The sequence below is a fragment of the Pelodiscus sinensis genome, chromosome 1 (genome assembly GCF_052426305.1).
Source record: "Pelodiscus sinensis isolate ZL-2025 chromosome 1, ASM5242630v1, whole genome shotgun sequence".
Taxonomy (NCBI): domain Eukaryota; kingdom Metazoa; phylum Chordata; order Testudines; family Trionychidae; genus Pelodiscus; species Pelodiscus sinensis.
In genome coordinates, this window is record NC_143052.1 from 182,128,642 (window position 1) to 182,200,730 (window position 72,089).

Consider the following 72,089-nt stretch of genomic DNA (forward strand, 5'->3'; position numbering starts at 1 on the left):
AAGCAACATTTTCAGATTAAGCCAAAAAGACTTACCACTATTTTCATGTTAGCCGAAACTAGATTATATAGTTATCTCCATTTCAGTTAATCCTCAGAAGTTTGGAACTCATTACAATTTAATATTCAAACACTTTGGGCAGCAGTGGGGAATATTTTTTGATTTGGGGGCTGCTGACCCACATTAAAATCCGTTGGGAGCTGCACAAAAGTAAGAAGGAAAAATAGATACAAACCTTCACTGATGTGGCCCCTGAATGAAAAGGAGGAAGACACTCCTCACATTCCCCTTACACACTGGAGCCTAGGGGAGCCCAGGCTAATAGATTTTGTGTGTTCCAGCCCTTTGTGAAGTTAGTGGGGGTCTGGAGTGCTAGTGCAGGGTCCCCAATGATGAGGGGAGCTCACAGCCTTAGAAGCTGGATCCAGGCAAGCCAGTGGCTGCATCCAGCCCCCTGGCCTTAGGTTCCTCACCCATGACTTAGGAACTTAATTGAAATTTAAAGAGCCTCTGCTCATCATTAAACAAACTCATGGAGATGTAGTCCTCCTGATCCTCTTTATCAATGAACGTATTACAGTAGATTCTGCTTCATAGTAATCTTCATATTAACAACTTCTGGTTAATGGCAACTTATAGTTGAGAATCAATCCCATACCAGTAACATCAATATTAATACAGTTTGAATATTGGTAACAAGAATGATGCTTAACAGCACCTTTTTTTGTTAATTTGGAAGGAAGGTCCCCCACATAGGCAGGTTTTTGAGGCAGCAGCCAGGGAAAGAAATGCTGCGATGTGCTTTCCCTGGCTGTGTGGCCCTGAAAACTTGCCTGCAGCAGGAGTTCATCCAATCCCAGCAATTCATGATGGGGCTGCCACCTAGAAAATCTGCTTATGTACAGGGATCACATAAGAAGCTGTGGGCAGAACAGCAGCAGGGAAAAGGGTGTGTGCCTGTTAGCTGAGCTGTACAGTACCACCCCCTGCCATGCTTCACCTTGCTAGGAGATTGCTTCCTTCCCTGCATACAATGGAACATGTTGGGTCCAAACCCACAGATAGTACTCAAAGGGAGATAGGATGTAGCCCCATGTACCTCCAGTGCCCCCATTCTTTATAGAAAGCACCAGCATCAGTTCTGCATTCCCCGGCTTCCCCCAAGGTTTGCATGAATCCAGACAGACATTTTTCCATTGGTTTATTTCCTGGCTGCGCTCTTGCAAACCTACCTTCTGTTTATTAGCAACTGCTAGATAACAGCAACATTTTGCTGGCATCTTAGGAGTTGCTAATGAGAAGAATCTACTGTAGTTATTCCAAGTCAGCCTATGTGCTAAGTAATTCCACTAGCATCAAACTGTCTCAACACTCAGCAATCACATGCTCATGTGTGAGCTGAAGTGCTAGTGCTGCTCTTGGAAAGGACTTTGGTGGTTTTTAGTTTCTAGACTGCTGTGCTGTGCCGGATCAGCTGATCGTCGGCACAGAGCAGCGGCCATGTTTATTTTAATGAAGCAGGGATTATTTAAATCCACGCTTCTTTGCCTATGCCAGGTAAACTAGTTTACATGGCTCCATCGATGGAGCTATGTAGTCTAGACATACCCACAATGTGGAATTGTTCAGGAATAGGCATTATTCTTTCATTGATACCCTACCTTAATCCAAAACAACTTTCAGGGAAAGCTTTGCATTTTGAAAGGGAGGACCATCAGGGAAGCCCTTAACCTTTACAGCACATACAATTCATGTGAAAATATGTTTTATCTATTGTGACTTCTCTTTTAAAAGTCAAATTTAGATGCTTGCCTGCCCTCTTTATTGTTTGGATTTCGGTTTCAGAAGATTCTTTTCCTGTTGGAGATATTAAAGATCTTTTTAGGCTTTATAATATATGGGAAGGTAGAGTTTTTAGACATGTTTGAATTAAAAAAAAAAACCTGCAAAATTCTAAAACAAACATATAAAACTAACACTGGCACATCTTGCTACAGAGTGCCAAAGGATTAATGATTTGAAGACTCAGGCTCTGTAAACTCAAAGAAGCACATTCCAGATATTTGATGTGTGATTACATATAATGTAAAAATGGTGTAGTATTCAAAAAAATTAAAATCAGAACTTGATGTACTTATGTAGTCTGTCTGTTTATGAATGATTATTTCCTATTTTTGGTCAGTTCCTAAGGAATCTTTGATTATATCTTACTTATCCAAGCTGCAGCAAATTATAAGGGAGAAATAGTTAGCTCATTTCATAATTGCCAGTGTGTCATTTTATTTCCAGGTAACCTGTGCAAATTTTCAATTGCAAGGTTAGCAGAGGACAAAATCATACATGAGGTGGTACACCTACTCTAAAACAGGTCTTAAATTTTAGCAAGAAAGGCAGAGGGAGAAGAAGGAAGGAGGAAAGGAAGGAATTCTTTTCCAGTTAAAGGAGAAATGTGGGGGAGGAGAAGAAGAGAGTATACTAGTTCCAGAATATGACTGACAAATCCACCCAGAGTGAAAAAATATTGTATTCAACTGCTGGCTCTTTATTACCATCATTGGAACTCATCCAGAGGCCTCTGAATGTAATGGAAAAACTCTCATTGACTTCAAAGGGCATTGAATCCTGCCCATTGTGCAATAAGATGATGTGCACTTCCATCTTATTGAAAATAAATGGATCCTGGTACCCTAGCAGCTGATACAGAGTTGATAATTTTACAGACAAATTTTCCAGCATCTAGATGATTTGGAAATCCTTGACAATCTGTGAAACAGGAAAATGCCTTAGTGGCAACCATGTGATCATTTCTGGAATAACACTTATCAAAGACATTCAGCAGGAAAATAATTATCACATTACAACTGTGTACTAAATCTCCCTCTGTAAAATTAAACTGTTTCCCAATCTTGGACAAGCTTCTTCAGTATTTTCCTAACTGACAACAAATGTGACTAATTGGGTTCTTTTTGTTGTGTTGTTTAGCATTAGAGAAGATGGTGTAGATACTGCTCACATGTGGCCAGGTCTACACTTGAAAGGCTTTACTAGTGTAGGTATATTTGTATAATAAAACAGTAAGGCTACATCTATACTACAGGCTTCTTGTGCAAGAAGCCTTTTGCGCTAGAGTTCTTGTGCAAAAACCTTCTGCAAATGGCCATCAGAGCATTTGTGCTTTTTTCCATAGGGGTTTCTTTCTGGAGCATCTACACTTGTCTTCTTGTACAAGAGCTGTAGCACTAAAAGCAGTTATGCCTTGGAAAAGGAGCTTTACCTACAGTGGAAAAAGCCCTCTGTTCTGCCGTTTAACTGCCTATTTAATTGCACAAGAGCTCATTTGAGGTGTGGACATTCCCCAGGTTTTTGCACAAAAACATCTGTTTTTGTGCAAAAACCTTGTAGTGTAGATGTAGCCTACAGCATGGATGCCGGGGGGGGGGGGGAAAGTAACTTAAGTTTCCTTGGGTATTGCTGTACTGCACCTTTCAGGATCTAGGCTCATGGCCTGTAAGAAATTTAAGTGTGGGATGAGTGAAGGTGGTGGAGAAGTTGGAGGGACTGCAGGAGTCAGAGCAGGAGCTTAGAGGTTGGGGGCTCAGGGCAGAGGACTGGGGCTACATGTAGGTTGTAGCCTTCTCGTGGAAAAGCTTACGCAAATGAAGCGTGGTGTGAAATATTGCTGCAGTTCATTTGCATAATTAATTAGCAGCCACTTTTGCGTAACAAAACCCTCTTGCTCAAGACCTGTTCTTCCTGAAAAAAATTAATTAATTATGCAAATGAAGTGTGACGATATTCCACGCTGTGCTTCATTTGCAAAGGCTTTTCCGCAAGAAAGCTACAGTGTAGACATAGCCTACACTATGGGGGTATGTCTACACTACCCTCCTAGTTCGAACTAGGAGGGTAATGTAGGCATACCGCACTTGCAAATGAAGCCCGGGATTTGAATTTCCCGGGCTTCATTTGCATAAGCAGGGAGCCGCCATTTTTAAAACCCCGCTGGTTCGAACCCCGTGCAGTGCGGCTACACGGGGCACGAACTAGGTAGTTCGGACTCGGATTCCTATTCCGAACTACCGGTACACCTCGTGGGAACTAGTTCGAGCCCCGTGTAGCCGTGCTGCACGGGGTTCGAACCAGCGGGGTTTTAAAAATGGCGGCTCCCCGCTTATGCAAATGAAGCCCGGGAAATTCAAATCCCGGGCTTCATTTGCAAGTGCGGTATGCCTACATTACCCCGCTAGTTCGAACTAGCGGGGTAGTGTAGACATACCTTGGGAGTGTGTAGTGGTGCAGCAGTTAGGGTTGAGTGTGTGAGGAGGGGTTCAGAGCAGAGAATTGGGGTGTGAGAGGGAAGAGAAATTAATAAGTCTGGGAATTTTCAGCTTTGAAAAAAAGATGTCTACATCCCTGGAGGTTTTTAAGTCTCGGCTCGACAAAACCTTGGCTGGCTTGATTTAGTTGAGATTGGTCCTGCCTTGGGCAGGGGGTTAGACTTGATGACCTCCTGAGTTCTCTTCTGGCTCTATGATTCTATGATTCTACTAAATGGGGATATGATAGAAGTCTATACAAACATAACTGATATGGAGAAAAGAAATAAGGAAAAGTTATTTACTTGTTCCAACAAGTACCAAATGAAACTAATAGGTAGCAGATTTAAAACAAAGGAAATATTTTTTCACACAACGCACAGTCAACAGTGGAACTCCTTGCCAGAGGATGTTGTGAAGGCCAGGACTTGAACAGGGTTCAAAAATGAACTAGATAAATTCTTGGAGGACAGGTCGATCTATGGCTATTAGCCAGGATAGAGAGGAATGGTGTCCCTCGCCTCTGTTTGTCAAAAGCTGGGAATGATCAACAAGCGATGGATCACTTAGGCTACATCTAGACTGCAAGCAGTACTTTCAAAAAAGCAAGCCGCTTTTTCAAAAGAAAGCACCCAGGTAGTCTGGATGCTCTCTTTCAAAAAAGCCCTGTTTGCATTCAAGAATGCCTTTTTTCGAAAGAGCACTTTTGAAAAAAGGCGTTTTTCCTCGTGAAATGAGGCGTACCGCCGTCAAAAGAAAAGCCGCATTCTTTCGATTTAATTTCAAAGGAACGCGGCTGTAGTCTAGACGCAGGTGAAGTTTTTTCGAAAAAAGGCTACTTTTTTCGAAAAAACCCTGCAGTCTAGACACAGCCTTGGTGATTACCTGATCGGTTCATTCCCTCTGGTCCACTGTCTGAAGACAGGATACTGGGCTTAATGGATCTTTGGTCTAATTCAGTATGGACATTCTTATATGTATGCAGGGCTACAGCCGCCTTTGCCTCCCTAAAGGGAGTCCTGGGGGTGTGGGAAAGGGCTGGGACAGTCCTAGACTAGTGGGACAGGTGCACCCCCAGCTAAGCTCTTTCACCTGTCTGGCTGCCCCTCTTCCTACGGATGAGAACCCTAGCCTACCTGCTTCTTCTTGCTTGAGTGGCACACCGGGTTGCACTGACTTACTTTCACCTCTAGATGTACCTGATACTAACAAAATTGTGCCTTTCTTGATACAATTTGTGTCAGCCTCCCAAAAGTGAAATGAGCTATATCAGCTAAGTGCACTTTTGCTGATTTCAGTTCATCTGTGCTAATGGCTTTTTCTGGCACTGTTGTGTTGCTCAGAGACCGTCCCTCAACACCTCCCTGACTGACATAGCTATGCCAGAAAAAGCCCATATTGTAGACTGGGCCAGACACTGTTTCTCATTTTAAGCCTCATCCTGCAATCCTGCCTCACAAATAAACAAAGAACAATAGCATGTTGCTTGGCGAGAACTACATGGTGGACTTTCAGCTCTGTTATCTACGGAGGATACCTATCCTGCAAGCTTCTGGATTTTTTGCTCTATGAATAGAATTGGTTTATGACCAGTGACTGCAATCAACATGAAGAATTAAATGGAATAAACAAAGTAAACTATAAAATAGCAGTCCTATGAATAGGAAACCAGGTACTTTATTCTCTGCTTTAAAGCTTGCTGGAAGCCTATACTAAAACTATAATAACAGATTAAAGGTAACTGAAGTTCAAAGGGATTCTTTAAAAAATTAAGTTGATCAATAGCTGGTAGCAAATGTACTGGTAACAAACTGCTGATAGCAAACATTGTCCACATCAGCCATAATTCAAGACTCTGAAAGAGAAAGCATTCCAAAGATGGCTAAGGAGCCTTTTTTCCCTTACTTAAAAAAAAAAAGTAATTTGATAGTTGTACTTAGCTCAGAGGAAAAACATTTTATTATGTCCAGCAATGGACAATTTAAGTATGCTTATGCAGGACCATTTAAAGTTGTTGATATTAAACAGAATGTGGATTTTGGTGAGTTACGTCACTGAAATCTATTTCTCTATTTCTAAAATGATTGAAAAAAATATAAACCCAAGTTTGCTATAGTGCTTATCAGGCAGAACCCTCCAAATGGACCATCAGCCAATCACAAAAAACTATTTGCGACCTCAGACACTTTGCCAGCATAATTACTGCAGCCCCAGATCTTACTAGATTGACATTAAATGAGATAAAAGCTGTGTAAATCTAAAGTCTGTAGAGCAATAGAATAAATCCTGGAATCTTAAGTGACATTTGACACCTCTTTTGAAGCTAGCTTTTTTTAGAATTTTTGGCAAGTGATATTTTATTTGTATTGCATACTGTGATCTCTTGTTGTAGCAGTATTATCTTTCCCGAGAGAACTCCTATCTACAGTAGTGTGTGGTGTTTCACTAGTTACAATATGTCTTTAATTCTAAGAGACCAGGGCAGGTTAACTTAACCCCATAATTTAGGGTATATCTATACTACATCGTTAATTCGAGTTATCTTAATTCGAAATAGTTAACTTGAATTAAGCTATTTCGAATTAACACATCTACATACAAAATGGAGCTCAAATTAGCAAATGCTAATTCGAAATACTGCATCTACACTGACTGGACACAGAATCGTATTTAAGGCCAGCCAGAACCAGGTCAGGCAGGGCATCAGGTCAGGAGTGTCTATGTGTGACCGCTGCCTGAAGCTATCTGACGCCTGTGCTTAAAGGGACACCTCCCGCCATTCCCCGGGCAGCTGGTTCCCAGGTGTCCCTGCTTGCTTGCCTGCCTTGATGGAGGACAGCAAAGCATTTTGTTTCTGTGTGCTCTGGTTGCTCTCACTCGGGACATCACAGCACTCTGCAACATGGAGCCAGAGCTGCCCCTGGGCACTCTGGTGCTTCTCTTGGACACATTGCTGTGAGCCTGGCTGCACTTTCTGCAGGCTGCCATCTGGGAGGTCCATCGGGGGGCTGTCAGTATCCAGGAGGCCCTGCGGTAAAGCTTCCACCCTGAGGAGCACTAAGAGCCTCCCTGGTGTGCCCCACTGGGGGTTTGTGCCTCATTCCTCCCTCCTTCCACTTACCCCTCCCTAACACCCCTTCCTGATGTCAAATAAAAACACATTTCTTGCCAAAAACAAACTATCTTTATTGACCGAAACTGGGGTGGGAATGAGTGTAGGAGAGGGGAGGGGAAAACCTGGGAGGAGGGAGCTGGAAGGGGGAGGCAAGGGGAGGAAGGGGAAGGAGAAGCTCAGGGTTGGGGGGTCTTGCTGGACCAACTTGATTTTTATGTAAACCTGCTACTGGGTTCACATGTAGCCTTTGGTGGCCAGGCTGGCAGCTATCCTGCCATAGACAGATGTGTTCCTCTGTCCAGTGTGGAAATTATGGACGTTGGGGGCATGGTCCCAAATCTGAGTACGGCCCACCCTGATCTCCGCCCTGGAACAGGAAGGCGCCTGCCTTTTCTGGGCCCTGGCAGGCTCCTGGGAGCTGGCAGACTGCTCCTGGGGTGCAGTGGAGGGCTGGCTGACAGTGGCTTGCTGGCTCATGTTTTGGAGCCACCAGGTCAGGGGCAGTGACTGCTGGCTCTGGGCTGGCAGACTTGGAGCTGGCACAGGCACTGTGGCCAGAGTCTACCCCTTTAAGGGCTCCAGGGTGTGTGTGGGGGGGGGGAGGGAGAGAAGTGTTCTTGTTTGAGGCTGGAGTGGCCACCAGGGCACCCTGGGAAGGCTGGAGGCCAGCTAATTCGGACAAAGCGTCTACACAGCGCTTATTCTGAATTAGCTAATTCAAGTTTGGCATTACTCCTCATAGAATGAGGTTTACTAAACTCGAATTAAGCGGTTTGCTTGTGTAGACTCTATGGAAGTTAATATGAAATGATGGATCAATGGGAGAAACTCTCCCTTCAATTTACATTACGCTTGTTCCCATGGAGTACATAGTTGATGGGAAAGTAATCTGTGGTTGATTTAGCAGACCCTCACTAGATGTGTTAAATTGACCACCAGCCCCTCCCCACAGTATTGAATATTACTGGAATGTTAAGCTCCTGGTAGTGCAGGCAAGTTCTGACCCAGAGTTATACATTCTACTTAAATCTCATGGGTTGAAAACTGGGGAGTACGATCATTCTGTCCTTTCCATTTTGGAATTAGACCAAAACAGGGAAGGGGTTAGTTTAAAAACTATTGCTTTATATCTCATACCTTTCCTATAATTGCACCCACCTGCTTATTCTTCTTATCTCCACCTTTTGTGTGTGTGTGTGTGACTGCACTGATTTACCATCCCTCTAACTACTCACTGCTGCTCCCATTGCCTGTTGGTTTTATGTTGAGTATCTATATTTTAGACTCCATGGTGCTAATCAGTTCCCTCTACAACCTGCTGATGAATACAAGGACAATACCTTTAAAATGTTCCCCAGGTGACTATTAAAGTGGCAGTAAACATACAACAGCCGGGGCGAGTATGAGGCAGAGTAAGAGGGTTCTTGTGGGCAAACTGTCCCTAAAAAAAAGTTCAATAAGATTTCTTCATATATCACATAATTGCTACAAAAAGAGGCATCTGAGAAAAGGAGGAAAGAAGAATTGGTAATTTAAGTATCTTAAAATAAGGGAGAAGTGGTAGGAAAGACGCAAGGGAAAAGATCAGTTTAGGAGATAATGAAAAGGTTCAGATAAGACTTATTACACTTTGTGATATGTACATCCAATCTTCAAAACAATAAGTTAGGTAGATGCAGAAATACATTTATATGTAAGTAGTCAGCTCCTTCTCTGCTTAGGAAGAACACATAGTGTGGACTACATCTGACTGCACAGTTCAACAGACTTAACAATCTAGGAGAAACTAATACAGCCACTACCTGGTATTTCAGATTACAATAAGGGTGAATCATTGGGGCTTGATTGGTAAGAAGGAATAGTACCAATCATTACTAAAAGATTGGTTTCAAGCCTGCCAGCTATCTAACCAACCACAGCTAATTTACCATGTAATTTTGAAAGCATTAACTGAAGTATGGGATTAAGCAGCATCTCGACAGAAGGTTGTAATTGTACTAGATTTCCCACTAAGGTAGAATACCATTAATATCCTAATAAATATGTCACCATGATATAGTATTTTCCCTCACATGAATCCCATTGAAGACTTTTTCTACAAGCTTAAAGTTCAAAAGTCCTTGTTTTTACGTAAGAACATAAAAATGGCCATACTGGGTCAGACCAATGGTCCAACCAGCCCAGTACCCTGTCTGCCAACAGTGGCCAATGCCAGGTGCTCGAGAGGGAGTGAATCCAACAGGTAATGATCAAGCGATCTCTCTTCTGCCATCCATCTCCATCCTCTGACAAACAGAGGCTAGGGACACCATTCCTTACCCATAATGGCAAATAGCCATTTATGCACTTAACATCCATGAATTTATCTAGTTCTCTTTTAAACCCTCTTCTAGTCTTAGCCTTCACAACCTCCTCAGGCAAGGAGTTGCACAGATTGACTATGAGCTGTGTGAAGAAGAATATCCTTTTGATTGTTTTAAACCTGCTGCCCATTAGTTTCATTTGGTGGCCCCTAGTTATTTTATTATGGGAACAAGTAAATAACTTTTCCTTATTCACTTTCTCCACACCACTCATGATTTTATATACCTCTATCATATCCCCTCTTAGTCTCCTTGGGTATGTCTACACTTGCCCCCTAGTTCAAACTAAGGAGTTGCTAATGAAGTGTGGGATTTAAAAATCCCGCACTTGATTAGCATATTCGTGTCTGATCGCCATTTTAAAAAGCCAGTAGCCAGAATTAACTCACCGGGTGTAGATGCTGTAGTCCGATTCAAAACCCTTCCCTTCATTAGCAACTTCGGTATGCTTCATTTGCCTCCCTAGTTCGAACTAGGTGGCAAGTGCAGACATACCCTTCTTTTCCAAGCTGAAAAGTCCAATTCTCTTTAATCTCTTCTCATATGGGACCCGTTCCAAGCCCCTAATCATTTTAGTTGCCCTTTTCTGAATCTTTTTGAATGCTAGTATATCTTTTTTGAGATGAAGAGACCACATCTGTACACAGTATTCCAGATGTGGGCATACTATGGATTTATATAAGGGCAATAAGATATTCTCCATCTTATTCTCTATCCCTTTTTTAATTATTCCTAACATCCTAGGTTTTTTTTATGCCGCTGCACACTCTGTAGACACTTTCAAAGAACTATCCATGATGACTCCAAGATCTCTTTCCTGATTAGTTGTAGTTAAATTAGCCCCCATCATATTATATGTATAGTTGAGGTTATTTTTCCCAATGTGCATTACTTTACATTTGCCTTTTAGTTGCCCATTCACTTAGTTTGCTGAGATCTTTTTGAAGTTCTTCATAGTCTGCTTTGGCCTTAAGTACCTTGAGCAGTTTAGTATCATCTGCAAAATTTGCCACCTCACTGTTTACCCCTTTCTCCAGTTAATTTATGAAGAAGTTGAATAGGATTGGTCCTAGGACTGACCCTTGGGGAACACCACTAGTTACCCCTCTCCATTCTGATAATGTACAATTTATTCCTACCCTTTCCTTCCTGTCTTTTAACCAGTTCTCAGTCCATGAAAGGATTTTCCCTCTTATCCCATGACAACTTAATTTATGTAAGAGCCTTTGGTGAGGGACCTTGTAAAAGGCTTTCTAGAAATCTAAGTACACTAGATCCACTGGATCCCAATTATCCACATGTTTGTTGACCCCTTCAAAGAACTCTAATAGATTAGTTAGACATGATTTCCCTTTTCAGAAACCATGTTGACTTTTGCCGAACATATTATGTTCTTCTATGTGTCTGACAATTTTATTCTTTGCTATTTTTTCAACTAATTTGCCAGGTACTGACGTTAGAGTTACTGGTCTGTAATTGCTGGGATCATCTCTAGAGCCCTTTTTAAATATTGGCGTTACATTAGCTATCTTCCAGACATTGGATACAGAAGCTCATTTAATGGATAGGTTACAAACCATAGTTAATAGTTCCGCAATTTCACATTTGAGTTCTTTCAGAACTCTTGGGTGAATGCCATCTGGTCCCGGTGACTCGTTACTGTTAAGTTTATCAATTAATTCCAAAACCTCCTCTAATAACACTTCAATCTGTGCCAATTCCTTAGATTTGTCACCTACAAAGGATGGGTCAGGTTTGGGAATCTCCCTAACATCCTCAGCCGTGAAGACTGAAGCAAAGAATTCATTTAGTTTCTCCGCAATGACTTTATCCTCTTTAAGTGCTCCTTTTGTATCTCGATCATCCAGGGGCGCCACTGGTTGTTTAGCAGGCTTCCTGCTTCTGATGTACTTAAAAAAACATTTTATCACCTTTTGAGTTTTTGGCTAGCTGTTCTTCAAACTCCTTTTTGGCTTTTCTTATTACATTTTTATACTTAATTTGGCAGTGTTTATGCTCCTTTCTATTTACCTCACTAGGATTTGACATCCACTTTTTAAAAGATGTCTTTTTATCTCTCACTGCTTCTTGTACATGGTTGTTTAGCCACTATGGCTCTTTTTTAGTTCTTCTACTATGTTTTTTAATTTGGGGTATATATTTAAGTCGAGCGTCTATGATCGTGTCTCTGAAAAGTATCAATGCAGCTTGCAGAGATTTTACTTTAGTCATTGTACCTTTTAATTTCTGTTTAACTAACCTCCTCATTTTTGCATAGTTCCCCTTTTTGAAATTAAATGCCACAGTATTAGGCGTCTGAGGTGTTCTTCTCACCACAGGAAAGTTAAATGTTATTATATTATGGTCACTATTTGCAAGCGGACCTGTTATAGTTACCTCTTGAACCAGATCCAGCATGCCACTCAGGACTAAATCAAAAATTGCCTCTTCCCTTGTGGGTTCCTGTACCAGCTGCTCCAAGAAGCAGTCGTTTAAGGTATCAATAAATTTTGTCTCTGCATCGCGTCCTGAGGCGACATGTACCCAGTCAATATGGGGATAGTTGAAATCCTCCACTATTATTGAGTTCTCCCTCAGCATTTCATAATCACTATTACTGTGCCGGTCCGGTGGTCAATAATAGATTCCTACTGTTATATTCTTGTTAGAGCAGGGAATTACTATCTATAGCGATTCTATGGAACATGTTGATTCATTTAAGATTTTTACTTCATTTGATTCTAAATTTTCTTTCACATATAGTGCCACTCCCCCACCCGCATGACCTATTCTGTCCTTCCGATATATTTTGTACCCCGGAATGATTGTGTCCCACTGATTGTCTTCACTCCACCAGGTTTCTGTGATGCCTATTATCTCAGTATCCTCCTTTAACACGAGGCACTCTAGTTCACCCATCTTATTTTTTAGATTTCTAGGATTTGTGTACAAGCACTTTAAAAACTTGTTACTGTTTATTTGTCTGGCCTTTTCTAATGTGTCAGATTCTTTTTTATGTGAATGTTTTTCATCTGATTTGGCTCATACTTTATCCTTTTCCATCCTCTCCTCCTGAATAAAACCCTAGAGAATCTCTATCAATAGACTCTCCTCAAAGAGACATCTCTATCCGATCCACGTGCTCCTCCGCACCAATTGGCTTACCCCCATCTCTTAGTTTAAAAACTTCTCTGTGACCTTTTTAATGTTAAGTGCCTGCGGTCTGGATCCACTATGGTTTTGGTGGAGCCCGTCCTTCCTGTATAGGCTCCCCCTATCACAAAAGTTTCTCTAGTTCCTTATGAAGCTAAATCCCTCCACCCTACACCATCGCTCACATATTGAGTCTCTGAAGCTGCCTACCTGGCCTTGTGCGTGGAACTGGAAGCATTTCTGAAAATGCCACCATAGAGGTCCTCGATTTCAGTCTCTTTCCTAGCAGCCTAAATTTGGCCTCCAGGGTTAAATTTGGCCTAAATTACCCTTCCCTATGTGATTAGTACCTACATTAACCACGACCATCAGCTCCTCCCCAGCACTACAAATAAGTCTATCTAGATGCCTCAAGAGATCCACAACCTTCGCACCAGGCAGGCAAGTCACCATACAGTTCTCCCAGACATCGCAAACCCAGCTATCTACATTTCTAATGATCGAATCTCCCATTACTAACAACTGCCTTTTACTACTGACTGGAGTTCCCTCCCCTGGAGAGGTAACCTTAGTGCGAGAGGATACCCCAACATCTGGAAGGAGGGTCCCGACTATGGGCAGGTTTCCCTCTGCTCCCATTGACTGCTCTCCTTCCCTGAGCCTTTCATCCTCCTTAACAGCGCAGGGGCTGTCTGACCACAGGTGGGAAAATTCTACAGTGTCCCGGAAAGCCTCATCTAGTACCTCTCTGCCTCCCTCAGCTCCTCCAGTTCAGCCACCCTGGCCTCTAAAGCCCGTACACGTCTCAGAGAGCCAGGAGCAACTTGCACCACATGCACACATACTCCACCCGCTCACAGGGACGGTAATCATACATGCTACACTTAGTTCAATAAACAGGGTAGCCCCCACTCTGCTGCTGGGCTTCTGCCTGCATTCTTTCCTACAGCTACCTAGGTTATTAATAGGATTTCTAGTTAATCAAAACTTCCTGATTTAAAACCTTTAAACTAAATTATAAAGAATGGCAAATGTACCTTGGCCCCTTCCCACTCCCTTTCCCAACTCTCTCTCAAAACTCCCTGTTTGCTGCTCCTGTTCACAAAGCTTCCTAGTCACTGACTCACTGCTTTATAAAGCCCTGGACTGCCTGATAGCCCCGCCCCCTGACTAAGGCTCAGCCAAGTAACAGAGGCTTCTAGATTTCCAATCTTCAGAAGCTCACAGCTTCCAACTGCCGGTCACAGCACACGCTCCTTCAAACAAACAAACAAAACAAACAGACAAACACAAGCTCAGCTCACAGCAAGTAACCCCCAAACACAGACTACAGACAGCCATAAGAAGAGACTAAAAATCTTATTAAATCTACCTATAATGGTTTCTTCTGCTGTCAGTTATTCGGAGTGCTGTGTCATGAAAAGGAACATGATGGACTGATTGCAAATCATGTCAAGGTTTATACTTTCTAAGGCAGCACAGTTTTCACAGAGAATCTCAGAAAGGGTATGTAAAAAGGAGAGAAGCTGTTCAAACCCAATAAAATATTTCAAATTCAGTAAGTAAAAATAAAAATGCTTGAGGAGGCTTTTCATGAAGTCAGAGCGTAAGACTTATTGGCTGTGTCTACATTGGCATCTCTTTCCGGAAAAGGGATGCTAATGAGACACTTCGGAATTGCAAATCCGTGGGGGATTTAAATATCCCCCCCGCGGCATTTGCATTTTCATGGCTGCCGCTTTTTTCCGGCTCGGGGTTTTTGCCGGAGAAAAGCGCCAGTGTAGACGCGATTCTCCGGAAAATAAGCCCTTTTCCAGAGGATCCCTTATTCCTACTTTCCGGAAAGGGATGCCAATGTAGACACAGCCATTCTGTTCTTAAGCTGCAACACAAGTCAACAATTCTAACTATGCAAAACTCCAACTTTATTTTTACCTTGCATCTTGCCTTCTTCATGTTAGCTAATCACTTTTTAAAATCTCATCCATCTTCTTATACATCTGATGTGCTTGTCACATAATGTGTTTTAAAATACATATTTCTCCTGTTGAAAAATTCAGTTATTTTCCTATGCAAATTGAGAATGTTTCATAAAAGTTTTTCTTTGCTACCTTTTAGAGGGACACTGACAAAATTGCTTTCCAAGGCAGTAAACAGGATAAAAAATGTTCAAGACATTTTATTGTTCAGGTAGACTTAATTTAGCTCTTCCTTTCTGTTCTGCTCTCAATACTTAAAATCCCAGGAGGAGATTTTATCCCTTGCTTGTTATCCCAACAAGTATGATCTGTTGCAACTAGTCTGGTGGCTCCCTGCCAACAGTGACACAGAAAAGATAGGAGACAGAGATCAACTTGTATTACAAAACAAACATCCCAAGAGCTATTGGGTCTTATGTTGCTAGTCACAAAGAGCTGCAGAGTTGGAAAAGGTCATTGCTGAAGCAAGTGAGGCCATTTGTACTAATGGAGAAGCTACAGTTTTTGCTTTATGCCATACACACATGAAGCATTAAGAGCAGGTATCTTTTATCTCCTTTCAAACGTCAGTGTGCTGACTTCAAATAGCAATGCAGGTTGAATAGTAGTGTGATATGACCTTGTCAGACCCAAGTAGCATCTTGTGTATACTGTTCCTCTCCCAGAAAATGATGTGAATCAATAGCCTCACTTAACAAAAGAGGAGAGAGTTGGTTAATTAAAGTCTTTTGTAAAAGCAAGTTTTTGTATTGTAAAATAAAAGCCAGTACATTGGCACTATATTTCGTAAGGAAAAATCCAACATGACAAAATTCTATCATTTTTGCTTGGGGTATAACCACTAAGATTCTGAAAGTAAAAATTCTTTAATTTTTTTTTACAATGTGATAGAGAATACACTTACTAAAGAACTTGTCAGTAGTTCATAATCTATAATAAAAAGGAGAGCCTTCTTATAAGATTTTTAATCAACCTATAGCTGGTTTGTAATTCAATATTAAACTGCCTACATTGGTTTCAAAATTCTATACAAAGAGGAGCTTTCTTTATGGAGTTCTGTAAGACTGCTGCAGAAGAGAATGTGCACACTATAAGTACCATTCAAACTATAGTTTTTGATAGTCTGTTGAAGTAGGATGCCTAATAGACAATTGAATTTGTTTCATCTAATCAGAGTACATCAATATAGATGCATAACTGTACCTTTGTTTTCACTATGGCAGAAAGGAAATCCCTGAATTTTGAATGGAGTGGGTATGAAAATCTTTATGGTTATTTCTTTGCTAACTTACAGCATGCAAATTCTTAACTCTGATTAACACTTTTAACACAAATAACATGACAAGGATTTGCATAATCAAAATTCATTGATGACTGTACAAGAAATATGCAAATCTTTGTTTGGCTTTTATAAATCCTGCTCTCTGATTGCCTCTCGGCTTAGAACTGTGAAGATGTCACCAGCAACAAAGATGTCACAGCGGCTTCTCTCACTCTCTCTGGCAGAAAAAACTACACATTTTACATGGAAAGAAAGAAAAGTCACGAGAAAGGCAAAGGAAGTAGGCTATAAAAACAAGTTAATTTCTATTCAAAATTAAGAGATATACTCAGCATTTGCTGTTGCTTATGATCATCATCCTCCATCTCAAACACATTGCCATACATATGAAGAATGACTAGTACACAACGTACAAGAAAAACAAAGTGTTTTTGAAATACATGTAAAAATGCATTGAATTGTGAGAGCTCTGATTCTTTTGTATCTGTTGTGTTAGCTCCAAAACTGGGAGTCAGAAAGACAGAACCATGTGCCTAAAGTGCTCCTCACAGCCAACTGGGAGAGGAGCTTAGTGCCCCAGTATCTGAATTCACTGTTTTTGTATTTGTTTTTTTTTCCTTATCCTTATTTGCCTGCTCCTCACAAAGGTACAAATTTCATTAAAGTCACAGACCCCAACTCACTGCTGAATGTCTGATTTGAGAGAGACAGGACCATAGGGATGACTTTTGTTTTGGCCATTGCTTGAGTCATGTATCAGAAAGATCAAGAGCCCCTAGTTTAGGCTCTGATGCCTTCTTAATGTTTATCCCCAAAACAAGATGTTCATAAGCAAGTGAATTGTTACAAGTGACGTTGTCTGCAAAAAAAAAAAAAAAGCTAAATACTTAACATCACACTTAATTTCAACTATAAATTGCTGTAGTCATATATAACTAATGGTCAAGAAAGTTATTTGTCCCAAATTCTGCAAAGACACATGTAAGCCAGCAAAAGTTTTATGTGCTCCTGTGAAATCACTACAATATCACTAAAACCTCCTTTTTTGAGGAATAGCAGCTTTTTGACAAAGGGGGGGGGCTTGCCAAAAAAGCCGCGTCTTAAATACTTTCACTTCCAAAAGCTTTGAAAGTGCAATCGGAAGAAGATATGCAAATTCCCAAGGAAATTTGCATATCTTCTTTCGACCGTTCCCCATAGTCTAGATGAGCCCTAAGTACATAAATTTCTAGACTGCTGGTAGTTTCTCAGTTAACCAATATATGTAGTAATAAGCCATGAGGACTGATTTTCATACATTCTAGGCACACAAACATATACAAAATGCCCACAACATATCAACACATAATTTATACACATATTTACTATTAATGTATAGACCACTTGAATACTGGCCAATTGCCACTGTAACTGACCAATTAATGTAGGGGTGCAAATAAATGTGCAAATAGTCAAATTGAATACACATTAGAGCAGTTAGTTATACAATTGAGTAGGCCTTCTTTTCTTGATTATCACACTCCTGATGTGAGTAATACTGGTAAAAGACACAAGCTGTTTTACTTTTTAAATTTTTGTTTCTATTTTTATCTTTTTTGCATCTTATCTAAACATTTATGTAATAAAACTTTTATCCACATTTGTAAAAGTGCTTAGTGCTTAGTAGCTGCAATTGCTCGTAAAGGGAACTGTTGCTTTCTGTGCAAAGCTAATTGAAAAAAGTAACAAGATAATACAATGTTTTATTTTTGTTTGTCTGTTTTTATTTTGTAACTCAACATTTTTGTCAGATTTCAAAATTCAATAAAATCTGAGCAGCTCCGCCAAGAACAGAGAAAACATTTATTCAAAATAAAATCACAGCTTGTTTCCTGGGTTTTTTTAAATTTTGAATTTCCATCCAATATTTGTAATTACAGAAGTTTTGACCAGCTCCAGATCCTGAATCAGCATATCCCTATTCAGCAAAGCCTTTTAAACATATGCTGAACTTTAAATATAGGTTTACATACATATTGTGGCTTTATCTGGCCTTACCTGCACTTAATACTTTCATTAATATAGGAAGAATCTGTTTTAGTTAAACCAGTACAAATTGATATGTTGATAGTTGTAACTCAGTTGTCATTAGATTTGTATATTGATTTTTATTTCAATTAAATGAATGAAGCTACATCAATATAAACTCATTTAAGGTCCAAGATCTGGCCCTTTATCTCTTGCCACTTTCCATGACAAATGTGGGTTTTACAAAGTCATTCAATGCCACACCAAGCCTTTTAACTTTTGCTTAAAGGAGGTCCTAAGGAAATAGTAGCTATAGCTAATGTGTCACTTAATCCCTTTCCATAACTATGAATGAAATGAGGCATGATTTTTCCTGACCTCCACTTCATTCATTTCTATGCAGGTTTTACCTTCCGAATATAGGATATAACATATTTCCTATGCTAATAATATTAGGCTGTGGCAATTCTAGAAATGGTGCATTGCAGTTGAGGCAGTAAATATAATTGATTTTCATGGGTATAACAAAGAGCAGAACTAGACCAAATGTAGGTATGTTTATCCTGTGTCTTCTTGTCCTCAGATTTTTTTTTTTTTTGGCTGAGGCATCACTGAGGTAGAGGTATTAAAACAATAAAACCCATATATAAATAAGCCTATATTCAAAGCTCTGTGTGCGTATGGAAAGTTGGGACCTAAATTCTCCAGTAAATTTCCTTCAGGGATCCTGACTAGAATTCTGCAGCAAATACACATCCATTAAAAATTCAGAGCTTTTGGATCTATGTATATGAAAATTTTGAACAAAATCCACACAGTAGCTCTTGTGTTGTTTATATCTGTTAATCTCACTCTCCCTGTATCTAATATATAAAGGAGAATGTTTGTAAGTTTGTGCTCTAATAACGTGGATGCTGTAGGAACTACCACAACCAAACTTTGCATAGGATAACCTTTCCTCCAAGAGGTTGTTTTAAGGTACTTTTGGACCCAATTGGGCCCAAACTCAAGCTGTAAAAATCAAGAAGCAACCAGGTGCGCTGCGCTGCAGGGGCCGCCCCACCCACCCTAGGTCCTGTGCCTGCTGCCTGCTGCCCCCAGCATCGTCTGGGACTCACCTCCCCCTGCCTGAAAGGTTACATAAGCAATCCTGTTCCCCTCCCCCCATGCCGGCACACAGTGCCCTCACCCCCATGTGCACAATGGCTCGGGCACCCGCCCTGCCCCCCATGGCACCTGCAGCTCCCAGCACGAGCTGGGGTGTCCCTCCCATGTGTAACCTCCCCTCCACCCAGGGTTGTACCCCTCCTTCCTGGGATGACGTGGACCTATATTTTAATCCCTATAGAAATCAGTGCAACTTTTCTTACCATTCAAAAAAAGATAATGGACTACTGTTTTTCTACATTTTGTTCCTCCGGTTTCCCGAGCAACGCTGGGTAACTCTAGCTAATTGTCTATATGCTTCAATTATTTTGTATTGACAAAGCAGATGCTGTTGCAAAGGTTGCTGGTGCTTTTGGTGGGAAGGTATTGAGGCTTTTGGCAACTGAGAAGTTGTGGAAGGTGGTTTGGGATCATGAAATAAACTTTTAGTTGAATATTTTTCTAAATGGAGAAAGCTATGAAATAATTAACAATATAAACATTTCAGACCTGATTTTTTGGCCATGTCCACCCAATGAGCTAGTAGTGTGACATCCAGTTCCTTTGAGGTAGCACACTATTATATATGCAGCTTTGATAGCATGGACAGTGGCCATGTGACACAGTCACTCTAGGTACAAACCAGCGTGAGCGTCATAGCTGTATACTTAACATAGCTATCTCTGCTGCCAATACCTGTGCTACTGCGGCTACACTACTCTTTAGCATTTTAGTTCAGGTGACAACTAAGACAAGTATGTCTTGTTGAGCTGGGAATCACCTCTCAGGCTAGTAGGACTTCAATGAAGCACAGGAGTTCAATGAAGGGGGCCCATGCGGTACACAGTTCACCTGGGTGGATTCATATGTACTGAGATCAATGTGTCTCAAAATGGATGCCCCAACACTACATAGCACAATATAGTGCTACAAAAAAACCCAAGAAATATGATTGAAGTATAGTGTGCTAAATAAAACGTTGTATTCTAGCATAGTACATACGTATCACTGCTGTCGTGTGCATTGTCAATGTGCTATACTAGTCATTTAAAATTATCATATGAAATATCTATTTGCTTTTCTTATGTACAGAAAGTCACTCTCCCCCTATATCCAAAAGGTACTAAAAATGTGCGTATGTTAATAGGCTTATGCTTATCTCTTAATCAGCAAGATAGAACCCATTCCCAGAACAACTTTGAATTGTTCCATTTTGTTTTATTTTTCAGGAGGGAAAATGATTAACTGTTAGGAGGAAAGCTACATCAAGTAACACATGAATTTGCAATTTGCCTAATTACATCCATTAGAACACTTCTTTCCAGTTTTTCATTGGAATGGAAATGGATCCCCCAAACTGCAGAATAATATATCAGTATTAATTATAATCTAAAAACAGATTATTCATCTGTTTTGTTTCATGCTTTGTGTTAATTTTTAAATTGGCTAGTCAGGTTCACAACTGTCCTTTACGCAAGCTGTTACACTTTTGTTACTATTAGGTATTGCTTGTCCAAGTGTTATACAGAACTTAGCAAGTCTCACATTTTTTCTGGTACAGAGGTGAGATTTCTTGGTCTGTAACTTGCACTCTGTCTGTTGCTGTTAACAACTCTCCAAGATTCAGAAACACCTGCCATGCGACAAATACAAGTCTTTATTAAGACTCTTCTCTGTTTCACCCCTCCATAGAATAGCATCCAGTTCAGGTGATTTATTTCCTTACAGTTTCTCAATGAGTTTTGTAACTTGCTCTTTGGAAAATTCTATGTTCTCACATGGAAATGGCCTTTGGACTGCATTTCTCTCATATTTCATATCTTTTATAGTAAAATCCAGTGCAAAAATATATTCAACTTTTGTTACTTCTGCATTTAATTTAATTGATTGATTGTTCAAAGTGCCTTAGGTTATCCTCTTAATCAAAATAATGGAAGAGAAGATAAATAAAAATGGAGTGGAAGGTGAACAAGGGTACCAAGCCTAGGAACATGAGTTTGCATCTTTGTATGTTTTCTTAAATATATACTTCTGTTTTATGTACTTAAAATTATATCTATCAATCCAAATAAGATATTTTTAGGCTTGTGTAGTATGAGTACTGCACAACAAAAGGAAACATTCTGTTACTCAACAAGACTTGCAATCACTATGCACAATGTGGTGCTTCGAGTGTGTCTTTAAATCCTCATCTACAGTCTCCTCATTCTTGTTTTTAAATCACTTTTTTGACTTTTACTTTTTGCCCATTGTAGATTGCTCCAAGGAGGGGAAGGCTGCTACTGGGTGAAAGAGGTGACCTGAACAGGCTCAGATTTGTTTTGATGATCCCCTCTGGCTAAGTGTTCCATAACTTGATCCTGATACTTAAAACAATTGAAGGGTTCCAAGTTGTTCTTTACAGGATACCTTCCACTTCCTGGTTCTACTACATAATGGAATGGAGGCTGCATTGGCAAACACCCTTAATTCTGAGCAATGAAGTGTGTTGCTTTGCATAGTTCAGCATTCATATAGAGGACAAATTGGTCTAAAAATCTGTAGCAATATGCAATCTGTCTTAAATTTTCATTCCAGGACACACACAGAGAACAATAATTGATACATTTTATTATTTTTATTTGAGGTTATCCATCACTAAACATGTCTGTCCTCCTGCATATCAAAAGGCTACTTGTTAGGAAATTTGTCACTGATTTAATCCCATGTGTTTCTTCATTGGAAGTTTGAAAGGTGGTGGCCATTTGTCCTCCAAAATGCTTTCACCAAGTTCCTTGTGGTCTCTTTTACTTGTTAAGTAATCTTTGATCAGTAAAAATAATTAATTTGCCCAGGGTTTTGCTTGGCTGTACAGTACATTTTTTTTGCAATTAAACTAGACTTGATTCATCTTATTTGCAAAAAGCAAATGTTAGTTTCTGATGGGAGAAGCATTTAAATAATTGCTGTTATATAATATCATACATATATAAGTATGCCCACTGAAATTCTCTACATGTATTCAGTTACATTACACAGTTAATGCTGTTTCTAAAAAGAGAATATAAATAAATAGCTTTGATAGAAAACAAAATATTTTGGAAAATATATATATTGAAACCAGTGACAAATTTGTAAAATAAACTTGGTTGAATCATTTCCAGTATTATTTTGTACCTCTAGGTGGAGCAAGAGAGCTTCTGTCTCATAGGAGCTCCCAACCTCTGGGGCTCACAGGTCATCTTGTGGAATAATACCCTTGATAAACTTCCCAGTGGTAGCCACTGACTTTACCAGTACTGTAGTTGACTTTGCCAATACTGGCAAAAGACTGGAAAAATATAATTAAAACAAATATTACTAAGGATGTTGAAGGGGATGCCAGATTTCAGTTGGGGGAGTAGCAAGGAGATTTTTACCATAGATTTATAGTCATGACTACTATGGAAGAGAGTTATATTCAAATATCTAAGAATGAATCAATGGGCATGCAGTTTAAAGTACTTTATATTAGAACAGGAAATACCCAGAGTAAAAATGACAAAAAGTACAGAGTTTAACTGAATTATTTACTGTTCTTAAGTATAAAGTACTTTTAAAACAAATAAAATGGTTGGAATAACTTTGTAGTAAAGCACAAGATGAAACTTTGAAATGAAATACCTTCCAACACACAAACCGGGTTAGCATTTTTTATTTCATACTTTTATTAGGTACTTTTTTAAAGTAGTGTATACCAATGGAAACGAATAGGGTAGTCGAGCTGATCATAAAAATTTAAACATAGGTCAAATCCACATCATATACCTGATTAGTTAACTAGTCTAGCAAAGATCTTTTGCCCAAAAACGAATATTTTCCTGCACTTCAGTTAACCAAAAATTAAACTAAACTTGATGAAATTTTAAATATTGTATTGTTAAACCCCACAAAATAGATTTTACTGTGTACAATCTAAGCTCAATAAAGTCACAGAAAAAAGAAGAAAAAAAAATATACTGTAGAATACACTCTGTAATAATCCTTCTACAGTTAAGTGTTGGTAAGTACCCTGGTGAATAGAGGAACTAACTATCACTTAAGTGAGGCAATGATCAACATATAAGCATATTAGTACTCTACTTCTTAGAACTCAAGCGAGTAAGAATAGGTGATTATTTTTTTCAAGCAGAGCTTTTGCTAAACTAATGTCCTGGAACATAGACTTTTTACTCACTGGTAACTCAGAATTATTCTGGGAATCATATTTTTTTCCTCTCCTGCATCTTTGTAAGCCTGTTTATAAGGTACAAATATATTCCAATGGCCTGTGTGATAAGACTGATGGTCAAAAAAAAGCATCTTATTGTCTTCATAAAGCAGTTGCCCCTGTGGATTTAGCGGTACCCAGGATTCACTCCATTCTAAATACATCACACAGAGCAGTACTTGCAGTGATTTCTCCATTGTTCTGGATTTTAATTTGTTTGCTTTTGTTTCTTTCACCGACTGTAAGGCCAGAGGGAACCATAATTATAATTTAGTCTTGCCTCCTGCACATTGCAGGAAACAGAACCTTACCTACCTAGTTCTATAATAGACTAGTTGGAATTATCCAGCTTTCCTCCGTCCCGCTCCCCACCAGCCGATTCACTTCCCCTCCCTGCCAGTCCTACTTCCTGCCAGCTGGTTCTCCTCCTCCTGATCTCTTCTGGCCAGCCCCGCTCCTGTCGGCCACCTCTCCACCCCAATCTCCCCCAGCCAGCCCTGCTGCCCCTGATCCCCCCCACCTACCAGCTCTGCTTCCCACCAGCCGCCCCTTCCCCAATCTCCCCCGGCCAGCCTCACTACCCCCCGGCCCACCCCCACCATCTCTGCTTCCCAGCCCCACCTCCTTCCTACCGGGAAGCCCCACTCCCCTCCCGCCCGGTTCCTCCCCGGGTTTTTTAGACTACCTGGTAACCGTAGCTGCGGGGGGGGAGGGGTAGGGTAGATGCCTGAGCCATTTTGCACATGGGGGTGGGGTGAGTTCCAGATGGTGCTTTGGGGCCGCAGGTGGTGGGCACGTGACCAAGGGTGGGCGGGACTGTCCCTGCAGTGCAGCGTGGTGGGTTATTTTTGATTCTTACAGGTTGAGATTGGGCCCGATTGGGTCCAAAAGTACCTTAAAACCTTCTCCTGGAGGAAAAGTTATGCCATGGAAAGTTTGGTTGTGGTAGGTCTTATAGTGTCCAAGTTATTAGAGCACAAATTTACAAACATTCTGTTTTATATATTAGATTAGATAGGACTCAGCTCATCAGCCCTCTACTGTCTAGTGACCCATCTGTCTAACGACCCACTGGCCATTGGAGATATTTACTGCTATCAGTCACAGTTCGGCTCACATGCCATTGTAGGCAGCCCCCTCATCCCAATACCTTAATAAAGTCATCAAGTTCAGGCTGGAAGCCAATTAGGGTTTTTTTTAGGGGGGGAGGGTTTGCCTCCACTTCTCCCCTTGGAAGGCTGTTCTAGAACTTCAACTCCTTTCATAGTTAGACACCTTCTTATAGTTTCAAGTCTAAAGGCATGGATGGCCAATTTATAGTCATGTGTTCCCAGGTCCATATTGGCACATATCTCAAATAACTCCTCTCCTTTCCTGGTATTTATGCCTTGGATGTATTTATAGATATTAGCAGGATCTGAAGGAATGCTCCCCTGATGGCTAGATCAAAGAGGGGAGAGACCCTGGCTGAATAGATCATCCTGTCTATGTAAATACAGTTTGCTCCTTCTTTGCTTAGATTTGCTAGATATTCAGCAGATAAAGTGGTATTTTGCTCATTATAATCAACTTAAATTTTGACCCAACATCAGCTATGTTTGTATGAAATGCAGAGCTAGCTAAAATATGGCTACCGATGTTCATAATTATTGTGGGCATACTAAAAAAACCAGGACTCTTCTTAATCTTTTTTCCAAAGAAAAGTGCTTGCAGTTAGTAGAAGGAATCTTGCTAAGCAGGCACTTGACTTTCAGAGCTCTATGAGAATAAGAAGGGTGAGGACAGTTCTGGACACAAGGCTGTATACCTTCCCCTGGCAGAAATGGTTTGACATTTTCCTGGCCTCCCCACCACTGTTCAAAGAATAGAGTTCAGTTGGCTCCATTAGGAGCCTCTTTCTCATGATAATTATTGTACAGATGTTTTTCATCTACCTTGCCTGATAAGAGAGTGGTGGAAGAGAGATATGAAGAGTGGCCATCAGGGTGGATAGTTAGTGGCTAGCAGATGAGTAAGATACCTCTTTACCTCCCCACCACCCAAGATGGGAGATGAGCTCCAAAGATGCACATCTGAACTCTGAGTCTGCACTGACCAAGAGCAGCAAGTGTGAGAGAGGTGCAAAGAAGGGTTGGACATGTGATGAAAGGGACTGTGATGGGTTGGATCACAAAGATCCCCTTGAGACTGTCACCTGGTGTGCTGATCATAACACAAAACCTGCCCATCTGCCCTCTGGGACACCCCACCATGTTCATAGAATCATAGAACCATAGAGCTGGAAGAGACCTTAGAAGGTCATCCTGTCCAGCCCCCTGCTCTATGCAGGACCAATCCCAACTAAATCAACCTGGCCAGAGCCTTGTCAAGCTGAGACTTAAACACCTCTAGGGATGGAGACTCCACTACTTCCCTAGGTAACCCATTCCAGTGGTTCACTACCCTCCTAGTAAAATAGTTTTTCCTAATAGCCAACCTGGACCTCTCCCACCACAATTTGAGACCATTGTTCCTTGTTCTGCCATCTGTCACTACTGAGAACAGCCTTTCTCCATCCTCTTTGGAACCTCTCTTCAGGAAGTTGAAGGCTGCTATCAAATCCCCCCTCACTCTTCGCTTTTGCAAACTGAACAAACCCAATTCCCTCAGACTCTCCTCATAGGTCATATGCTCCAGCTCCCTAATCATTTTGGTTGCCCTCCACTGGACCCTCTCCAATCTTGTCCTTGTGGACCAGAAGCTCTGCTCTCCTGCCCAGCAAAAAGCACAGGGTAGGGGTAACAGCCCCCCATCAGAGTATCACAGGCACTGAGAACATCTTTGGGAGGATGCAGTTACAGGGACTTGTCAGCTCCCAGGAGCACAACCTGGATTTCAGGTTGGAAATCCATTTTTTTTCTTCAATTCCACCCTGCCCATTTCTGAAGCAAATTCAGGACATATTCTAGCACCAGATTGCTTGGTCACATGTCTTTGTAGAAGCAACTATAGTGTAGGTTTACAGAGTAAATAAACCAATTTACAAATAATTGTTTTGAGCACAGGGCTATTAAGTTCCTTAAGTACCACTAATGGCTTTCACTAGAAGTCCTAAATTAATAAAACAGATTTAGGGAATTGAATTAAATCTGGAGGAAAGTTCAGGCATTGATTTTCTATAAAAATACTTATTTTACTAGCACAGCAGACATGTGGTCCACACTATTAATGAAGTACATTGGGACAGAGAGAGTGATGTAAGAAATTTAAACTCCCAAATGATTATATAAGTAGGTATACCTAGAAATTTGATTTTTTCTGCTACCATCTAGTTAATTTATAGATTGTACTTCTTACAATGATATATGAACTTTGTTCATAACAATACTAAAACTAATTAAGTCAACACAGATGCGAGAAAAATACTGTAAATATTAATAATCCTCAATCCTATCTTCATCAATACAAGCCATTTGTACTCCTCTACATATCCTAAAATAGCATGACATTGCCAAATACGAACCTATTTAATTACTTCTTTTCCTTAGTTCAAAGCATACTTTAAACACCGGACCACCTGATGAAAATTAATAGGAGTGAAAAAACGATAAATGGCTCACACAGTTGAGACATAGATATTCAGAAATTAACCTGAGAAGGAAGCATTTAACTATTGAATGGTTAGTGGTAAGCAATTCCTCATTCTTCCTTTGTCCATCACAAACATTTTCTGCAGTTCTGTGAGTAGCATGAACCTGCTGATGAAGAAAGGGCAAAAGGTAACCCAGAAATCACATCTGTTGGAGACTCTAGCAGCAGAAACAAGCATCTATTTTTAAAGAGTGTGGAGAGGCCCATATATGTAATTAGAAGTAATGGTATTTAGAAATGATTCATCAGGCTGTCATCTTCTAGCTCTATGATACCTGCCTGTCAAAGACTATAGTGGTGTTTTGTTTCCTACTGTGTGAGTCATTCACAAGGTGATGTGTGTACACCTTTTGATAAGGAGGACTACTCTCTGAATATTTTAGTCTAGACTGGCATTGTTGAATATTTTTAGACGTCATGCTGTTCAGAGTCAGTAGTTTTCAGACTGCAGTTCAAGGATTGAAACGTATGAACAATATGATTAAAGTGCCAGTTTACAATAATGTAGTCTGTCATAATTGAATATTTCATTTAACAAATATTTTTATGGCCTTCTCAGTGTGAAGAAAGCCTGCAACCATGGACTGAAACTGACTCAGTTGGCTGACTGAGTTTTTCTACATGGGGAAGCTATTGCAAAATAAGCTAGAATTTGTGTTTAAAATACCACTCTGGAAGTGCTTTAAGGGCTTGTCTATGCAAGAGGCTTAGCGGAGGAACGCTATTTGGTGGAATATCTGTATGCCATACTAATAGAAATGTAGCCGTGTTAGTCTGGGGTAGCTGAAGCAAAATGCAGGACAATGTAGCACTTTAAAGACTAACAAGATGGTTTATTAGATGATGAGCTTTTGTGGGCCAGACCCACTTCCTCAGATCAAATAGTGGAAGAAAATAGTCACAACCATATATACCAAAGGATACGATTAAAAAAAATGAACACATATGAAAAGGACAAATCACATTTCAGAACAAGAGGGGGATGCAGGTGGCGGGGAAAGGAAGGAAGGTAAGTGTCTGTGAATTGATGATATTAGAGGTGGGGAGAGTGGGACGTCTGTGAGCTAATGGTATTAGAGGTGATAATTGGGGAAGCTATCTTGGTAATGGGTAAGATAGTTTGAGTGTTTGTTCATTCCTTCTCGGAGAGTGTCGAATTTTAACATGAATGACAGTTCAAGTGCAGATGTAAAAGGTCTTTGTAGCAGAATGCAGGTGGTTAAGTCATTGAGAGAGTGTCCTTTCTGGTTAAAATGGCAACAAACCCCGTTGCCAGCTTTGTCCACATATTCAATCTGCTGATACCATTATTGGACCTAACCAAGTGAGTTATAAGATCAAGAACACATATTCCTGCACATCCAGAAATATGATTTATGCTCTCATGTGCCTAAAGTGTCCGTCTGCTATGTACATTGGACAAACATCTCAGACACTTCGCCAAAGGATTAATGCCCACAAAACAGATATCAGACAATATCACAAAGAAAAAACAGTTTCTTGCCATTTTAACCAGAAAGGACACTCTCTCAGGGTACGTCTACACTACAACGTTAATTCGAACTAAGCTAATTCGAACTAATGCATCTAGACCTAAAAATTAGTTCGAATTAGCGTTTTGCTAATTTGAACTAGCGCATCCACACTGATTGGCTGCTGGGGCGCACTTAAGGGCAGCTGAAACCGGTTCCGGCAGGGCATCAGGTCAGTAGTTGTTTTGTGTGGCTGCTCTCTGAGGCTATCTGAGGCTTGAGCTTAAAGGGACCCCCATGGACAGCCGGTTCTCACCTTTTCCGCTTGCTTGTCAACCTCGCCGAGGGACAGCAAAGCGTTGGCCTCTGTGCCCGTCTGTGTCGGTGCTTCCCTTCGGGGGGGCCGCCGCAGGTGGCAACATGGAGCCACAGCTCGCCCTGCACCTTCTGGTGCACTTTTTGGACTTGCTACTGCAAGCCTGCCAGCAATGGCTAGAGGCTGCCTGGCACCACCTGGTACATGTCAGCCCTCTGCCTCTCCACCTGGCCGCCCTGGGGGCCATGGAGCAGCCGCGGCGGCACCCTGGCACCGGCGTGCCCTGCCGCATCTGGCGTCTGGACACCAGCAGCGACTGGTGGGACCGCATCGTCCTGGAGTGCTGGGAAGACCGACAGTGGACCCAGAACTTCAGGATGAGGAGGGACACCTTCCTGGAGCTCTGCGAGTGGCTCGCCCCTGCTCTGCGCAGAAGGGACACTCGCATGAGGCCCGCCATCCCCCTCCAGAAGCGGGTGGCCATCGCCCTCTGGAAGCTCTCCACGCCGGACAGCTACCGATCCATCGGGAACCAGTTCGGCGTGGGGAGATCCACCGTTGGGGCGGTGCTCATGCTGGTACGGCACTTGTCGGCCACTGCGCCGGGGACAAGGGGGGCTGCAAGGAGGGGATGGGCCACCCCAGGGACAAAGGGGGGACAGGAGGAGGCGAAAGCACCCCGCACCGGAGGGGTCGGTCTTTCCCGGCCGTACTACACGCTGCCAGGGGGATTGCTTCCGGGAGTGGGGCGTGGGGCACTGCCAGGGCACAAACGCTCCCAGCCACCCGGGCCCCCCACTGATTGGCGCTGTGCTGTGTCTCTCCGCAGGTGGTCAAGGCCATCAACTGGGTGCTGTTCCGCAGGGTGGTCCACCTCGCTGACCCGGACGCCATCATCCGGGGATTCAGCGCCCTCGGCTTCCCCAACTGTGGGGGGGCCATCGACGGGATGTACATACCCATCCGTGCCCCGGAACACCAGGCGTCCCGTTACGTGAACCACAAGGGGTACTTCTCCATCCTACTGCAGGCCGTGTGTGACCACCGGGCACAGTTCACGGACATTAATGTGTGCTGGTCCGGCAAAGCACACGACACCCGGGTGTACCACAACTCCTCCATGTGCCAGCGGCTGCAGGCCGGGACCTTCTTCCCTGACCGCCACATCAGGGTCGGGGACGTGGACATGCCCGTGTGCCTGGTGGGGGATGCCGCCTACCCACTGCAGCCGTGGCTGATGAAGCCCTACACGGGGCACCTCAATCCCTCCCTCCAGGCCTTCAATGCCAGGCTGACCAGGGCCCGCATCGTGGTGGAGGGGGCCTTCGGGCGACTGAAAGCCCGCTTTCGATGTCTCCTCACCCGTCTGGACCTGGCCGAGCACAACATCTCTCCCGTGGTGGCAGCATGTTGTGTGCTCCACAATTTGTGTGAGAGAAAGGGGGAGGCTTTCCTGCCAGCCTAGTTGGCTGAGGCTGACCGCATGGCTGGCCACTACGGTCAGCCCCGCACCGCCGCCGTCCGGGAAGCCCAGCGGGGGGCCATCCGGATCTGGGAAGCCCTGTGGGAGAGCTTCCTGGTGGAGGAGGAGGACTGACCTCTCCCTTGCATGCCCCACTGGGGCCTTCTTCCACCCTATCCCCCTTCTCTTTCCCCTCCCTACCTACTGTAAAATAAAGACACCTGTTTTTCAAACAAAAATGTCTGTTTATTTCACATAACTGGGGTGGGGGGAGGGAGGAAGGAGGGTGGAAGAGGGGAGGGGGAAACCTGGGACGAGGGAGCTGGAAGGGGAGGGAAGGGAGGAAGGGAAAGGAAAGCTCAGGGGTGGGGGTCCGGCTGCCTCTCCTGTCTCGCAACACTGCGGGTCTGGGGGCGTCGGTGGGGAATGGTTGTGGAGGGTGGGGCAGGAGGGATGGGGGGTGTGGAAGAAGCAGGAGCAGGAGGAGGAGCAGGGGGAGCAGGAGGGGGAGCAGGGGGAGCAGGAGGAATTGGGAAGCGGCCAAGCAGGCTCTGGAGGTGGCCTCTGAGGGCACGGCCCTGCTCCTTCAGTGCCTCCAAGCTCCTCCGGCGCAGCCAAAGGTCCTCCTGGACCCAGTGCTCCTGGATGCGGAGCTGTTGCTCCAGGAACCAGAGGTGCCTCCTCTGGTAGTCCTCCTGGTTCCTGGCTCTCCTGCTTGCCTGGGCATGGGCGGCTGCTGCAGGCGGGGTGGTGCGCCCTGCAGGCCCAGGTGCTGCAGCTGTGGTGAAACAAGAACAGCGGTCAATTACCCCAGGGGCCCAGGTGTGTGAAACCCAGCTCCCCTCTGCAAGGCCAGGGCCCCTGCAGGATCCCCAGCTGCTGCTCCGTGGTGGGCAAGGCCCAGGCGCACGGTCCCTGGGCTCCCTCTCGCTCCAGCCCCCCGTACACATAAGGGGAGCACGATGGTACTCACAGGTGGACGCCTCCCTGGCCTCGGACGACACAGGCGAGCGGCTCTGTGGGGTACCTCAGGGGTCCCGGGTCCTCGGCAGGATGCCAGCAGGCTCCTGGCTCTCAGAACCCTCCTCCTCCTCCTCCTCCTCCGTCTCCTGGAGCGGTCCCTCTGCCCCAGGGTCTATCACGTCCCGGGGGGCAGGGACGGCATGAGCCCCCAGGAGTTGATCCAGAGCCAAAAACTGGGGGCACGCCTCCGGGTCAGCCCCTGGCAGGCAGGCCCGGGAGTAGGACTGCCGCAGGTTCTTAATTTTGCAGCGCACCTGCTCCCGGCTGCACTGGTGGCCCCTGGCAGCCAGGCTGGCAGCCATGCGGCCATAGACTGCTGCATTCCTGTGGCTAGTGCAGAGATCGTGGATGTTGGAGGCTTCTCCCCAAACCTTGATGAGGTCCACGATCTCTGCACTAGACCAGGTGGGCACCCGCCTCTTGCGGCCCCGGGTAGGGTCCTGGGAGCCGCCAGGCTGGTCCTAGGAAGAGGGGGAGGGCTGGGTGGCATCAGGTGGCTGGCTCATGGGTGTCAGGTGCAGGGTGCGCTGGCACGGGTGCTGGCAGCCTTGCAACTGGCACAAACTGTGCAGCCAGCCCGTGGCCCTTTAAGGGCTCCGGGGCCGGGAGTGGGGCAGTAAAGTTTGCCTGGTGTTGGCCAGAGTGGCCACCAGAGCAAGCTGGGAAGGGCTAGCGTCCCACTAGTTCGAATTAAGGGGCTACACAGCTCTTAATTCGAACTAGCTAGTTCGAACTAGGCTTAATCCTCATGGAATGAGGATTACCTAGTTCGAACTAAGCGCTCCATTAGTTCGAATTAAATTCAAACTAACGGAGCTCTAGTGTAGCGCCTATGAAAGTTAGTTTGAACTAACGTCTGTTAGTTCGAACTAACTTCGTAGTGTAGACATACCCTCAATGACTTAACCACCTGCATTCTGCTACAAAGACCTTTTACATCTGCACTTGAAAGGGAATCCTCTGAACTGTCATTCATGTTAAAATTCGACACTCTCCGAGAAGGAATGAACAAACACTCAAACTATCTTACCCATTACCAAGATAGCTTCCCCAATTATCACCTCTAATACCATTAGCTCACAGACGTCCCACTCTCCCCACCTCTAATATCATCAATTCACAGACACTTACCTTCCTTCCTCCCCCCCCCCCTGCATCCCCCTCCTGTTCTGAAATGTGATTTGTCCTTTTCATATGTGTTCATTTTTTTTAATTGTATCCTTTGGTATATATGGTTGTGACTATTTTCTTCCACTATTTGATCTGAGGAAGTGGGTCTGGCCCACGAAAGCTCATCACCTATTGAACCATCTTGTTAGTGTTTAAAGTGCTACATTGTCCTGCATTTTGCTCCATACTAATAGTGTGAGAACAGCTGTGCCCTCTTTCAATTCATATCCTATAAACATGTCAGGGGCTGTGGTATTCCATGAGGGTATCCCATGGTCCTTTGCTTCATTGCTATGTTGTATGTATTCTGGGATTGTTTTCTCAGTGTGCATTGTAGGATACAGAGCAAAAGCCTGGTGGACGCCAGTGGAATTCTTGAGTCAAATTAAAGAAAAAAAACACCCCAACCATGAATCTACTCCTGCCATTCTTCCCCTTCTGGCCTCCTGAATTGCAATCAGCCAGCATAGAGCCAGCACTTGTTGCACACCACTATGCTGGCAATTGCCTATATGCAGAGTTTATTTGGGTTTAATTTGAACTCTCAGAACTCTCAGGCTGAGCAGATGGCTGTGGCACCAGAAATGGCTTTGCTAGCAACAGCTGTGATGCTAGAGACAGGAGAAAATCAAAGAGGAGGAGGATCCTGAGAAATTGACATTACATGGTGTGTTCCCAGCATGGATTCATGAACTAATATGCTATTTCTGGGCTGACAAAAAAACCCCAAAAAACCCAGCATCAACTGGTGGGGAAGACTGTTCTGAAGATTTGGGATGACAGAATTTGAGCATGATGAAGGTACCTTTTGTGACATCTGTTTTGAATTGACCACTGGTACCATAATGGCACCATACAAACATGTGGGTTGCCATCTGGAATCTGGCCACACATGAAGGCTACTGGCCCATAACCTCCCAATTTAGTATAGGGCAGTGGTTCCCAACTGCCATCTGTTTGTGGCGGCTCAGCTCCAGCAGCCATGGTTGCTGATTTTGCCCAGCGGTGGCTCTGGGGTTGAGGTGGCGACAGAAGGAGGCAGAGCAGGAGGTGCCTCCCTCCTTCTTCCCCCTTTCCACCCAGGTAAGATGGCAGCCTGTCTGGGGCTCCACACTCCCCTCCACCACCAATGGGAGCACAAGACATGCTTGGAGAGGAACGGGGCCTGAAGGAGGAGGGAGTGTGCACACCACCAACTGCCTCTCCCCTACCTGTGCAGCTGTAAAGGCCACACTCCCTAGAAGGAGCAGCCTCATTCTGGGGAGGGCAGGGATGGAGTGAGGGCAAAAGGTAAAGGTATGTTGGATGAGGGCATGGTGGGGTCATGGGGCAAGAGGGTGTTAGAATGGTCTGTAAGGGTCAGAGATTAAAGGGTCAAAACGCATGAGGTGTAGGGGTGGGAGTAAAAGAATGTTAGGCTCTGGAGAGCAAGGGGCTGGTTTGGGGCTAGGCTGACAGGTAATATTTTATTTGCATGGTTGCATATTCATTATTTGTATAATGAATATGCAACATGCAAATAAAATATTACGGGTCCGCCAAAAGTTTGTGAATGGGTGATGGTCCACGGTAAAAAAAATGTTGTCAACAATTGGAATATTGTTTGGTCCATTGTCATGAAGGTCTATGCATGTATACAGTACTGTAGCAGGGGATTATAAAGTTTGGTAATACTCAAGAGACTATTTATGGCATTGCATGCCCAAAGTTTTCAAATTGTATTTGAGTAACTTATGGGATCCAGTAATTAGGCCTCCACATTAGGGCTTGGAGAATATAAAGAGACATGGGAGAGGGATATTGGGTGCATGCTCAGGATGGCACTGACCTCAGGTGAGTCCTGAGAAGTGGTGACATGTCCCTCTGTGTCTTAGGCAGCCAAATGACTGGGAGATTTGCATGGCTCTGCAGCTCCCATTGGCCACATTCCGCAGCACAGAAAGCTCTTTTTTTCAGCAGTTCCCAAATGTTTACAACCCAAAGGGTCACAATTTTAGAATCATAGACTCGTAGAGTATGTCTAGACTAATGGGTTGAGTCGACAAAAGTAGCCGTTTGTTGACAGTACTATACCTGCGTCTACACTACTGCCGCATTCTGTCGACAATAAGTCGACAGAACGCAGCAGTTTTGTAGACAGCAGTAAACCTCCTTTTATGAGGAAGAACACCTTTGTCGACAGAAATCTGTGACAAAAGGGTGCGTGTGTACTCAGGGAGTCAGTTCTGTCGACAATAAAGGCCTCCAGGAAGAATCTCTGGTGGACAGTCTAGCCTTTATATGTACAGCGCCTCTGTGGTTCCTGGCCGCAGCCTCTTAAAGGCACAGGCACGCAGACAGGCCTTGCTGTCCGGGAGCTAGCCCGAGCACCCATGCCAGCCATGTCCCAGCCTCAAAGCCCCCCTGGCCCTTCTCAGGACAGAGACGAGGACCCACCCAGGAGCCCCAAAAGGCAGGCACCAACCAGGTCAGTGCCAGAAAACCCAAACCTCTTAGGGTATGTCTACACTAGCTCGGTAGCTTGAAGTACTTGAAGTAGGAATAAGAGATCCTCCAGAATAGGGCTTTATTCCGGAGGATCGCGCCAGTCTGGACACTCTTTTCCGGCTTTTCCCCAAGCCGGAAAAAAAGCGGTGGCCATGTTTATTTAAATCCCGCGGGGGATATTTAAATCCCCCGCACATTTCCCTATTCCAAAGTTCGAAATTAGCATGCCTATTCCGAAGAAGGGGCCAGTGTAGACACAGCCCTAGTGTTTCTAATAAAGAAAATTTCTGTTTACAAAGAAAAGTGGGTCTTATATGTGCTGTTAATGGGAAGAGAGTGAGGGTTGTGGAGGGAAAGGTAGGCCAGGCCAAACCTCCCATTGGGGAGGCCCTGGGGAGAGTCAGTGGGCTCCTTCTGAGAATCTCTCCCTCGGGGTCTCTCTGATTTTGACACCATCCTGGTGAGCCTGGCGGATGGCAGCCATCCAGGACTGCTAAAATTGCCTCTCCTCACCATCAGGACCTGTCCTCCATCCCGGGAGGAAGGTCTCCCCTTTCCTCTGCACCAGGTTATGGAGGGCGCAACATGTGGCCACCACCTCCGGGATGTTGCGTTAGCCCATCTCCAGCCGTGTGAGGAGGCAACAGAATCTCCCTTTCAGCCTGCCAAAGGCGCGTTCCACCTGGTTGTGAACCTGGCTAAGATGAGTGTTGAAAAGCTCCTTGCTCGCATTGAGGTGGCCGGTGTAGGGCTTCATGAGCCACGGCATCAGGGGGTAGGCCACGTCGGCCACTATGCACACCAGCATCTGCATGTCCCCGAGCACAAGGTGCCACTGGGGGGGAAAATGTTCCTGCCTGCAACCTGCGGTACAGGTAGGAGTTCCGGAATATGTGGGCATCATGTGCCCCCCCGACCACCTGACACAACTGTCCATAAAGTGTCCCCAGTGGTTGGCCAGGGCCTGAAGGACCATGAAATAGTAGCCCTTCCTGTTTATAAACTGGGCTGCTCAATGGGGTGGTGTGAAGATTGCGATGTGTGTCCTATCAAGGGGTCCTCCGCAGTTCAGGAATCCAAGGACGGCAAACCCGGCAACGATGTTGTCCAGGTCCCCAAGACAGACAAGCCTCTTCAGCAGCTCCGCATTGATGGCCCTCACCACCTGCAGAACGAGACAAATAGACAGACAGAAACCAGGGAGTTAGACAGGTTACCTAAGTACTTGGTAGTAGAACCCTCCTCCTCCCCCAATCCCCCTTCCCTTGTCAGGATGCCCCTCTCCCCTGCATCAGTGCAGGAGTGGCTGAGGAGCAGCCTCCGAGTGCCATTCCATCCCCCACTCCCGCTTGCCCTTGCATGGCAATCCCCGTTTCTCAACCCCCCTCCACTCAGCAGGGCCTGTACCCCGACAGTGACTTACCTCCATCAAGACGGCTCTGACGGTAGACCTCCCCATGCCAAACTGGTGTCCCACGGAGCAGTAGCTGTTGGGGGTGGCCAGCTTCCACAGGATGATTGTGACCCGCTTCTGCAGGGGCATGGCGGGCCACAGGTGGGTGTCCTGGTGTTCCAGAGCAGGGGCGAGCAAGGCACAGCTCCAGGAATGTGGCCTACCGCATCTGGAAGTTGTGGAGCCAGTGGTCATTGTCCCAGAGCAGCATGATGAGCTGGTCCCACCAGTGGAATTCGTCTGTCCCCAGAAAAGTTTGTGGGTAAGGGCAGAGCTCCTGCATCCCAGAAGAGGGTCTCCTCGGTGCAGTCCAGGTCCATATGGGGCAGGAGATTCATGACAGAGTCATGCAGATGCAGTAGAAGCTGCAGTATGGCAGAGTGGGGCCATCGCTCAGGGTCCATGGCCAAAATCAGTGAAAATCAGAAAAAAACAAACAGAAAATAAACTGCTGTGGTGTCTGAGGAAGCAGGGCAACCAGAGCACGCACTGCAGCATCTCTGCTTTCCCTCTAGGAGGTAGGCAAGCCAGAAGCAGGAGCAGAGCAATGGCTCTCCAGGGGAATCTCGTTAAGCACGCGTCTCTGCAAAGGGCATGCAGCAGCACCTGGAAATAAAGGCTGCCCCCATGCCCTGCCAGAAGCATTTCTGGGTACCTTCTTTTGTCAACAGAGGGTCCGGAAAAATGTATAATCTTTTAGCAAATATACCCCGCACCTGAGTATACCCCGCACCCAAATATACCCCGCAGTTTTTGCAGTTTGAGTAAAAAAAATCTTGTATGCCCCGTGCACGAGTATAACAAGCAGGGTATACAAGACTTTTTTCCAAATTGTGCGGGGGGAAGGGGGGCTTCTACGTGTTGGGAGTGGGGGGAATTAGCCACCCTCTGGACGGGGGAGCACTCACCCCGCCTGATTCCCGCACAGCCGCACAACCTCTGGGTGGGGGAATGAGAGTGCTCCCCCTCCCCTTCCTGCAGCTGTGCAGCCTCCAGGTGGAGGAGCGCTCATCCCCCAGTTCCTGCGAAGGAGCGCTCCCCCTGCCCCTTCCTGTGGCTGCGCAGCCTCTAGCCTTCAGGTGGGGGAATGCTCATCTCCCAGTTCCTGTGCAGCCGCAGGAAAGGGCAGGGGGAGTGTTCCTGTGCAGGACACATGAAATGAGCGCTCCTCTGCCTAGAGGCTGGAGGCCAGGTGAATAAAAATTTTTTACATACCCCGCACCTGAGTAGGGTTTATAAAAACGAATATAACCCACGGGTAATACGGTAAAATACGGTAAAATACGGTAATCTAGATGCTCTTTTTTGACAGAGGCTTTGTTGACAGATACTGTCTGCCTAAAAAGCCTCTGTCAAAAAAGGCGTGCAGTCTACATGTAGCCATAGAGCTGGAAGAGACATCAGGAGGTCATCAAGTCCAGCCCCTTGCCTGAAGCAGGACCAATCCCAACTAGATCAACCCAGCCTGGGCTTTGTCAAGCTGAGACTATGGGTGTGTCTAGACTACTGAGTTTTGTCGACAAAACTAAGAACATAAGAACATAAGAACGGCCGTACTGGGTCAGACCAAAGGTCCATCTAGCCCAGTATCCTGTCTACCGACAGTGGCCAGCACCAGGTGCCCCAGAGAGGGTGGACCGAAGACAATGATCAAGCGATTTGTCTCCTGTCATCCCTCTCCAGCCTCTGACAAACAGAGGCCAAGGACACCATTTTATCCCCTGGATAATAGCCTTTTATGGACCTAACCTCCATGAATTTATCCAGCTTCTCTTTAAACTCTATTATAGTCCTAGCCTTCACAGCCTCCTCTGGCAAGGAGTTCCACAGGTTGACTACACGCTGTGTGAAGAAGAACTTTCTTTAATTAGTTTTAAACCTGCTACCCATTAATTTCATTTGGTGTCCTCTAGTTCTTCTATTATGGGAACTAATAAATAACTTTTCTTTATCAGCCCTCTCCACACCACTCATGATTTTATAGACCTCTATCATATCCTGCCTCAGTCTCCTCTTTTCTAAACTGAAAAGTCCCAGTCGCTTTAACCTCTCCTCATATGGGACCCGTTCCAAACCCCTAATCATTTTACTTGCCCTTTTCTGAACCCTTTCCAAGGCCTATACCTGCGTCTACACTACCGCTGAGTTCTGTCAACATAATGTTGACAGAACTCAGCAGTTTTGTTGACGCTGGTAAACCTCATTTTACGAGGCATAACACCTTCTGTCGACAGAGTTCTGTTGACAGAAGGTGTTATTGCCTGTAGGGTTGTGTCTAGACTACAGGGTTTTGTCAATAAAGCAGCTTGCTTTGTCGACAAAACTGAATGTGTCTAGACGCTCTATTTCGACAGAAGTTTTGTCAACAGTATCTGTTGACAAAACTTCCGTCGACAAAACCCTGTAGTCTAGACGTACCCTTAGAAACCTCTAGGGATGGAGATTCCACCACCTCCCTAGGTAATCCATTCCAGTGCTTCACCACCCTCCTAGTGAAATAGTTTTTCCTAATATACAACCTAGACCTCCCCCACTGTAACTTGTATATTTTAAATATACATTTTTTGGGATGTGCCTGCTCCTTATCTGGAGCCCCACTCCCCTGCTCAGTCTATACTGTCTTCATCTGTCACTGTCTCTCCTCCACCTTCACTCACTTTCACTGGGCTGGGGCAGGAGATTGGAATATGAGAGGAAGTGTAGGTGCCGGCTATGGGTATGGCCTCTGGGGTGAGGCCAAGGAGAAGGGACTTGTGGTGAAGGAGGGTGCTCCGAGCTGAGGAATAGCATTAAAGAGCATGAGGGCTTCATTTTGAGTTATGGGCTCTGATGTGGGGCCAGAGATTTCAGAGTTTCAGGTGCAGAAGGGGACTTCAGGCTGGAGGCAAGGGGTTAGGATATGAGGGATGTAATGTGTACGCTCTGGCAGAGAGTTTGAGAATGCGGGGAAAGGACTGTAGGCTGGTGTATGGGAATGGAGTGTGAGGGATAAGGGTTAAAACTAGGTGTGTGGGCTGTGGTGTGGGTCCAAGGATGAGGAGTTTGGGATCCAGGAGAGGGCTCTGGGCAGGGGGTGGGTCCTAGGAAGGAGTTTGGATACTGGGGGTGTGGGTCCCAAGAGGGAGTTTGGGTGCTGGGCGGGAGTCTGAACTGTGGCAGGGGGTTGGAGTGCATGAGCGGGCTCAGGGTGCAGGATGTAGCTGGCACTGTGGCTCTTAGTAAGTGGCTGCCCAGGTCTCTGTGGCCTCCCTTCATGCTTGTGTGCTTCGGGAGGTTCTACGGGCTGCCCTCATAGTTGCAGGCACTGTCCCCACATTGATCTTGGTTTCTGGCCAATGAGTGCTATGGAGCCAGCAGTTGGTAAAGGTCAGTGTGCAGAGCCTCTCTGGCCATCTCTATGCTCAGGGGCCCCAGCACCCTGGTGGGACTTTTTCTGGAGCCATGCAGAATGAGAACAGATAGGGAGCTTGCCTTAGCCCTGGGATGGGGAGGAGTTGCTTAGTGGGGCCCCTGGAGTTCCCTCATGGACGACCAAGAGTCCACAGACCTCCATTCTGAGACATGCTGTTCTTTATGAATGATTTTAATGTGTTTTTTTTTAAATAATGAAGCAACAATCTATTGTAAAACTGCAAAAGTTACCCTGCCTTTAAAACAACAAAGAAACAAAGCTTTTAAGTAAGACAGTGCAATGCAGGACAGAGCAAAAATGTGCAGTAGCTGGTACCCTCATTGTAACCCCTCATGGACATCTAAATAGTAAACATATTTCTTTTACTGAGGTGGTTAGTTCCAAAAGTTAGTTGCACCAATGCTTTTCAGATGGCAATGGTACCTAGAGTCTCAGCCCAATTCTAAGCAGCTGCTTGAGACATACAGTACAAAACATTACAGCAAGGCTAATATAATCCAGCAGTACCTCTAAAAATCCCATCTTTTAAACAGGGACCCCAGAATAGTGGTGTTGTCTGCCAGTGTTGGGAGCAGAGAAGAGCCCGCAGCCAGCCACAGGCCAGAAGTCACAAGCCGGCCAGGCGATGGGAGCAAATGGTGTCAGGGAGAAACAGAGGAGTGGAGATCAACCAGCTGCTCCAAGCTCAGCACAAGTGAGCAGGCTGGGCAGAGGGCTCTTTTGAGTGTGGGCCCAGTGCCACAACACCAGCCGTGCCATTGTAATTCCAGTACTGTTGAGCAATGCACATACAAGCCATGAGTTTCCAGCCAATTTGAATTAATAGTTCTGAGAATATGAAGTGAAACGTTTAGCTTAACGGGCTGTTAACTTGGAAAGCTTGTTAGCTTGCCCCCTGCACTGGCCTCCATCACTGAATGGGCTGTTAACTTTGGGAGCAGTATAATGTACTAAGAAAAGGATTTTCAGGGCCTGAATCAAATGTTGCACAATATGCAAGTTCAATTATAATCCCATTAATTAAGTTTGTTTTTTACCTCACTGTCATTTAAGAAGAGGAAATCAGTTCCATGTTTTCATAACTTTTCTTCAAGATCACAAACAAATATAAGGTTAACTTTTCCCTAAACAATATGAAAACTAAATTAAGGTTATAGTATGCATCAATTTAGTCTATGTCAGGAGTGAACAATAATACAAATAAAAAACAGTGAGACTGACAATGAATAAAATCATTATATGAGCAAAATGGGTCATCAGCTTGGAGAGCTAACACCACCAATGATTGAATGGTTCACTTAGTCCTTTTATCTCTATCCATATTAGCAGCTTCCACTTTTCCTTAGGCAAGCAATGAGCTATGGGTGGAAGCTTAGGTCACCTCTAAGGTATGTCTACACAAAGGATAAAAGACCTATGGTATGGCTGTAGATGGCCTGCGTAAGCTTACTTGGGCTTGCATAGCTAAAAATTGCTGTTTGCAGAATCAGGCATCATCTTCTGGTTTGGGTACCATCAGGCTAGCAGGCGTCCTCTGGGCAACCTGCTAGTCTGCAGTGTCTTTATGTCTACTTTTTTTGGGGTGGAGTGGGGGAAAGAGTGTAAACTGATTGTCATCAGGATGACCATAGCAGGACAACACCCTTCCTCATGTATCTAGCTGTTAAAAGGTAAATCTCAAACTGTTATCATCCCTTAGCACCTACCTAGTTGTGATCTGATTGAATCAGGAGATCAGAGGCTTTTATGCCTCAGCTGTATTTCCCAGTCCCAGTGAAGTTAGTCTGACCTTCATCCCAGGATACTGATTTTTTGTCACTTTCAAAAGTCCATTTTTCCTCCGAAAAAGAATAATAATAATAATAATAGGGGGATATCAAGAGATGATGCTTTCACCAAAGTTATCTCAAATCCCCTTAACTGTCATGACTCCTAAATGATTTTTTGAACAATAGCCCCTGACCACTTTTCTGGTCATAATATACACACTATAAAAAAAGTTTGAAAGCCCTGATCAAATTTAAAGCATTCAATTATTTGTTGACATAAGGTTGTATACAACATTTCAGAAGTCCAAGAAATGTTGGTTTGAAAGAAAGGGTATGTCTACACTACCCCGCTAGTTCGAACTAGCGGGGTAATGTATGCATACCGAATATGCAAATGAAGCCCGGGATTTGAATTTCCCGGGCTTCATTTGCATAAGTGGGGAGCCGCCATTTTTAAATCCCCGCTGGTTCGAACCCCGTGTAGCGCGGCTACACGGGGCTCGAACTAGGTAGTTCAGACTAGGATTCCTATTCCGAACTACCGGTACACCTCATCCGAACTACCTAGTTCAAACTTCCTAGGAATCCTAGTCCGAACTACCTAGGAATCCTAGGAATAGGAATCCTAGTCCGAACTACCTAGTTCGAGCCCCGTGTAGCCGTGCTACACGGGGTTAGAACCAGCGGGGATTTAAAAATGGTGGCTCCCCGCTTATGCAAATGAAGCCCGGGAAATTCAAATCCCGGGCTTCATTTGCACGTTCAGTATGCATACACTACCCCGCTAGTTTGAACTAGCGGGGTAGTGTAGACATACCCAAAGTTAGTTCACTAAGGCCCAATTGCACCAACATAAGCCACATAGTTTATGGCTCATAATACTTTGGAAGGTGAACCTGAACTTTGCCATCATGGAAGCACCACTTCACACTCTGATCACCTTAGACAGGAAATGGATTTGCTTTGGCTCCTGCTGCAGCCTCTCTATTCTCCCAGATTTGCATTCAGGAAGTTCAGTTTGCTACATAAGCAATTTGGTTTGGTTGTGGCTAATGATTTACATAACAGTATGTCATTGTTACTTAACCTTTTCTGTTTTCCCCTTGTTCTCATGAACAAGGACACTTAACAAACTGTCTCTTGAGATCAATTATTTATTTTTATGTGGTACAAATAGAAAGCTTAGACAGTAAGAGATTCCCGTGGGGGTATGATGAAGCCACTTTCAGAGCAGCTGGTCTAGCTATTCCCTGATAAGTTAACAGAACGGATTTATTCATCTGTGAGATAATTGTTATGTCATTAGCTGCTTCTTTCTCCATGGTTTGTTCTGTTTAAATTTGTGACTTATGCTGTGCTTCTGTTGTAAATGCCCTGAAGAAGTCTGTTAGAGCCAAACTATAATGTGAATGCTCATAGAGTTAATTTAAATAAAAGGAGTCAGCATAGCTCAAAGAACCTGGTTTTGGTTACCTTGAATTGAAGAGTTATTTGATATTATCTTGTGGTTCTTAAAGATGGTAGAAATTAACCATGATGCAACCTTCCCAATGCTTTGCCATGTTTATAGTTGAGGAAAAGTTATGTTGAAATGAAACCACGTTAAACATGGTATTTTAGGGGACTGACAACATTTAATTACTGTTACCTAGAGCTGATCAGGAACCAACATTTTCACCACTGAAACTTCAAACAAAAAGAAAAGAAATCATTTAAAATTTTTCAGTTTTCATGCAGAAAATGTTGACTAGTGCAAAACATATTTTTGTTTAAAATCAACATTTCTAAATAAAATGATATTTTACTTCAAAATGAGGTTTTTTGGTTTTCTTCAGTTAAAAATTATATTAAGCCAGAAAAAAACCTTAAACATGTCTATGTGGAACTGATATTTTCAATTAATTTTCTTTGGTTTCAGTTTTCGTAAAATAAAATAAAATATTTTGAGTTGAAACAAAAAAAAATAAAAAAATATAGAGGAAAATAAATATTTTACAAATTTATATTTTCTGTAAAAATATCTGGTCTCAATAAACCATGTTTTTAATCAGGAAATCATTTTGCAGGAACAATTTCAACCAGCTTTACTCTCAGGTGCTTTACCTCTGAGCTGTCATTTATTTTTGCTTGCAGCTGAATCAAAGTATGGAAAGAGTGTTCACAGAGAAGATGGTTACACTGTTTCATAGGAAATGCCAATGTGTTAAATTTGTTTTCATTCTAAAGAAGATCAAAAAGTAAAAATTAATCATCAAATGAAATTTCTAAAGTAATTTGTTTCAGAAACATTTCAAAATAAAGAGTCATTTTGAGCCACACATATATACCAAAATGTTTAATTCACAAAAGGTCAAACCAGGCTTTTTTACCTTATTAGAGCATTTCTCCCCAGGGCCCTTTTGAAATTCTGGCAAAATTGATGCTATTCCACCAGCACCACATATTCTAAAGGAATATAATCCCATCAGCGATAACCTGAAAAACTCTGGTCATTCCTTAAGGACCATGACCAGCTAGTATAAATTAGTTCAAATTATTCCAGGAGTAGTTCCATTAAGTCTTGAGAATCAAGGAGTCATAAATGTCTCTAATGACTTCTCTACTCTTCTACTTGAGCTAAGTGAACTTCAGTATAACAGAACATTTGGCCCTCATCTAAATTACAATTACTGTATGATTTGTGATACTGCATCACTGTTTTAGAATATCATTTACACTCATATTTCAATATGTGCTCATATACACCCCTTTTCTTCTGATACCTTTAGAAAAGATTTCTCCTTCATTTTGTGTCTATAAACATAGTATATCCTCTTAATTCTTCATTTCTTAAACAGACTTGGACTGAAAACTGTATTCTCTCTGTAAATCCTTTCTCTCCTCCTTGTCAGCAAATGGAGTCTGTTCCATGACATTAGGAGTCAATCTGGCAAGGTGCTTAGTATCCTGATTCTATATCAGTACTCGTTTGATCAGGTTTGGCACCTTCCATGATTGAGCTCTTCATGGCCAGCTCACCATGTTTAGCACCTCTCTTGGCAAACAGGGAATCTTGCTCATTCCCCAAACCATTTTTTTCTTTATGACTGTTAAGCTTTGTACCATGGCCTGGTGGGAAAGCCTATCAGACCACATGTAAACTTAGGCATGGCCTGTGGGAAAACACCCCCGTTTTCTTAGTTTGGCTCTTCCACTATGCAAAAGGTTTGTGATGCAAGCAGAGATTAATGAAATATGATGTTCTGAACTAAAGGAAAAATTTGTCTTTGATGTTTTCTTCTCAATAATTTTAGCATACAAATAATCCAGAACTCATACTCACAAATAAATCAAGTTATTGCTTGTACGGAATGGGAAACCTATAAAACCAGGCATAATAATACCAATCATATGGACGCCATATAAAAAATAAATAAATCCCCCACTCCTTAATGTTGTTGTCTGGTCACAGTCATCCTCATAACAGCATCCCTCCACTGAATTCTTTAAGTACTTATAGGTTTTGTTTTCTGAAGATACATGATTAACAACAAATCCTTTTCTACTCCTCTTTACGCCTACTTAGAAAAGAAGTTCTAGTATTCAAAGAAATGGGAACACCTATCAATATGGGCATTTTGTCAGTTGTGATTGTAGATTCTGCTTGGAAGAGAAGTTCACTTCATGTCAGCTACCAAACACACATCAAACAGTAATAACGTTGTTACTTCCAGCTTATCCAGGGTGCAACTCTGGTAACCTGTGGTAAACAGCTCAGTATGTCATAACCCATTTTTCAAGGTATTCTGTTCTTACACCTCCAACTCTTTTAACAACACTCCACAGAAATTTACAACCTAAGGCCAGATTTTAACTGTTGAAATACAGAGTGGCACATATGATATGTTTCTTTTCTGAAAGCTTTTTTTGCTACCAACAGCCTGATCCAACAACCACTGGTGGTGAATAAGAGGTAAAGGATTAACCTATAATCAATTATCAAACCAAACCTTAGGTAATCACCAAGGAGGATATTGTTGCAATATTGCCAATCCCAAGCACTGAAAAAATAACACAAATATGCTTCATAGTTTTGAGCCTTTAGATTTCACATATGTGAGCTTTTGTGTACAACTATGATGGCTAGAAACTTTAACAAATAAAGCTCAGATTTTCACATAATCACCTGGGACTTTAAGAAAAATATAAAATATCACAGAGCATCTGATAAAATTGCAGGAGGTACTTATTTGCTTATTGTTCTTCACTCCTTGCTCTGATTTATATTTTTTTTAACAATGCATGGCACAACATTCCAGGATGCACGTTAGACCTATCACAGATTCTGTGTAAATAATGAACAGCTGCTGTCTACTGCAAGTCTGTAACCTAATATGTAACTCATATGTAGGCATAGAATTAGTAATGAACAATTTATGACAAATTTTATCTCTTTCTGAGAACAGATCATACCTTTTTGGTTGGATGTATTATTTAAAATGATGTATTGCTTAATTTGTCTATATTTTGCATTTAGATGCTCATCCTCAGCAGCTATTTGCACAAATAATTCTTGGTTTATATCTTTTTCATGAACAGCTCATTGTAGGCATTGAGTATTTTGTAAGTCTAGCTGTTCCAATGGTAGGCAGTATGTTTTTAGTCTATGAGAGTATGCTATGCAAATTGTAGAATCCTATTTTCAATGCTGATATTTGCATACACCAATGGGGGAGGTAACTATAAATATTTCTCAGTATGTGCCCAATATTTACTGTTTACATGCACATTTCTGCCATCAAACTTATTTGGCAAATTCAATTCAGAAAGCAAACAAAAGGGGGTACATTTTGTCAAAGCAAATCCATGTAAAAATTCAAAAGTCAAAGAAAATAATTTCACTCTGGGTGCATTTACACACTTGTGGTTTTCTTAAAAGCTATAGTCTGACTGACATTCCCGTTATAACATGGAAAGCCTACTTTTGCGTTTTGATTGTCAGCTCAATGTTTAAACTTTGATTTGAAGTGCAAATCTAAAAGACTGCATAAATTGGCAATGATGTCAAAAAACTTGAAAAGCCTTCTTCTAAGGTTGGAAATACATTATTTCAAAGGCCTATTAAGTTGTAAAGCTCCTCCCTACTAAACAGACTGAGTCACATATGACAAGGAGTCCTGTGGCACCTTATTGACTAACCGATTTATTGGAGCATAAGCTTTCGTGGGCAAAGACCCACTTCGTCAGATGCATGTAGTGGAAATTCCAGAGACAGGTATAAATACACAGGCATAAAAAAAGAGTACCAATCAAGACTAAGGCTAAAGATAATGAGGTCAGTTCAGTCAGGGAGGATGAGGCCCACTTCTAACCCACTGCGATTTCAACAATTTCTACCCAACCATCAACCTTAGACTGGACCAGTCTACACAAGAGATCTACTTCCTGGACGCTACAGTGCAAATAAATGATGGTCACATAAACACCACCCTATACCAAAAACCTACTGACCGCTATGCCTACCTTCATGCCATCCGGGACACACCACACGATCCATTGTCTACAGCCAATCACTAAGGCTGTGTCCACACTCAGGGGTTTTTTCGAAAAAAGTAGCCTTTTTTCGAAAAAACTTCCCCTGCATCCAGACTCAAGCCGCGTTCTTTCGAAATTATTTCGAAAGAATGCGGCTTTTCTTTCGATGGCGCTAAACCTCGTTTCACGAGGAAGAACGCCTTCCTTCGAAAGTTCTTCTTTCGAAGGAAGGCGTTCTTCAATGTAAAGAGGCTGTCTTCGAAAGAGAGCATCCAGACTCGCTGGGTGCTCTCTTTCGAAAAAGCGGATTTCCTCTATCGAAAGATCCACCTGCAGTCTAGACACGATCTTTCGAAAGAGGCTCTTTCGAAAGATGCTTTTGAAAGAGCCTCTTTCGAAAGAAGCCTGCAGTCTAGACACACCCTAAGGTACAACTGGATTTTCTCCAACCCCTCAGACAGAGACAAGCACCTACAAGATCTTCACCAAGCATTCTTGAACTACAATAACTGCCTGAGGAAGTGAGGAAACAGATTAACAGAGCCAGACATGTACCCAGAAGCCTCCTGCTACAAGACAAGCCCAGCAAAGAAACCAACAGAGCACCACTGGCCATCCTCAGCTAAAACCTCTTCAACGCATCATCAGTGATCTACAACCCATACTGGACAACAATCCCTCACTTTCATAGGCCTTGGGAGGCAGGCCAGTCCTCACCCACAGACAACCCGCCAACCTGAAGCAAATTTTCACCAGCAACTATACACCAAACCACAGTAACTCTAACTCAGAAACCAATCCCTGCAACAAACCTCGGTGCCAACTCTGCCCACATAGCAACACCAGCGACACCATCACAGGACCTAACCAGATCAGCCACACCATCAGGGGTTCATTCCTTGACTGAATTGACCTTATTATATCTAGCCTTAATCTTACCCGTTGCAGCTTGTCACCTGATGCTGCGTGTAGATAGGAAAAGTTATAGAATTCAGATGAAGTGCTCTCCCCAGGCTCTCCAAATCCTGGAAGACAACCTGGGAGGAGAGCAGCAAAGTAGGGAGCAGCTCCTTGCTGGCAGACAAGGTTGCCTATCTGGCTTCCTTCTCCTCCACCCTGCCCTCCTGTAGATTGGCCAGATTCAACAATGATAGTAGAGGAGGCCCCTCCTCCCAGGATGGCATCCAACTGGTCCTAGTTCCAGCAGGTCTGTGGTGCTGCCCCAGCATGTCCACTTTACTGCCTGGCCTTGTGGCAGGCTTGCCAGAGCTCCGTGATCTTCATGCAGCGCCCGTCCATGGTCCTGGCGTTCCCTTTGTCAGCCAGGCTGGAATCAATTTGGCTGTAGATTTTGGCACTACTTTTTCTGATGCAGAGATCCTGAAGGTTGGTCTCTCTCTCTCCCTCCCCTCCCCCAGACCTTGATGATGTCCAGGATCTCTGCACCAATCCTGCAGGTATGGGATTATCACAACTGTACAACTTCCATACGTGCACAGCCACCTTCCTGGATCTCTGTGAGTGGCATGCCCTTGCTCTCCACAAGAGCTCTCCTGCATCCCAGGGCAGTGGCTGCCAGGGGGGCAGCAGAAGTTCTGGCAGTCATGGGAGGGAGCATTGGGGGTCACTCATGCCTACTCATGTGGTGTTGTCTTGCATGAAGCTTTCAAAGCTAGCCACATGCAAGTTCTCCTACTCCCAGAACTTTTAAACTCTGCAGGAGGAGAGGAGTACTGGAGATGCCAGGTGTGGTCAGAGCAGTCAGAGTGAAGCTGCTAGAGGCCTCCGAAGGCCAATTATTTCAAAGGAATGGCACCAGAGTGTCTATACTAACATTATTTTGAAATAACTTTTTCAAAATTAGCGTTATTCCTTGAGAAAAGCAGGATTACAGAATTTTAATTTTGTGGCCCATTATTTTGAAATATCAGGCTTGGTAGTATGGACGTGCCACTTATAAATTCGACTTTAGGGGGGTTGTTTTGAAAGAAAGCCCTAGTCTAGACCAGGGCTCATGGACCTTGGAATTGCTTTTTTTCCCCCCTTGGAGATTTATTGGGATAGTTAATCTGCAGTAGAATGTCTTTGATTTCTTTCCACATAATTAAACATGGACAATCTGGACTGGCATCTCATCCATACTAAGCCTATCGAGAGCAATCTTAATCAAGCAGGGGATATCAAGTGGGTGTGTCTAGACTACAGGGTTTATCAACAAAAGTGGACTTTTGTTGACAAAATTATACCTGCGTCTACGCTACCGCTGAGTTCTGTTGACAGTAAGTCGACAGAACGTGGTAGTTTTGTTGACGGTGGTAAACCTCATTTTATGAGGAATAACACCTTTTTTCGACATAGTTATCTCAACATAGTTATCTTGAGAAAAGGCATTCACAATGTGCTTTTTCAAAAGAGAGCATCTAGACTCTCTGTCAAAAAAGCAGCTTGCTTTGCTGACAGAACTGGCTGTAGTCTACATGCTCTTTTTTGACAGAGGCTTTGTCCACAGTATCTGTTAACAAAGCCTCTATCGACAAAAGCCTGTAGTCTAGACATACCCCTTAAGGAGAGCAGAAAAATAACAATGCTACTGGACAAGTCCTTTAGTACACACAAGAGATGCTTTAAGATCCAAAATTCAGTCCCTGCAGATGACAAGCCATCCTAGGAATATTGAGGGGTACTATATGTTATATTGCATTTGCCCTGAGACTTGCTAAAATGATGAGCCCTCCATTGTCATGCTAAATTTGCAGCCCAATATTCTGTTAGAAAATTCTTGGAGCAAGATTTATATTTTGCACATTTACTTAAGAACTATTAAAAACAGTAAGCAATTGCTATTTTGCATTTAAACAACCGATTTTCTTGATGTACTTTTTGTGATTCCTTGTTGGCTCTAAACGTGACTATTACATACTTTCCAGTGTCTCATTTCCTAATTACAATATGATGGATAAACTCTTTCTCATCTCTAAGACTATTACACTGAACCTTCATATATATGAAATAGTCATTATTATTATGTTGCACTTCTACCTTTGCTATGAGTAGCAAGTGCAGAGAGTTAAAGAGCCACTTCCTCTGCTTTTGCTTTTTCGCCTAATTGGAAATGATTGCATAACTAAATAGTAGGGCAGTTTCTATATGCCAGTGGTTAGTACACTCACCTACAATGTGGGAAACACAAGTTTCAGTCCCGGTTCAATGAATGGTTAATTACTTACACAAAGTGGAATGCCACGTTTGAAGATGCCACCCAGACTTAAGCTTGAGTTTGGTGTCTGGACTGAGGTGGCTACATTCATGCATATCAGCAGAAATGTAGGCAGCTAGATGACTTCACTAGTGGTAGAGTGACCATTTTTCCTATGCCAAATATGGGACACTCTATTTGCTCTGATTTAAGTGAGATCAACAGCAATCAATCAGAGCTATGCAGCATTAATGTTCATAATGGCATTAAGTTGACTGAGCCCCCATTAAAAAACACACTACATTATTATCGGTCTCTATATTTTAGAAAAGTGTATCTTTCTGTTCATCTGTCTGTGAATCCATTTGTTCACGAGTTCCTCCTAAACCAGATAGGAGCAATAAAATAGAGGTGGTTTGCTAGGGATAGCCCCCGGTGAGCGGCTGCCATTGTATTTACCAGCATCTCACAGTTACAGGCAATCACAGTTCCCATTGGCTGGGAATGGCAATCAGCGGCCAATGGGAGATGCAGTTCCCTGTACGTGCAGAGGCAGAGATAAAAACAGTGGTATTCTGGGAGACCAGATCTGGCCCGTGGACCAGTATTTGCCCACCCCGTCCTAAATGGTAATAGACCCCATCCCTGCCAGCCACTGGTCCCAGAGCTGTAGCCCCCTGGAGACCTGCCCCAGGACTGGATGGCACAACCCCATTCCCAAAGATAATAGAGGTCAGGGGAGAGGGGCTGCTCCGCAAGGGGTTGCTGGAAGGCAGGCAAGCTGGCCATCTGGGGGATGCCAGATAGCTATCCCCTGCCAGTAGCCACCAGCCTGGGATGGGCTGGGAAGGTTGGCTGTCCGGAGGAGCCAGACAGCCCTATCCAATAACTGCTGACTGTAGGAGGCTATGAATGAGCCACTCTCCTCTCCACACCAGATTTGTGGTAGCGTCACAGCTGGAGCAGTGCCACCCTCACCACAAAGGATGGCTTTGTAACCCCCTTCACTTCCTATCCCTCTGACCTAAGCCCCCCATCCTGATTCCTGCACAATCACTGCCCTGTGCCTCCTACCTCCCACCCCATTCACAGAGCCCCCAATCCCTGCCTTGACTCCTGCACCTCCATCTTTGGCCCTAAGCCCCCCTCCATACCTTCCACCCTTTGCCCTGAGCCCCTGCACTGCACTCCCAAGTCCTGCCGCGAGTCCCCCACAAATATCCCAGCCCTCTGGCCTGATTGCTACATCCCCCATCTCTTACCCTGATTCCCACAAGGACCCAGGCAACACTGGGTAAATCCTCTAGTAAATAATAATAGGAAAAATTGAAAATTTACAATTCAGTGATTACAGCTTCCTGCCTCCAAACTGTGCCCTTCACTTCCACTGAAGTTTGGGGAGAGGGCAACATCCCCAATGTCCCCCAGCTCTGTCCATGGCTTGAGGGCTTCTCCTGCACAGGTTGCTCCAGGGATCCAGGATTCAGCTCTGCCATTCCTGGCTTCAGTTTTGAGGTGGTGGTTTGGGGATCAGGACATTAGCCATTCAGTTCCTGCTTTCAGCCGTGCAAGGCTTGCCAGGGCTTGTGGCTTCAGCCCTTGTGGGAGGGGAATGCTGGGATTTGGGGCATCAGCTGTGGTGGAGGGACACACTGAGGGTTGGGGCTTCAGCCTGTTGTGATACTGGAAATTCAGGAGTGCCCCAGGGATTAGGGCATCACCCTGGAGATGCTGAAGTTCAGTGTGGGAAGAGCCACCAGGGATCAAGATTTCAGCCCCATAGCAGGTGTCGGGGATCATGGCTTCTCTCCCACAGCCTGGAAGAGCAAGAAGACCCTCTTTAGGAAACCATACTTTAGAGTGCACATGGGAAGGGGTGATAGACCCCTCACTCGTCCCCACACTCTTGCTCATCTATTGCAAACAGGCTTCCTTTCCTCCTACTGGCTGCCTGACTTTCTGCCTCTGAACCCTGCCTGAGAGCACTGCCTACTGGCCCCCGCCTTCCTCATTCACCTGCCAGCCACAGACAGGAAGCTGAAAGTAGGAATAAGAGATCCTCCGGAAAAGGGCTTTATTCCGGAGGATCGCGCCAGTCTAGATGCTTTTTTCCGGCTTTTCCCTGGTCCCGGAAAGAGGCGGAGGGCTGGGTGGCAGTGGGTGGCCGGCTCGAGCCGTGCCGGGTGCAGGGTCTGCTGGCTGGGTGCTTGCAGGCTTGCACCTGGCATGGGCACCGTAGCCATCCCGTGCCCCTTTAAGGGCTCCAGGGCCGGGAGGGGGGCAGAAAAGTTTCCCTGGTGCTGCCCAGAGTGGCCACCAGGGAAAGCTGGGGAGGGCTAGCCTCCCACTAGTTCGAATTAAGTGGCTACACAGCCCTTAATTCAAACTAGTTAATTCGAACTAGGCGTTAGTCCTCGTATAATGAGGTTTACCTAGTTCGAATTAAGCGCACCGCTAGTTCGAATTAAGTTCGAACTAGCGGTTTGCATGTGTAGCGCCTATCAAAGTTAATTCGAACTAACAGCTGTTAGTTCGAATTAACTTTGTAGTGTAGACATACCCTACATGTTTTGTTAGTCTATAAAGTGCTACCAGACCATTTGTTGTTTTTTAAGTTATTCTCATCACTGTTGGAGATGAGCCACATCCACTCTGATTAAATTATCACTGATGTCACACTGCCTGCTTTATATCCTTTTATTTCTTTTCTTCTTCAGCATCTGAGGAAGTGAGCTGTAGCTCACCAAAGCTTGTAAATACCCTAATAAATGTGTTAGACTTTAAAGTGGCACTGTTGTTGTTTTTTTCATGCTGTCCTCCATAGCTGATGTTTTCATGTGCCAGTGTAATTGCTAAAACTGTGTCTCTTGTGTACAACGTAAATACAATTTGATAGTTAGGAATCTACATACAACTAATAAAGGAAAATCATTCTATGCCAAAATTATAATCCTTTGAGAGAATTAAACAATCTGTGAACAAAGCTGATCCCAATACACTGCACTTTCAGAAAGCCTTTGGTAAGGTCCCACACCAAAGGCTGTTAAGGAGAGGTGCATAACTCTGCTTGAAATTACTCAGGAAGAAGCATCAGGAAATGTTACACAATCTCTCTAGCTTGTTACCCATTTAGCAAAATCCACATACAGGCAGTGACAAATTCTATGAGTAAAAGCTTCTAGCCATTATAGCTTGTCCTGGGAATGCTTAGGCTATGTCTCACCACTGCAATTCTTCTGAATCTTAAAATAGCCTGCATAGCTATGAAAAACTGAATGGAATGTGAAGTGGTGGTGCCTAACCAAGTGAAACTATGATAAAGAAGATAAATGAGGCTAAGAACAAGACCCACGAAACACTGAAGACAGGTAAGACAGATAAGCTCTGATAAAAGATCCTTAAAAGCAATAAAGCATGCCAGAAGATTTAAGTTTCCTGAATGAAAGTGACAAAAAGATGGATGGTATAAGTTTGGGCTTCGGCTTCCTTTTTATTTAATTCACTGATTTGGTTATCATACACATGTAGGCCATGATTACAAAATCTAAACAAAAGTCAGTATTCGACTCTTAAAAAGACTGAAATCTTGATCCTAGTAAAAATCAATGAGAAAACCCCCATTAATTACAGTGGGATCAGGATTTCTGCCAAACTCCATGTTGAACACTATCCGGGATTCAGAGCCTAAGATAGTATATTCATGAACATCCATGTATTGAATATATGTATGATCTCAGCAAACACCCAGATATGTCAAACGTTATGGGCATTGATGCCTTTGTTTTGCCTGGAAAATATTACTTATACATAGCAGTTGTAACTAAAAGCTGTCCCTACCAAGAATGGTCAATATAAATTAAAGCTATAGTTTATGGTTAGCCAGAATAAATACCGTATAAGCTCCTCATCATCAGTTCATAAACTCACTCCTATTCCTCCTCAGATTAAGATAAGGCGCTCCAAGGCAGATAAAAATTGCACATCTGTAAGCTACCTGCTCTCAAAAAAATGTCTCACTGCTCCAGGAGGTGAGAGCAAATGGAAATATGGACATCCTAAGGCAGCATTCCAAGCACAATCACCCCACCATCGTCTGGGAACATAACTTATATTGCTTATATGAACTAAATATTTATCATCAGAAAGGATGAGGAAAGAATGGAAAAATTAAAGATAGTGCTTTGTAAAAGCATGCCTGAGGGTTTTTTTGGTTTTGGTGGGCTTTTTTTTTTTTTGCTTTTCTTCCATTTTTATATGCATGCGTGGGTGGGTGAGGCAGATAGGTGTTGGGAGAGAATGAAGAGACAGTGTGTATGTGTGTATAAGATAGAGAAAGAGAGACACCATATTTGTAGGATAAAATAACCTCACATGTAGGAATGGTTGAGGAAAAAAGAGGGGAAAGAGGAAGAAGATGGGGTATTAATCACATTTTTCCCTTCCAGAAATGATCTCACCTTTTTACTCTCAATTCAGAATGCTGAAATCTGGAGTTGTCAAAAAATCAATTTTGACTAGAGCTGTTATTGGGGCTTGTAGAACTCTCTAGGATGTGAAATTTTATTATGGGGCAATGGGATAGGCATCATGTTTATGCAGAAGTAAGAGCAGTATTTTATATTATTTTTTAAGCATTAAAAACCAAAATCCAAGATCAAAATTAATTACATGGCATTTTAGCCCTGACAAAAATATGCCTTATCAAATTATCCTGAGGAGTTGCCATACTCATGAATAAAATACAAACATCAACAGGTAGGTATCTCACTAAAGAATTTATCCTCATTAGAAAATACTTGTGACAAAAATGAGGCAAACATAGAGCACATAGTAAAATACTGTTCTGTATGTAGAAACTAATATAAAAGTCTCAAACAGTCGATAAACATTGAGATGTATAGAATCAAGTCATGAACATATATAGAGTCTGCCCTCAGTTTCGGTTTTAATTATATTAGACAATGGATTGATCATTAAGAGACTGAACTCTGTGTGAAGGAAATTACTGCTCAGATAGGGTATGAACAGAAGACAAAATCTCTCATCTGCTCTTGAGAGTGGAGGTGAAAAGCACCAGGGATATGCAGTAACAAACAACAACAAACACCTTAAGGAAAATCTACAGATGTTGGAAAAAGACATACTCTGGCTGAGACGTGTCTCCATGATAGACACTGGTACAAGTATAAACATTTATACTAAATCTATGTAAATAAACGATTTTTTTCAGTTTTCTGGCCATTAAAAAAAAATAAAAAATGTCGGTCAACCAGAAAACACATTTGTTTCCAATGAAATTAAATATTTGGTTTAAAAATTATTTGTAAAATTTTAAAAGTAGAAATGAAGGTGATTTTGAAGTGGAAAAAGTATTTTTTTTCAAAAAGTTAGAAAAAAGTTTAATCTTTCAGAATTTTGGAGAGGAAATAGCTAAGCAAAACTTATATGTGTTAGTGAAACTTTTCACACATCTGCATTTTTTGCAAAATGCAAACTTCATTGGATCTTTATAGATTTTTTTCCATTCAAGAATGAAAACATAGCATTACTTTGGTTCGATATCTACAAAACGGGAACAGCAAACTTCCTGACCCCAGAAGACTCTGTGAACTTCCTTTGGAGTTATGGGAAGTCCCCACCCACAATACAACAGAAAGTCTAGAAGCCCTAAGAGCTTCTGCTAAAGATAAGGTTCCCATGTGTAGATCATTTGATTGCTGGTTCTATTCACTCCCTCTGAAACATCTGGCATCGGGCCTACCACTGGGGTGGGCAAAGAGGACAACTGATACGAGATTTAAAAGGGTCTAGGGTTCCCTGGCCAGAGATGTAGTAATGTCAGCCCAGGGTATGTCTAGACTACATGCCTCTGCCGACAGAGGCATGTAAAATAGGCTACCCGACATAGTCAATGAAGCGGGGATTTAAATATCCCCGGTTTCATTAAAATAAAAATGACCACCGCACTGTGCCGGCTCAGCTGATTGTCGGCACAGCGTGGCAGTCAAGACGCGGATCGGTCGACAGGGGAAGCCTTTGTTGACCGCTCCCGTAAACCTCGTTTCATGAGGCATAAGGGAGCAGTCAACAAAGGCTTCCCCTGTAGACCGATCCGCATCTTGACTTCAGTGTTGTGCCAACAATCGGCTGAGCCAGCACAGTGCGGTGGCCATTTTTATTTTAACGAAGCTGGGGATTTTTAAATCCCCGCTTCATTGACTATATCGGGTAGCCTATTTTACATGCCTCTGTCAGCAGAGGCATGTAGTCTAGACAAACCCTCAGAGTCCTAGGTCCTTTTACATGGCCCAAGTTGGCCACAGAGCTTCTAGGTGCGCACTCCTGAGACCCAATGCCTGTGGTAGTCTGCAAAGTGGCTCCACCAGGCCAGTGGTGCATGCAGCCAGACAATGCCAGGGCTAGAGGAGCTATGGGTGGCCAGAGGGTGAGTTGGCAGGAGGAGCTGGACAGGATGTGTCAGTAATTGCTGCAAGTTAGTAACCATGTGAATGGAGGAGGGGAGAAGCTGGGCTGGGAACAGAGAGGTGGGGGATTGGCTGGATGGCAAGAGAAAGAGAGAGATTGTGGATTGGGGGGTATAGCTGGGGAAGGGACTACAGGGAGTGAAGGCCAAAGGGAGTAAAGGAACTAATCTCTGAAGGAAACAAAAGCAGAGGGGTGAGGGCAGAGGTAGGCAGGGATATCTGGGATGAAGGAGCTGGGTGCGCTGGGCACATGACCACTAGGGACAAAGCTAGCTGGAGTGGCTGAGGGGCAGAGAGGAAAGGAGCTGAGCTGGGCACAAGAATATGGGTGGAGGGAGCAAAGCTGGGTAGGAGGTTGCTGGGGGAGGGATTGAAAGGGAAAGAGGCCAAGCTGGTCACAGGACAGCTTGAGTGGGGGCAGAGCTGGGAAGGGGGGCAGAAAGGGGATGGAGTCAAGGTAGGCATAGGCCTGCTGGGGAATAGAGAGAAGAAAGAGCAAAGCAAGGCACAAGATTGCTGGGGATAGAAGTGGGCTGGGGAGGGGGGGTGGCTGAGGTTCAGATGGCAGAGGGGTATAGTAGTCAAACTGGGCACAGGACTGCTAGAGGTCAGTGCAGTACAGGGGATAGATGGGGGGGGGCAGAAAGGGGAAGCAGGATGGAGGGACACCTCCAGACAGGTAGGGATGTGGCTGTAACCAACCAGGGAGTCCTCTGATTGAGGGGTGATGCTCAGAGTCTCTCTTTGCAGGGAGGCGGGTGGCTTGTGGTTCTGTCTGAATAAGAGGGACAGAAGACTCTGAATAAGAGGGACAGAATTCCTGTCTGGCATTAGCCACCGTCAGAAGACAGGGTACTGGACTAGATGGAGAATTGATCTGATTATTATGGTCAGACTTATGTAATGTGCCACATGGTTGGGCTGCCTCACAGCTATGGACCCTGGACATCTTGGCTTCCCAGCAGTCTGCCAATCTGGCAGGGAACCAAATGGCTAAAAGTTTGTCAAACTTTTATGTTTTTGCAAAGCACTTCTGGTGTGATAAATCTGTATTTTCTAGCAAAACCCTGTTCTGTTGGGAAAGTCCTTATCTGCTCTAGTTGTTATGCTGATGCAAATTATTTAAAGCAGGAATAATCTAGAGAGGACTAAAATATATTTGCAAAACATATTCAGATTCTTTAAAATATGGTTCTTGACTTTATGCCCATGCCAAGTGAGTGCAAAATAAATGGAAAATGCAGCTGTTCTGATCTGAAAGTGTTTTACACCATCATTACAGCAGGAAAAGCCAGAGGAAAATCAGACTGAAAGACAATGACATTGCCAAGTTTACTGGCATCACTTGTTTGACTACTACAACTCAAAATATTCTTAGATTTGCCAAGTAAGCTGCAGGGGTCTGAGGCCATATCTGGGCCACTGAATTGGCTGAGCAGTGCAAAGTAGCAAGAATAACGGCAGATGACCCTGCCCCAGGAATTCATTTTATCTCATTTATTCACAAAAATAAAACTAAAGTAATTTTCGATTCTACAAATATGTCTTTCCATTGCAGGAAGGGGTGAGAGCTATTCATAGGAGACACTTAAGCATTCATTGTGAGAAGCAGTTTTTATTTGGACAGAACAAACAACTGAAGCTAATCTAAAATGAAAGCTGTAAACTTTGACCTGGGTTTCATGACTGTAGACTACTATTTTCTATAAAGGTATAATATTTAAATGGGCAGACTCCCATTGATTTGGATGGTATTTGTAGTAGGCTTGACTCGGATTGATTTTTGTTAATTAAGATAAGTCCTGTGATACTAAAATCTTTATAGACAGATATGTGAGTGTGTGTGTGTGTGTGTGTGTGTGTGTGATATGTCAGATCTTATTTATTTTAAATAACAAAGCTATTTTTTCCATTCTTTTTCCTCAGTAAAGTGAATTCAGGGCAAGATTCCTCACACAGCTGTAATATCTCTAGTGATCACCTCTAGAAGTGAAAGAGTTGTTTATTCTCCTTTAGGGTTGAGTGAATTTGGTTTTAACTCACTCTATATGTTAATGTTTCATGTGCATGCCTGCCTACTTGAAACTGGACAAAGGCGATCATCACACTTCGCATATGGAACTGAATGCTTAACAGATAGCAATGTCATTTATGGATAGATCCTCAGATGGTGTAAATGAGCATTACTCCACTGCAGTGAATGGAGCCATGCAGATTTCTATCAACAGAGACTCTGGTCCTTATTATTACTGCTATGAAGCAGAATTATATTAGGGAGCTGAAGATAAAGGAGCTCAGAAAAAGGATTAAAATTTGTCACACTAGCTGAAAATTTAGCATTGAGGGAAAAATGTGGCCCAGTCCAAGAGCAAACTGATAATCTGAATTGCCTAAGGGATTGATTCTACCCTATTACATGGGATTTCATCAATTGACATGAATGAGAATAGAATCAAGAGATCATATTCTCTGCAAAACTCTTGAAAGGCTGTATTCTTGGGTAAGGCTTACGATTCAGAACCATACTTTAATATACTTGAGATTTTGAACGGTTAGCCATACCTGTTCCCTGATAGGTATGCAACATTAGTAAAAAAAATATGCTTCTCTTATTTCTAGTATTATATATTTTGCTTATATCACTGATTCAGCATTACAGTCACTAAAAAAAAAGTGATTTATTTTTGCTTTGGGCATTCCAGTGTTCAGTAATGCACCAGAATCTCTGGAGAATGTTAGAGAATCAAAATACAATAGGAAGTTATAAATCCCCATATTCTTAGCTATTTTAAAATTGCTGGCAGGAAATTACAGAAAATATGCCAATTACACAAAGTTTATGTTGAGCAATTTGGATAATAGTTATGATTTCCTAATTGTTATTAAAGTATCATGCTAAGTTTTAGAGAAATAATTACTGTAATTGCTAAAGATTTCTTCATGTGATCTTCACATTCACCCTATAACTAAAACAAAGACAATGATGTTCCTTTACAATAATTTGACAGTTTTGAAACATACAAAATATTTTATAGTTCCACATAATTACTTTCCTTATTTGGTTTTGTCTATTGATTTCTTGCCATATCTTTAAACTACATTACTTCTTCCTGCCCTCTCCCCTTTGATAAATACACTAGACTCTTGTCATGGTGAATTTTAAAAACCTAGCTAGATACCTGTCATGAACTAAATGAAAGACTACTCACCAAATTAACTTTCCTGGAATCTTTTAACTAAAGAAATTTGCAATCATTTATAAACACCAGGTATTGCTGACAAAAGGAAAATTGATAATAGTGAACCTGATGAATGAATAGGATACTGTCAACTCCCAGGAGAGACAAATATCTGACAGAAGAATGAGTGGGCTGAAAATCAAAGAAAACCAACTTATAGAGAGAGAGTTCATCAAATTATTTCTGCTTTTGTTTTTCTCTTTTTTCTATTTTTGTCTGTCTTTGCCCACAAATTAATGGGTCCAATGTGAATGAAGGTGAGTTTGCTTAAAATAAATGGTGACCAATGCAATAATTATGTTTCCAGATTCCCTTACTGAGCAAAGCAACAAACATCTTATCAAAATCAACTTTGTTCTGAGTAAAGTTTGGGAAATTATTTGCATCTTCATATACTCCAACAGTTTCAGTTGTCATGTGGTGACATGACAGGCCCTTGTTTCAGATCACAGGTTTCATGTTGACATTTATTATTTTAGTCAAACATTTCTATGATCATTAAAGGCTTTGTGCTGTTTTGCCTAGACATATAGATCATAATGGCAGTTTCTGGATCCTGACTGAATGTTTAACACTTAGAACAAAAATTCTAGGACTCATACTTATAACTAGGAATTAATTTTTGTGTGTGACTATTCTATAATAATCAACTAAATTTGATTTCTCAATGGCTACTTCTGCCAGCTGACTTGTTTACTTTCCATAATCATTTTAGCAAACACAGAAGGGCACAAACACAGTCAAAATAAATATGCCTAAAATTTAGAATTAATGCTCGTGAATAACTTTCTGCAATATGCACTGAGATCCAGATGAGAACCAGTGCCAAAAGCTCCAGCCAACACCTGATACAGGGGTGCCAAAATGTTCAACTGTAACAATTAAACAGCCAAAGCCTCTGATACTTCCCATTGACAACAACTACTGAGCAGTTGTTTAAGTGAATATCTATTCTGTGGCATCTACACAGGGCCAGCTCTAGGCACCAGCAAATCAGGCAGGTGCTTGGGGCGGCACTTTGCCAGGGGTGGCATTTCATGTAAGCAGCCAGCACTTACCGGCAATGCCTAGCCCCACCCCGCTGATTTTAAACGGCTGAGGCCTGGGAAACGTCGCAGCTTCCCAGCCAGCTGGCACCAATGTGCATCCAGAGGGTGTGTCTAGACTACATGCCTCCTTCGACGGAGGCATGTAGATTAGCCAGATCGGAAGAGGGAAATGAAGCCGCGATTAAAATAATCGCGGCTTCATTTAAATTTAAATGGCTGCCCCGATCTGCCGATCAGCTGTTTGTCGGCAGATCGGGAGAGTCTGGACGCGATGCCCCGACAAAGAAGCCTTTCTTCATCGACACAGGTAAGCCTCGTGAAACCAGGTTTACCTGTGTCGATGAAGAAAGGCTTCTTTGTCGGGGCATCGCGTCCAGACTCTCCCGATCTGCCGACAAACAGCTGATCGGCAGATCGGGGCAGCCATATAAATTTAAATGAAGCCGCGATTATTTTAATCGCGGCTTCATTTCCCTCTTCCGATCTGGCTAATCTACATGCCTCCGTCGACGGAGGCATGGAGTCTAGACACACCCAGAGTCTGTTGGCCTCCCCTGTCTCCTTTCCTGCCCTCCCCTCCCTGGCAGTTGCTAAGCAGCTAGCGCTGCCCATGGCAATGCCCAGCCCCACCCCGCCAATTTTAAAGGTCCGCGGGAAATGCCGCGGCTGCGCAGCCAGCACTGGCACCATGTGCGCCCGGCTCCAGAGCCTGCTGGCCGGCCCTGTCTCCTGAGTCCTGCTCCTCCCTGGCAGCTGCTACCTCCTCCAAGAGCCTCTCCACTCCAAGCGAAGGCTCTGCTCCGCCAGACACGCAGCCTGGACCTGGCCCTCAGCCATCTCTCCGCCTACATCATATGGAAATACCAGATAGGACACCCCCTTCCTGCTTAGGGTTGCCAGGTCTCAGGTATTCACTCGGACAGTCCGGCATTTTCGCCTCCTGTCCTGTAAAAAAATTCAGAGAATACCGGACACCTCATGGAATGGGGCTTACCAGGATGTTGGAATAAGTCTCCCATTATTTTGAAATCTATTTCGAAATCACGGGATGCTTCAATAGACATGGAATAGCTATTTTGGGATGCTTCTGGTGTCCTGAAATAACTCCGCAGTGTGGACATACCCTTTGAGAGCATGATAAAATGAATTTGAAAAATATCCTTCCAAGTATACTGTGCTATTTCCAAATGTCTGCTTCTCAACTGAGTTTGCAGAAAGTCATGCCACTGCAATAACCTACAAGGCTCAGAGTAGAATTTAAGTTGAACTTGGTATACATATCTGGACATCTTCAAAAAAAATATTTCAGTCTCTATTTTGAATACAGTTTGTGTATTTCAGGCCTGCTGAAGGGGGCAAAAGCAATTGCCCCACGACCGAGTGATTCATAGGGTCTCAGGACTCTTGGATGCCATTGATGCTACTGAGGCTACGTCACCACAGGAGAGGCATTATGTGAGCCCCAGCCCCGCCTCTCCCCTTCCAACAGCACAAAGCAGACTCTCTTCCACCATTCCCAGGGGCCCTCATAGGCTTCACACTGAGTAAAACCACATAGGAAAAGGGATGCTGTGCTGTAATTTTTAATATGATGCCATGTGATGGGGTATATAAAAATCATACTGGGAAACCAAAGCTTAACAAATAAGTTTGTCCCCAAAAGACTCCACCTGTCTGCACCTGCTGTGAATATTCACAATGGAAGCAGAGCTCAAAAGGAAACCACCCAGTTGACTCAGGGCAGATAGAGGGAGGGGCAGACTTGGATGCATCCTCCTTCAGGCCACAGATCCAATCTGTCAGTCACAGGACACAGTGTAGCAGGAAGTGCTCAAATTCCTCTACTTCGGCTGTGTCGGACTCTTACCACTAGGGAACCCAGCCCCATACCACTGGGTGATACTGCCAAGCTCAGATGCTGGGACCCTCCTCCTCCTGCCTTCCCTGACAATTGGTGGGAAACAGGTGGGGTGTTTTTCAGATTCTTATTCTAAAAGCATCAGCGTGTCACAGAATATAGTATTGGCTCATATAACTGCATTTTAGTAGTTGTCAGGGGGAAAGATCAGAGACTTTGGCAGCTTAACTGCAGTAATTGAGCATTTTGGCACCCAGGGGTCAAGTGCTGGCTGGACCTTTTGGCATCTGTTCTCATCTGGAGTTGGGTGCATATTGCAGACGTTGTCCTGACAGAAGGACAGCAGACATGCTGACAAACTGGTCCAAAATACATCATGAATGCAGAAAAGCTGCTGAGGTGGATGTTGAGCCAACAACAGCAGGCAGCAACAGCAGGGTCAGCTACTTCACAGATAATTGCCCAGCAGAAACAGCAAGTGACACAACAGCAGTGCAGCAGATACTCTGAGTGCAGGTGTCACACTATCAGGAGCAACAGCAATGCCTCATTCAACAGATACTCAATGAAGTGCCAACCCTTAGTCAGTGTCTTTTCTCCCCATCCCCAGCTGCACATCAAGCTTGCAAAAATGGGTCCCAGAAATGACACAGAAGCCTTCTTGGTCAATTTCTAGCAGGTGGCCTCTGTAGGGCATTTGCTACAGGCACACTGGGACACCTTCATAGTGCCATAACTGACATGACTTGCCTCAGCTGCTACTTGGGACCAGACCCTTTAGAAGCACTGGATTAAGTTAAAGTAAAAAAATAAATAAATAAGTACACGGATATCAACTCCAAAACATTTCACCAATAACTTAGGGAGGAAAATACACCTGATTGGAGCCTAGCCACAGATAGTGGTAAAATGCCTGTGACAATGGTGTTGGTGCCAGCTAGACTCCAACAAGCGGACAAGAGTACAAGTAACTACATTATTCTGCAACAGTTCATTCAGATTCTCCAATCTGGTGGTAAAAAAACTGGTGAATCACCATTGACAAGGTGGTAGTTATCCTTATGAATTACCTGGATGCAGGCAGAATGATCATTCTGATCAGGTTGTCAGACAACAGATAGCTAAAGGTGGGTGACAATATTTTGAAGGATAGAGAAAAAAAATGGAGGAATCTTGATAAATGGGAGATCTGGGCTACAGGCATCAAAATGAAATGCATCTAAGGCAAATGTAATGTGCAACACTTAAGGGGAAATAGCAAAAGCACAAATAGAGCATGAGGGAAAGTTAGCTTGGCAGTAGCACTGTTGAGAGGGATATGTGTATTATGGTGAATCACAACCTCAGCAGGAGGCAGCAATGTGTAGCTCTAGCAAAAACAAACAAACAAACAAAAACAAATGCAATTTTAGATCTCATTAAGAGGCATAGCATGAAAGTCATGGAAGGTGACAGTATCCCTCTAGTCAGTTCTGGTTAAGCCTCAGCTAGAGTGTTGTGTCCAATTCTGATCACCAGTGTATAGAAAGGATATGGAAAAACTGGAAAAAAATGCAGAAGCAAGTGACAAAGTTGATCATAGGTTTGGAATGCAAACCATACAAGCAAAGTCTGCAGGAACTGGGTGAGTTTATTTTGTAGAAGAGGAGGAATATGATCACTGTCTTCACATACTTGAAAGAGTGCCATTAAAGATGGAGAAAAGTTGTTCTCTTGCACAGAGGTCAGAAGAAGAAGCAAATGAGTTCAAATTACAACATAGATTTAGTTTACATCTGAAGACAGCCATTCAACTTGGATGGTTAAGATAGGCATCCACAGGCATGTAGAACTCTACTCTAAGTGCAGCATATAGTAGGGGACCACACCAGATCTCACCAGCTAAGTGTATCAACTAACCTGGCCTCCTCTGTGATATTAGAAATAGATAAGAAGTGTCTTAGGGAGGATCTAAAATGGAAGATCTAAGAACCCCCTGTGAAAATATATATATATACAGGGCACACCAAGCAGCGGCAAGCCTTGCTCGCCAGCCGCGTGGAACCACACGCTGCACACGTGCAGACTGCACTGTGCGGCCACGCTGGGCTAAAATCTACTCATTACCGGGCAAGTAGATTACATTAATTGTCAAGCTCTGTATATATATGTATGTATGCATAATGGAGCTATAGAACTATCTCATAGAACTGGAAGGGACCTTGAGAGAGGTCATTGAGTCCAGTCTGCTGCTCTCATAGCAGGACCAAGTACCATCCTTGACAGATTGGCCTCAGATCCCTAAATGCCCCCCTCAAGGATTGAGCTGACAACCCTGGGTTTAGCAGGCCAATGCTCAAACTACTGAACTATCCCTGCCCCCCCAAAAAAAACCCGCCACCACCACCAACAAGGGAGATTATGAGCCTGGGCAAGATGGAAGATCCTGGGAAAAGTCCCTCTTGTCAGTTAGGAATTGAATGACTATCTGCAATTCAAGATCTGTGTGGAAACAGGAGGATCCAACCATGAGCCAAGCACAGGAGCAGACTTAAGGTTTTGGTGGGAGGAGGGTGAATCTTGAAAAATATTACTATGACCCCACTTTGAGCAATGGAATGAGCAGATTCACAGGGTAACGTAAGACCAACATAAAAGTTAAGAAAACAGTTTCTGGTCCCCAAAAGTTTCTTCCAGAGATTTCTGTACCTTGCACATTCAGTGCCATCTGCAAGATTTGGGGGGAGAAAGAAGATGCTGGAGAGAATGGCTTTCAGGTTTTTTCTGATTTGAAGTTCACAAAATTGCAGACAATTTTTGTGCGTCATGCATTGAACCCCTGCTAGCAGGGCCCAATGGAGTTTTTAAATCCCTATGGTTTCACACTCAGTCTTGGGAATAACTTTTGAATGGTAGGCATAGATTTTAATGGGCCCCCTCAAGAAAAATACTGCCACCTATTAATGCAACCCATACCTCTGAAGCTATGCTCTTCTTCGCAATGAACAAATTAACCATTCTGAATGGCTACGTCTACACTGGCCCCTCTTCCGGAAGGGGCATGTAAATTTCACGAGTCGTCGTAGGAAAATCCGCGGGGGATTTAAATATCCCCCGCGGCATTTAAATAAAAATGTCCGCCGCTTTTTTCCGGCTTTTAAAAAAGCCGGAAAAGAGCGTCTAGACTGGCCCCGATCCTCCGGAAAAAGTGCCCTTTTCCGGAGGCTCTTATTCTTACTTTGAAGTAGGAATAAGACCCTCCGGAAAAGGGCACTTTTTCCGGAGGATCGGGGCCAGTCTAGACGCTCTTTTCCGGCTTTTTTAAAAGCCGGAAAAAAGCGGCGGACATTTTTATTTAAATGCCGCGGGGGATATTTAAATCCCCCGCGGATTTCCCTACGACGACTCGTGAAATTTACATGCACCTTCCGGAAGAGGGGCCAGTGTAGACGTAGCCAATGAGTTTACAAAGGACTTTTGGAGGGTCAGAATATGTAAGGAAATATGGATGGATCAGGGAACTTTCCACACATACTCATGTAGGAATTGTGGGAACTCCTGAAGATCAAGGTCCTGAAGATATCTGTTTACCATTCACAGACAGATCAACTAGTGGAATGGTTTAACAGGACCTGAAATCCATGTTAAGGGAATTTGGATACATGGACCCTCAGCCCTGAGACCAGCTGCTGACATCACTCTTTGCATTGTTGCACTGGAGACAGCCCAGGAGGATTTTGGAGCCCCTCTTCTGGAAAGCATCGAAGGAACAGGAATCCCAGGTCCAGAATAATTGGGAACACCAGGAAGCTCCATGATAGTGAATTGAGGTTATAGGATGACCCTATAACCAAAGAGCATGATTGTGAGCATTTGAATCTAGTGATAAGATGATATCATTACTCCATGTCTGAGTCAAAACTACTACCCTGGTGGCGAGTACCCCTCAATGTGGTAAGAAGGGTAGGATTGGCCAATATGACAACTGTTTACCCAGAAGATGAAATGAGATGCAAATATACCATGTCAACCTCCTAAAGGCCTAGAAGGTTCATGAGGACCTACTGGCAACAAAATACCCACTGAATCCAGAGCTGGTATCTGAAGCTGTGGATTTCTAGCTCAGTCCTATGCCAATGGGAGCAGAAATCCCACTAGGCCCCAAATGCAAATGCTGCAATTGATTTAGATATTCCCTAAAGTGTTCTTGGCCCTTCTAGGAAGGGTATTCCCAACCCACAACTGCATTGTGATAGCTCCAGTTCAAAGAATATGAAGCAAAATGCAGGACTATGTAGCACTTTAAAGACTAACAAGATGGTTTATTAGATGATGAGCTTTCGTGGGCCAGACCCACTTCCTCAGATCAAATAGTGGAAGAAAATAGTCACAACCATATATACCAAAGGATACAATTAAAAAAAATGAACACATATGAAAAGGACAAATCACATTTCAGAACAGAAGGAGGATGTGGGGGAGGGGGGAAGGAAGGTAAGTGTCTGTGAGTAATGATATTAGAGGTGGGGAAAGGTAGATGTCTGTGAGCTAATGGTATTAGAGGTGATAATTGGGGAAGCTATCTTTGTAATTGGTAATGTAGTTGGGGTCTTTATTCAATCCCCCCCCCAGAGAGTGTTGAATTTTAGCATGAATGACAGTTCAGAGGATTCCATTTCAAATGCAGATGTAAAAGGTCTTTGTAGCAGAATGCAGGTAGTTAAGTCGTTGAGACAGTGTCCTTTCTGGTTGAAATGGCAAGAAATTGTTTTTTTTGGGTGATCCTGTCTGATATCTGTTTTGTGGGCATTAATCCTTTGGCGAAGTGTCTGAGATGTTTGTCCAATGTACATAGCAGATGGACACTTTCGGCACATGATAGCATAAATTATATTATAAATTTATAATATAAATTTATAATGTACTATAAATTATATTATAAATTATCATATGTGTTCATTTTTTTAAATTGTATCCTTTGGTATATATGGTTGTGACTATTTTCTTCCACTATTTGATCTGAGGAAGTGGATCTGGCCCACGAAAGCTCATCATCAAATAAACCTTCTTGTTAGTCTTTAAAGTGCTACATAGTCCTGCATTTTGCTTCAGCTACCCCAGACTAACACGGCTACATTTCTATTACTATTCAAAGAATATGTGAGAGCCATTTATCTTCTGATGAAGATGAGAGTAGTGATTCACACAGAACAGGAAGCTATGCTACTCCTGGGAGTTATCAAAGAATCCCATAATGAATGGAAGGGTCAGATCAAACTGCTACAAAACAACAACCCAAAACAAACCAAACCAAAATAAAACAATGGCAAAGTCTATCCAGAGCCACACTTTCAGAAAGTCAATAAAATATCTAGTTTAACATGTACACAGTACTCTCATGTATGAGCTATTGGAGAGAGTGAGTACATCTCCACAATGGACTTGACCAGAAGGTACTGGAAAATTCCACTAACAGGAGAAATCTGTGAAAAAATGGTCCTCCCTATCACATTTGGCCTATACCAACTGGGTTACATCTACATGGCAGCATTATTTCAGAGTAACTGACTTTATTCCAAAATAACATACACTACATCTACACTACAACCTGTATTCAAAATGTTGACTTCTTACTCTGACTCATGGTAAACCTCATTTCATGAGGAGTAAGGGAAGTCAAATGAAGAGTGTTCTTCCTTCAACTTCCTGCTGTGTAGACAGCACTGAACACCGGGTTATGCAATTGACGTAGCTAAATTTGCATAGTTTAATTCGACTTTAGCCCTGCTTTGTAGACATACCCTTGGTGATTATGCCATTTGGTCTCCATGGAACAGTATCTATCTTTCAGTGGTTAATTGACTGGGTCTGTGGCCCCGTGATCAGCATGCATCTGTGTAGATCAGTGACAATCTTCAATATCCATAATCTGGAAGAAAATGGACATCATGTCACTTCAGTCATTTGAGCCCTCAGGAAAGCTGCCACAAAGCTTTTCCAGCATCACCACAGAGAGTGGAAGGTGACATAAAAGGTCCAAGTGCAAACAGACTGTATGACACCATCAAACAAAAAGCAGGTATGATGCTTCCTGCGTTTGGCTGACAGGAGATTTGCATCAGATTTTGCCAAAATAGATACCCCTCCTTACCAACCTGCTGGAAGGCACCAGCACCAAGCAGGGGAAATGGAGGAAAATATGTGACAAGGCCTTCAAAGCTAATCCAGTTTCCCTTTACACTGACTTCATGAAACAATTCATTCTGCAAACAGACATATTTCAATTGGACCTCAGGACTCGGCTGTCCCTAGAGATCCAGGGCAAAGAAGAGCCAATCCTGTATTAGTAGAAAGATGTTCACTTATGAAATGAACTACTCCACAACCAAGAAAAAGGCCCTGACCCTGAAGTGAGTCATCTCCTTCTTCAGGTTTGCCATAGACCATGTCCCCCACCCCCACTTCCATTGGCTAAATAAGGAAATCAATGAATGGATGAATAGGTGGTAACTTTTCCTGCAGCCCTACAAGTCCCAGGTATACCATCACCCAGACAAGACATACAAAAAAGCTGATTTCATTTGTTGGGATCCATACTACCTGGACTGCACTGCACTGCACTGCACTGCTGAGCTGCCAAAGGTGTCTGTGGAGACCCAAAACAGAGGGCAGACACTAAGGGAGAAGAGACCCCAGATTAAGATCAGGAAGAACTCCTGCCCTTAAGAGGCTATAAAGAGACCTTGTTGTGACTTTAAAGGGGCAGAGGCCACAGTAGGCAGTGACCCAAGGAACAGGCTTAGTGCATCTGCTCCCAGGCCACATATCTGACCTACTAGTCACAGGACTCCGGGTCAGAACCTGGTGGAGCAGAAAAGTCTCAGGCTTCCCTATTGCCAGCCCCACTCACCACTAGAAGACCCAGCCATGGACTCTTGCTACTAGGCTATACTACCAGGTTTAGACACCAAATCTCCACCTCCCCTCCAAGGCCCCAAATCTGCAGACAATCTCCATTTTAATGGATCAAGCGTAACATTCAGAATGAAAAGGACAGAACATCATGAGGAACATATTTTTCCAAGTAGGGAAAAAAAGAGAAGCAGATTCATCTTGGATTATTATGGTGAGTTTTTCAGCTTATCACACAACTCTTCATGTGAATTAGCCCTCTTTTTTCAAGCCCTCTACTTGGATGGTCTTCCTATAATTAAACTGCAGGCCAGGTAATAAGTATTTAAAGGTAGATGGAAGCGTGACCCCACTATCCTCTTTCACAGCAGCTAAATAAAGCAATGTCTACAGTGATCACACTCCACCTGGGTACTTTCTCTCTCACCAAGTCGTTAGGTTTAAGGTAGCTAATGAAGCATGCCATATCTCATTATGAAGAGCCATCTCGCTCATCTAGCTCATTTTTTCCAGAAACACAATGCCAGTTATATATAAAGATTGATGTCATAAGGAGACTTGGGCCTAAAGAAGTCTGTAGTCCTAACATTTCCACTGATCTGCCTCTCAGTTATTTATATTACACCCATTACCATAGCATATACGTACTGCCTAGACATGTGGGAAATTAAAACTGAAAGTGCTTAAATTCTTTATTAATGTCTATAGGATCGACTGACAAACTATACTCCCATGCAATTCCTGGTGTCAGCAGCATTAGTCCCCTAAGAGATATCTGACATGATACTGAGTTGCATAGGAATAAGCGAGGCTATCTGCCCTCTTCCTGCTTCACCAGAGAAATTGAGTGGGGAATGGGTAGAGTCCCGGTTTCTTCCTCTTACCCAGTGGCCAGAATCTCTGAGCCAATCAGAATTGCGGTAGGAGGAATAAGGTTTTGTGGTAATTTACTACTGATGCAAAATTTATATGTGATGTTTTCTTTTTTCTGTGGAGAGAAATTTTTAAAAAGTCAAGTTAGGTCCTTTACTGCCATTGGGAAAAAAGAGAAAGAAAAGCAACTGAAAACCCAGTAAGAGTTATCTTTCTCTGTAGTGGATTGTATCAAGTTTAACCTGTCATATGAGACAGTGTGATGTAATGCAATGTGATGAGATGTGAATGTCTTATTTTATCACAATAAAAAACCTTTTAGTTATGCACAAATACAATGATACGAGGTATAAATGGAACAAATATCGGATAGAAAAGTAGCATATTGATCATGTCATTTTTGAGATATGAAAATTATGATGAGTAAACTCAGAAAATCAGTTCAGTGCTTCCAAAATGCCATATGAAATTCGGGTTGGATCTCCCTGGTCCAGCGCCCTCGGGATCTGAGCTGTCCTGGACTAGGGAATTTGCTGGAACTCGGAAGGTCAGTGCTCCCGACTGGCTACCCTGGGGTTCCTGTCCTTGGGACTCCCTGTCTTATCGCTGGCCTGGCAGGGCTCCCCACCCTGTTTCATGTCCTCTCCTCCAGGGTCTCTTGAGGCTCCCCTGTGGGTATCGCTTGGCTGCTGCCAGCCCTGCTGCCAGAGTGTTCCCTGGTATTCCTAGCTGCTAGGGCCACCCCGCTGCTGCTGGGGATTCCATGGGTTCCACAGCCTGGGATGCCCACCTCTGCCAGCCCTGCTACCATTACGGATTTCCAGGGGTTTCTGGCTGGGGCCACCAGGTTGTTGACAGCTCTATTGCAGCTGGGGATTCCCCAGCTGGAGCTGGGACTCCCCTGCTGCCACCTGGCCTTGCTGACGCTGAGGGCTCTTTAGCCACCACCTGTCCCCATTGATGCCGGGTGTTCCCTGGCCAAAGCAGGGGCTCCCCAGATGTCACCTGGCCCAGTTGGGCCTCCCCAGCCTCTGAGATGTCTCAGCTGACTCCGGGGTTCTTTGGTCCAGCAACATCCATGTCTTTGCTGGACCAGGAATGTTGCTGGACCAGCGAATCCCAGATTTGGAAGGTTCAACCTGTACTTCGTCTCCCAGCTGATATAAATAATTTTAAAATATAAGAAGGTAAAGACAGGACA